Here is a 72,089-nt window from a genome sequence, read left to right on the forward strand (position 1 = left end):
ATTTATCAAGTTTAACTTTGACAGTTATTTGACAGATGAAATACTAAAATTGAAGTAAACTAAAACGTGTAATACAATAGGTATATGAATGAATGCAGCGAAGGTATATGCCTCATTTGATCACGTTAGAGCAGTGATATTCTTTTTTTTTTAACATTTGACATTTGGACCACGAACAAGTTTTTTTGAAGGCCAAACCATGAAACACACAACGAATTTTTTTCATTAATTGTTTAAACAAATTACACTGCCTATTAGTTAATTAATTTATAAACAAATTACATATTTGTAATATTCGCAAAGAGTTCACACAAATTTAAACAAAAGATTAAAATCCTATAAGTAGATCCGGAGATATAAACAATTGTAGTAGTTTGATGCGCTATTATTTTTGAACGTGTGGATTTGTAGGTTCCCCCTTAAGTCGCCACTATTAGTCTTAATTTGAACCATACTTTTGACAATTCACAGAAGATCTTGTTATAGTGCAATGTTTATCCAACTTGTTGTACAAAAACTACGAATGCTTTTCATCCAAATGCCGAAAATTACGTTCCTTAATTGTTATTAATAAATTAGCTGTGAATTAAAAAAAAACTAACTTTGAACCAGATTATCCTAGAACAACTTTTTTTAAATTCCTGTAAAAATGTCAGCTTTTTATCTTCGTGCAAAAGTTTAAAAGTTATTCTAAATGTTTATAAATCAAAAATAACCGTAATTTTTTATTCAAAATCAAAAAGGGTTTTGCGTTGTAAAAAATATGTTTTTTTTCCGTTTCTTGGTATATATTGATAGTTTATCTCTTTAACTTTCATTTGGTATGCGTAAAATTACTGTATCTTCATTATTTTCTGACTAATGTGACTGGAAAAAATGGTCTCTGGGATAAACAAATAGAATAACTTTTAAACTAATTAATGGATCGATTTGAAATTTTGAGGGTTTATTAAAGACCACAATACCCAAATTTGGGCGGAATAACAAATGATTAGGCTGATTTTTCCAATAGTTATAAACGATTAACGTTTTTGCCTTATTTTACAGTTTTTAAAGCAACCAATTAATTTTACAACTTTAAAATTTTTCATTTTACAGCTTTTTTATGTTTTAAAAGATAAATATTTGTAATTTTATTTCAAAGATTTTCAATGGTCAGCAAAAAAAACGAAAAAAAATGGCATTTTTTACACTAAATTGTTAATAATTTAAAAAAGACGCGGAAATTTATGCGAAAAAGGTTCTCCTTATATAAGCCTATAATAACTAAAAAAATTGTCACATATCTGGCTTAGTCACGGTCCCAAGCAGGGTCTCTTTTTGCTTATTTCCCTATACTATGAATATTGCACTACATCGATAAAAATCCATGTATTGATATCTTTAACATATTATTATCACATAGCAAACTAAAAGAAACGGTTTATGATGTCAAGAAGTAAATTTATTATTTATTAAATAGGTAAAAGAAATAAAATAAGATTTACTCACAATCAATTTAATTTTACTACCGAAACGACCAGTTTCGCTTTCCACACTTTGCAAAGCATCTTCAGGTCAAACGGTACAAAGTAAGTTAAACGCTGAAATTATAAACAGTCCATATTAGGGTGATGTCTTATAAAGATAAAGATAAAGTTATAGTAATTATACCAATATTACATGTCTGTCTTTATTAATATGCATAAAATTGATCAAGCAGACAAAGTAAAACAAAACCCACAAATTGGTAAGAGATAATCTATTAAATTGTAATAAATTAGTAACAAACAAAATACTACTTACATGCCGGTACAAGAATTATTAGTTAATGGGCTGAGCTGTTGGGCTCTACATTCTTTTGGTACTCTTCTATAGAAATGGTCATATTTTCAGAGCCGGTTCCCTTTTTTTGTTTCGGTAATGACTGCTATGTCTATTTTTAGTTCTGTTAATTCATGTAAGACTTCATTGAATTTTTTTAATATACCTTGAACGTTCCATGTACCAAAAAATCGTGTAATTTTCCGAAGCTTATGTTTGTTGTGCCGTCCTATTCCGAGGCGTGTGATTGGGTTTTTTAAACATTTTTATGTTTTTTACAAGTACTAGGGAGTTAGCCCAATGCCTTAACCCCCTACCTGGAGGACCAGGAATTTTATTTGAAAGCATGAATACCGTTTAATATGTAAAAAAATTCAAGTATGTAAAATTGGTTTTGTTGGCTTTAGAATTTTGAATTTAGAATCCAAAATTATTTTACAAAAATTACTTAATCGATTGCACCAAAAATTTGGTGTAGCGTTTTTTATATTAGATTTTTTTGCTAAATTTAAAAATTTAAAATATGGCTTTTAAACACGTGAAAAAGGTTATTAAGTAAACATTGCCCTTTACCCTGTTCATCTATTATGAAAAAAACTGATAAAAATACAGTAATAGTGATTTGCCGCTGGCATGATAATAATATCGTTTCTATTGCTTCCAATTTTGTACCAGTAATGCCTTGCTTCTCTGTAAAGAGATTTTCACAAGCAGAGAAAAAACATATTCAAGTTCCTCAACCAAATATTGTTAGAATATACAATAACTTCATGGGTGGCGTTGATCGCAGTGACCAGACCATCGGTTTATATCGAGTGTCCATAAGAGGAAAGAAATGGTATTTTCCCCTTTTTGCTCATTGCGTTGATATGGCTATTCAAAATGCGTGGCAGATTCACAAAACAAGACGGTACACTGGATCAACTTGAATTTAGAAGATCTATTGCAACTAATATTTTGGAAACTTTTAAAAAAGAAACAAAACGCGGATCTTCTAAGCGGAATTCCAATTCGGTAGCCAATTCAAGATATGACGGTATTAACCACTTAGTTCTTTATCAAGAAAAGCAATCGCGATGTGGATATTGTCACAAAAAAGTCCAGTTTTTGTGTGAAAAGTGCAAAATACCTTTACATCCAAAATTTTGTTTTAAATCCTTTCATTCTTTGTAAATTGATACTAATAAAATATATATGATATCTGGTACCGTATATTACTACCGTCCTTTTAAAAGAACATGTCAAAACTTGACAGGTATCGTCATAAAAAAATATATGATTGTGTTTTTTGGTTCCATATGCTATAATTTCCATGAAAATTCGAAATTAATTCAAAATGTTAACAATAAAAGTTTCAGTAATATCTGGGTTAATTAAAACACTTTCTTTTCTTCGCAAACTTTTTAAAATACATAGCTACCGAGATATAGCAACGAGAACAAGAAAAAAAAACTTGAATTTTTCAAATTTTTTTAAGAAATTGTTTAATAAAATATTAAGCCCACCGTTTGAAGTTTTCATAGTGAAATTATCATTTCAAATTAAATTTCGAACCGATTAAAACAAAAAAAAAATAGTATAACATACGATTTGCCCAACCCAAATAAGATACCGAATGTTTTTTTTACCTTTTTTGTATTCTAGTGTGATTAAGTCTATATCGATATCCTCAATTTTATTATTTATATTATTTAAATAATCCAATTGTTAAACAAACGAATATATCTTTATGTATGTAATAACAGTTTAAATTACTTATCTCCTTTAAAACGTCTGTTTTAGAATTATATCAAATGATTAGAAGGATTGTGTAAGGGGCAAAGTTCTTCCTCAAGTATTTCTTTGTTTTAAAGGTCATTAATTTGAAGTGAAATTTTTATATTAGTGCTTTTGTTGTTTAAAAATGTTATAAATTGTTATACAATTCATTTTCTATGAGTTAATAAGGTACAAAAAAATCTATATTAATAAAAATGAATCGCCGAAATGTTTGTGTGAGAATTATTTCAGAATGAATGCACCACAGTAGATAATTATTTTTTGTTGTGTTTGTTATTATCAGGAGAAAGTTTGTGTAAAAGATAATTTAAAAAAAAAATGTACGAAAATACCTTAAAAACATTTTTTCTGAATTTTAAATTGCAATATAACTAATAGATGGCGCCATACTATGACTCACAAAGGACACTATAATTAAATCTATATAAGTTATATCTAAACTCTATTACTCCAGTCGTCAGAGACGAAAATGTCACTGAACCTCTAAAAATCATTCGAACAAGCTGAATTTTGCCAACAATATTAATTTTGGGATCACAAAAAAGATACAAAAAAAATTACTATTTTTACCTTCGGATTTTCCCCTAAAACTCCCTCGTAGCGGGGTAAAAACGCAAAAAATATCGATTTACCAAGAATCTGTACGTCTTAGAAAAAAATATTTAACATAAAAAATGTAACTGAGATCATTTTGAACAAAAATGTTTATTAGCACTTTTTGTGTAGAATGAGTAGTTCTCTCACAAACAATACTAGAAGCGACCGTCAATTTTGAATGTCAGTTACGCGAGCAAAATCAATGTTTAATAAAATTTGTAGGAGCTCGACGGTAAAAATTCGATATCTTTTGATTCAAGTGTCCTATTGACAAAAATCAAGATGCGTTTTAAAGGTAAAGAAATCAGCTTTCGTGCGTAATTTTTGTGTTTTGTCACAAATAAACTAAGATTTTATAAAGGTGTTAAATAAATAAACAAACATGGCGCGATATATGCAATTTTTTATGATTCTCATGAGGTCAATACAATATATCCCCTTCATTGACTGGCCGCTAGGAAGTTTCGATTACTAGAGCCTAACCTTTAAAACACATAGGCATGAAATTTTAGTTTTGAGTTTTGGCAACGAATGTGAGGCAATTGAAATATGCTTGAAAACCGCTGAAATTAAACTTTCACATAACAAACGATCTAAAACATTTTAAACTTTTTTAAGTTATACTTCTATACGCGCGCTCCACGTTGGAAATTTTTACGGGAGTGAATCGGTGAAATCATTACATATGTAAGATAATGAGTAAGAGAGAGACAGAAGATATATTTTCTCTCTCTTCCTCTCTCGAGAATAAAAATGTTCCTTCTGTATATATATTTAATATTATATATATTCTATATATAATATTATATATATATATATATATATATATATATAATATAGAATTTATTAATATTATATTTTTTTTATTTAAACAAAAATAACCCTGCATCAATTACTAAGAGTTATTAGCAGGGGGTACATATTATAATTTATGTGTTATATTTTGTATTATTTATTAAATGTTCATAACTATTTTAGTCTTTTGTATTTCAAAATAATAATCTCAATAAATCACTGTATGACCGAGAACTGTCAATTTTGAAATTCGTTTGTGTCATGTCTAATTGGCAAATATTTTTCGTGTTTGGTTCATACGCTGGTGGATGTGAGTTAGAATCCCAATATGAATTTCCTTTTTTATTTTTGAAATATTTAAAAACCCCACGTTAATTTTATTAAATATATGTAATGTACGCAAAAATGCTAAATTTTAAAATAAAACGAAAATTTACAACATAATCGGAGTTGATGGTTTTTGAAGATATACTTCTATACGCGCGTTCGACTTTGAACATTTGCACGGGAATAACAAGCCTCGTTAGGCATGTTAAATTATAAATTAAAACTTGTAAATATCTCAAGAAAGTTCAACTGTGTACTTATATACACAACAAACAACAATTAAATATTGTATTTGTTGTATCACCAAACAATATTTTTTTTTAATATTTTTATCATGGTAATTTAAACATATGCGTAAGTTACGTATATTGTCATTTTTAAATACTTATGAATATTGCATTTAATTTGTATTGTATTATTATATTGAATTCTGTTGCAGTGTATTGTATTGTGTTTTTATATTAATAACAATGAATTTTACTGCAAAGTATGTGTAAAAAAATTTTTGCATTCAAGTCCTTTTATACATATATGTAAATAAAAATATATATTTTCATTAAAATATTGATTCAATCCTTCAGTTACCTACTATACTTCTATTACAGGTCAAATGTTTATATACAGCAAACGATGCACCATATACCTGTATACCTAATTCTTTTTCGCTTTCTGCTCTCTCTTACCTAGAGCATTACATATTTAATTATTGTGCAGATTGACTCCCATATAAATTTGTTACGACGAACGCGTGTATAGAAGTATAACTTCTACCGGCAGTCCCACTGGACCCCTTTTTTTTAAATACATTAGTACGTTTTTCAAAAAAGCCAGCTCTGCTATAAACCCCAACCAAAACTGTCTTCCTGGATGCATTTTTATATTATAATAAAATAAAAAAGAATAAAGTAAAGTAAAATAAAACAAAATTAAATAAACAAAATTTAAATATAAAACAATATAACGTAAAATAAAATAAACTAAAGTAGGATAAAATAGAACCAAATAGAATAAAATAGAGTAAAACAAACAAAAAATAAACTAAATTAAAATAAAATAAATTAGAATTAACAATAAAATATACAATAAAATCACATCTTAAATTTGACGAATATTAACAGACTCGGAGTATGCTAATTCATTTGTTAGGTCTAAATTTTATTTAATTTTTTTTTAAGTTTATTATTAGGACGTAGTTTTTATGTAGCTTAATATATCTTTCAAAGAAAAAGGAAAAGACATTTTTTTTTCGTTTTTTTCGAAAATTAGTTTACGGATTTTACTTTCAAAGAAAGTTTATGACGCGCCATTAATATTGACTGTAAATAAATAAATGTTATTCAATTCCTTTGTGACTTTATAAAAGAGAACAACAGTAACAAAAAACTACAGTTTAGCACAAGTATTATCTATTTATATTCGCAAAAATTAATATATTTTAGTGACAGATTCCATTAAATTTATTTATTTGGTAGGTTTTTCGACGCTTCAGTTTCGAAAAGAATATTTAAACTATTTGAATATTATATATGATTCCTACTTTAACAACAGGTTTCTTTAACCCTTTCAGTCATGACTTTTTGTTTTTATAGATAAAAATTTTTTAATGTGCTCTATGAAATAATTGATTTTTTTAAAGATTTTTTGTAGTAAAAAGAATAAAATATCTTAGTTGACAGCTGACATATAAAATGTGCTACCCGTAGTACACTGTAAGCCAAAGGTAAAAAAAATAATTTAAGCATGTTTTATTTGAATGTATTAAAATTTCTTTTACATTACTTTGAGTGGTACAATCAAAAACAATTTTGTTTTTTTTTGGACATATAGATGTACTTACAGCATGCCAAATCAAGAGCATGTGTAAACATTCTTAGGGTCCACTTTTTAGACCTTATGAAAGTTCTATATATAGAAATCAAAAAATCTAATTTATCAACGCCTCCCATACTGGCATTGTAATGTTTTATAACTTCTGGTCGAGGCACCATAAGATACCGTTTTTCTGTTTTGCTCTATCCCTTGCAAATATCTTCTTCTCCTTTTGACTGAAAATTTGAGGCCATGGTTACACATTTGTTATCTAACCATCTAGTCATTATGACTTGTCCATCATTACTAATGATTTCTTGTGAAAATCCTCGTTCTTTTTTAGCTATTAGCTTATCGGGTAAAAGTGGAGGTTTTGCAAAACGTTCTGCTCTGGCAGTACAGGAGGCATAAATATGCCTGTTTTGAGGCCACTGCAATAGGTGGTAATTAGAAAAATAATTATCGAAGTAAAGCTGATGGTTTGGATTGGTTATTCTTTTAGTAAGTATTATTATGACAGCTGCACTTTGACCAAAAACTTATGAAGGGAATTTAGTTCTGTAGTAGGACCTTGGTATAAAACAAAGTCGTAAAGTAAACTGGAACTTCCACACAAAGCATACAGTCATATACCTCATGGACACGGCTTGCCTTTTATATATTGCTTAAGGCTTAACTGTCCCTTGAACGGAATAATTTGTTCGTCAATACATAATTTTGTTTCAAGTGATAATGGCATACACCTTTGTCGTATTTTGTCGTAAAGAATTCTAACTTTTCAAAATTTATCAGTGTCATTTGGTTCATTGGCATCAGTAAAATGTAGATGGGTCCGTAATATTGAAAATCTGTTGTACCCCATATTATTTTTAACAACCTTTACACAAAGTTTGCTGTCCCAATAAAGTCTTATACGAGTATAACTTAGGTTTCCCATAATAATATGAATGCCCACAAATCTCTTTATTTCGTTTATATTTGTATTCCCAAATCGTGTATTATTTTCCTGGTGATAAAGATTTGTGTATATAACCATAGTATCAAACAAGGTGTCATCAAAATATTTATAAAAATAATCTATTGGTGATTTTAGGTGTGTAAGATTTGCTTCTGTTTTTTGTGCCCATTGTATAGTAGTGGGTGTTATGATGTATTTTACATCTTCTCGCCACGTTATTTTGCTTTTTTCCGTTAAATCATGTGTCTTCAAAAACTCCTCCATTAACTGTTTACGCCCTAGTTTGTTTTTTAGTAAATCTTGAGAAGTAGTATCATCGTTGTTGACAACATGGGATGCTGAGCTTTGCGAAGTGACGCTTTCAGAAAATTCAGCCTCCAAGTCATTTACTTGACTGTTTGTATCATTATCATTACCTAAAATTAACTTATCAGATAAGCAAAAATAACTAGTTGATGATCTTACCGATAATTCCGTCGTCTCTCTGGAGATCTTCGAACGTCAATATCCCATCAGTCTCTTCATCACAGAACTCTTCCACATCAGCAAATCCAGCCTCTATCAACTCATACAGTTCTTTTTCACTCAATGGCTTATTTTTGTTATATTTACTCATTTTTAAAAGTGAATATCTGCAAAAAATTAAAGAAGTAAGTAGCTGTGGTTTTCTTTGAATCAAATTGTACTAGTAGTAGTACAACTTAAATATCCTTTATGTCACCATGTACTATATGTAGTACATCGAAAAATATGTTGTGTTTACGATAAAAAAAGATGTATTGGTTAATAATTAATATTTAAGTCAATAAAACAAAGTATAAACTTGTAACAAAAAATTAAAACTTACCTTTCAATCGTTTTTTACTGCAAAAAATGTCATCCGAAAATTATTAGGAAATAAAGAAAGCAACCGTTTCTCAGGACACGAGGTTGTCAACTGGTACTGAAACTTTTATAACTACAGGTATCGTTATTGGCTACCATTTTACTAAATGGGTAAATCTGCTATTAAGCTATAGATGGCACCACGCAGCATAAATCGTTCATTTAGCATTACAAAAGTGTACTACAGTAGACTCCCTCTATAACGAGAACTGAAATGGCAGACTAATTACCTCGTTATAAGCCGATCTCGTTATATCAGACAACAATAATACTGTGAGTATATATGAATATGTAGTTTTCTAAAACAATAACTTCCTATAGCGAAGCCATTCGGAGCAATATAAGATGCTAATAAATATTGTTTGAATGGCGTTTTTGAAAAAAAGTTGTTTACTTTTATTGTCAATGAAACACGTTAAAACAAAAAAGAGTTGTTTATTTTGATTGTCAATGATATACGTTAAAACAAAAGATCTGTACCTACATTTTTTTCCAACTACATAATGTATAAAGCGTATTTTAAAGGATAATAATAAACTATTGCTTCTGCAATTGGAAAAAGTCTCTCATTTTTGACTGCTTTAAATTGTCAGTATCATTATATCTATCATAATTTCTAAAGATGTGAAACAGTTGTATTTATTGTAAAGAAGTTTATTGCGGACGGCAGTTAAGTTTATTGTGGTGCAGTTAAAAAGTGTATTTATTTATAACCACGGCTGGGCCAAAACCGTAAAAAAACACGTTTTTCGATCTTATTTTCTCTCGTTATAACCAAATTTGCCTCGCTATAGAGGATTATAGTTCTATAGAAATTTCACGGGACATCTAATGTACCTCGTTATAACCAAAACCTCGTAATAACTGTGTTCGTTATAGAGGGAGTATACTGTATATTATGTATGACCATGAGCGAAAGGGTTAAACGTTTTTGCAAATACTCTTTGGTTATAAGTAACGATTTGTAATATGTCTCATTTATTTACAATTTTTAATGGAAAATAACCTTAATAATAATTGAAAATACGTTTGTTTTAATGCTTCGGTTTTTACTTAAGAAACCGTTTTCAAAATTTCCCAAATGGAAATGAAAACGTAAAAATAAATGTATTTTCAGTTAAAATATTGGTTATTTTTCATTAGAACTAGTAGGTGTAGTATCTTATTTAGATTACAATGATATTTAATTTAATTTATGTTAATATCTACAACAATTTACATTTATTCTAGAGGGATTACTTACGAGATGTGTAGAAAACACAAGATCAGAACCAAAACTACGAATTAACATAGCAAAACAATACAAAAAATAATGGATGCCATTAAAGTACTAAAGAATAAGTAAGAAAAGCCCCAGATATTAATAAGATATAAGCCGAAATATTCAAATTTAGAGGAGAAACTGGTAGACAGATTTTACAATAATAATACAAAACAAATACCAGAATATTGGAAAAAGAAATTATATGCCCAATCCACAAGCAGGAAGACAGAAAATTGTTATATAAATAAATAATAATAAATAAATAAGTAAATAGTAAAAATCATAAATGTTTATGTGTTACAATAAAAATTACCACAAATATTCCTAAAAAAATTGAAAAATAAATGTAAATATAAACAAATTAGTATTTAGTAATATATTTATTTGAATTATACATATTCGTGATGTACGGAATAAGACAAATTAAAATAAGAAACGTCGAAATCAATACACAAGAACAAGATATACAGTTAACAGCTCCTTCCCCCTCCATCGCTTCCCGCGAGCGTCAAAGCCGGCCAATTTTGAGGACTAAATTTTGAAGCTTTGTGGACGATTCCGTTAAAAGGTAATTTTTTCAAATTTGTCGCAATAAAACTATAAAGTATGTTCATTCAAATGACGTGTATTAGATATTTTAATTGTTATAAACAAAGCTGGTGTCAATTACAAAAAGGAACTAACTTCGTACCAAATTGTGCTATGAGAACTTTTTCTTTTTTAGAATTCTTAAAAAAATGAAGACTTTCCAAATACGAAAAAAACAATTTTCGTGTAAGACAACGGTTAAAAAGTTATTCTAATGGTTTATAAGCAAAAGATCGACACATTTTTGCAATATTTAAAATTGTTTTTCTTATTTTTTTTTAATAATACTGATACAACAAATTAACTAACTTTAAAACTATTTGACCGATAGCTTTGATTGTACCTTAATATAATATGAAGGTTCTAAGTTTATTTTTTAAAATGTTAATAACATTTATAAAAAATAGAAATTTCAGAAATATTTTGCAACTTTCTAAGTAACCAATAAGGATTCAAACATTTAAAAGGCGCCATTTTGAAGGATTTTATATGACGTATAAGTTTATTATATGACGTATAATAAACCGAGGCATAAGACAAGGAGACACAATATCTCCAAAATTATTTACAGCTACCCTAGAAGATATCTTTAAGTCAATAGACTGAAACTAGTGGTCCCTACTTGAATCATCTTAGATACGAAAATATTGTAGTACTAATAGACGACACATGGAATGCACTGAATACGATGATTGAGGAGCTACACACAGAATCCCTAAAAAAAGGACTGAAAATGAATTTTAGCAAAATTAAACTAATGTCAAACAAAGATGACAAACGAATGATAAACATTTAAGAAACAGAGATAGAACGCGTATATGAATATACATATCTGGATCCAAATGTCAAGGTAAGCAAAGAAAATCAGACTACCGAAATAAGCACACGTGTAAAAATGAGATAGACAGCATTCGAAAGACTCTCATACGTACTTAAAAATAATAATATATTAAGACTACGAACCAAAGTGTTTATTTCCTGTATCCTACCTGTACTTACATATGGAGCTCAAACCTGGACATTCACTAGAATAAACATGGAGAAGATCAGAAAAACTCAGAGAGCTATGGAACGACAGATGCTGGGTATCTCACTCAAAGACCATAAAACCAATGAAGACATTCGTAATAGAACAAAAGTAAAAGATGCTGTCGAACAGGCAGCTAAACTGCAATGAAAATGGCTGGACATAACGAACGTCTTAAGGATGGCCGATGGAATAAAGAAATCGGGAATTGGCGGCCATATGAAGCCAAAAGACTACAAGGAAGACCGCAATGGCGAGAATTAGGAGAGGCCTATATTCGGTAATCCGAATAGAGAGAAGGACTTAAAAAATTAGTTTCTTGGTCTTAAATTTGTTTCAAATGCTTCACTTTTTGCTGATAGACAAAAACAGTAAAAATTTACCGTTTTTTGACATTAATCTGTTAATAACTAAATAAGTACAAAAAATTTACAGCATAAAACATATAGGTTCTTGTTACAGAGATTTATACTGCTTAAAACAAATGTGGTTTGTCTGGCCGATAGTGTCATAAAAAAACCTTATTTTCCTGGTCTGTATGTCACCGCTAGAATATAAAACAAAAACTTAAGATAAGAAACAATCATTTTCAATAACTTGTAGGAAGTTGATAGGGTGTAAACCCAATAGTTCTATTGCCAATAGCTAAAGCATTGCTTCCTTTTAGGATAATAGGCGTGCCCTGTTGGAAAACCAACTAATTTTTTCACTACTCAAATTTAACCTAACGCCGCCTCTGTAGTGTGAATATCAACTATCTATTAGTAAAAAAGACCAGACGATAGTCAGCATATTTGACACCTCTTCTTCCCGCACACTTCTCGTCCCTTTGCCCCATCTTGTAATATAAATTCAGTCTCATTAAGTTTGTCAATCATATAAGTCGCTAAAGAAGTTTCTCTCTCCTCGTCTCTCTCACCCGTGCCACACAACAAGGGCAAATAAGTTAGTTTAAGTTTAGTGATAAGTGTTCAAGTTTGTAAAGCGTTACCATAAATATTGTGGAAGCAAATAAACCGCTAATTAAAAGTGTTGCGTATAATTTTCACCCCCACAAGAGGCAAATAAGAAACGAATCAGCTACCTATTCTAACAAATCCTGTAACAAAAACTAGACAGGTCGCCACGAGGGTTTGGTGCGCTACGGGCACGGTGGAAATAACCCCATCGTTTCCCTTTATGCCCATTATTGAATTATTTAAGACGCACTCAACAAGTAATCACTGCATTGAACGAAACACATAGAAGAATGCCTGGTTATATGAAGAAGTTTTTCCCCTATTGTAGCACGTAGTTAATAGGTAACTCTATCGTTACAATACCTTAAAGAAGCACCAGAAACCAGTTGATTTCGCAGTTGCTTATAATTCAGCCAAAGCATCAATACTTAAATTACTAGACCCAATACACGACACAGGAATAAGAATAGCACTGGGAGCTCATCATACTAGCCCAATTGAAAGTTTATATTGTGAATCAGGTGAACCTTCCCTTCAACTAAGAAGAAACTACCTCAGCCTTGTGTATGCTGCTAAATTGTCAGCCAATTCACATATACCGACATTTAAAAACACGTTTGCTGACAGATTCACATCGACATTTAACACGTCACAAAGATTAAGTCCCCCGTTTTATATTCGGATCCAAAAATTACAAAATAATTTAAACATACATTTTCCTGAGACATACAATGTAACCAACCTTAATCATCAACCTCCTTGGAGAATACAGCTGCCTATTTGTGATACAAGTCTTACTATCAATAACAAATATGACACACCACGTAGTACATTTAAAAAGAAAGCAGCAAAGAAATTAAACTGCTCCCATAACTCCCTAATTTTTACAGACGCGTCTAAATCCGACAATGGGGTAGGGGCTTCTTTTACAACTTTACACCAAGACTACTCCTTCTCACTTTCCCTACGATCAACCATATTTTTCGCAGAACTTCTTGCTATTTTGCAAGCAAGCAATAACATTTGTAAATAATAAAAACATACAAAACTCTTTGATAATAACTGACTCTTTAAGTGCTCTCAGCTCTATGAAACAGTTATACACAAACCATCCCATTCTATTGCTTATAAAGTCAGAACTAATGAGATGTCAAGAAAATGACCGATTTGTTAAATTCCTTTGGGTTGCGTCACACTGTGGTATAACTGGAAACGAAAAAGCTGATCAGTTGGCCAGGGAAGCAGCAGAAAATCCACAATCAACATTATTCACTAAATGCGTTTATAGCGACCTGAAGCAATATGTTAGAAACAAAATAAGCGAGGAATGGCAACTACACTGGAACAATTCTGAGACATCCATGAAAAACATTAAGCAAGAGGTAGCTGTATACAAACTCCCATTCAAGCGACGAGACCAAGTATGCATCTCTAGATTACGTATAGGCCATACGAAGTTACCACACCATTACCTTCTAAGTAAAGAACAAATTCCCTTGTGCTACAGTTGTGATTGTGTAACTACAGTGGACCATGTGCTAGTGGACTGCCCTTTGTACACCCTAGAACGACTTCAAGCTGGATTACCCACTTCATCCAAAGAGTGCTTAAACGGCTTCAATAATGACAAAACTATAAACTTTTTACAAAATGCAAGACTAGTTCACAAAATATAGTGTAACATTATTAACATTTATGTAATTTATTGTACCATGCTAATAACCCCTAGTGGTTGAATCAATTTTGTAAAGAAAAAAAACAAGTTGATTTAAAAGTTTTATTAGTTTCATTGGCATTTAAGTTTCGCAGTTGTCCCACTACTACCATAATCATCACATAGGCTAAACCGAAATGGGAAAATCTGACAGACACACAGTTTATTGAAAATAATAGAATATTTTATCAAAGCATCACAAAATATATTGCTTCAGAAAAAATTTAGCTTAAACTTCTGCGTTTTACATATAGTTATTCTTAGTATAACTAGTTACTAATCCATATCTTTTATTTTTAGGTTTCGACAATATTGATCGGATTAAAGGTTTTGACCTGGCAACCACCAAGATGATCCTAAAAAGTCTTGCAGAGTTTCATGCCATACCAGTTGCAATAAAATTAAAAGATACTAAGACATTCGAAAAGAACATTAAGGCGTATATGTCTTGCAACTTCCCTGCTGCTCCAAAACCGCCAGTGGAGGACCTTTTCGAAGTAGTTTATAATGCATTGCAGGATGAGACGTATAAAAAATTTGTTCCAACGATTCAGGAATCTGCAAAAAAGTTTTCATTAATGTCTGACGAGTTTCGTGAACCCTTTGCTACCATATCACACAGAGATTTATGGGTTAACAATATTATGGTTAAACAAGAAGAAAATACCACAAAAGAAGTTAAGATTGTAGATTTTCAACTGTACAGTTATGATTCACCTGCTGCAGATATATTTTTCTTCCTGTTCTCAAGCGTCAATTTTGATGTTTTAAGAAATCATTTGGATAATCTTCTGCATTATTACCAACAGCACTTTCAAAATACATTAAAGGACCTTAATTGCGATCTAGATTTTTCTTACCAAAAATTCGTAGAAGAATTAGGCTTAGCTACTAGGTGGGAACTGGCTCATACTATTTTTATGGTTTTCTTTGTGATAAATGGTCCAAAAGGTGGGATTCCAATGCCAAAAGACATGAATGAGAAACAGGATCTTTCTCATATAAAACTTCCTGATTTTGTAGTAGACAGAGCTAAATGGATACTTAGTGAATGTGATAGAAGAAATTGGTTAACATTTTGAGAATATACCTCTTTTATCATAAATTTTTTTTCATTACCTCCAATAGTAGTAAGAACAGATATAGATGGTCCCGTTTATTTTTAGAATAATAAAAAGATATTCAGGTTGTTGCTAATAAATAAAGTTTGTAATTTAATGACAAACTACATTTATTAACTGAAAACTGAAAGTAATCACTTATTTATAAGTTTGGGTGACGTTAATTTCTATATATTTAAATATAAATATTATTTATAAGGGATTAACCGGTTGGCTGCCACAATGGTATGTAAAAAATGATATAATTTTTTAATAATTATAATAATAATAATGTTTTTTGTGCAAAATTAGATATAAATTAATATATAAATAGTTTTACGTTTTGGCCATATTGTTCAGTAAGCCGTACGTTGAACATACTTTGAAGAGAAGCCACATGTGCTACTCGCAGCCCCAAAACAAAGATATAGTTCTAATGGCCACGTGAAGCCAATGCGGCTGCTTATTGTTTTAACGGTACAAGGCCGAATAATCAGACATACCCGACAGACGTAACCGTAGTAACTATAGTAAAATTCATTAAGCGATGCAGGGAGATGTAAACATTAGCACGTGTAGGCCTGCAACAGGGCCGTATTTGGGATTATCTTTTTGTTTAGTCAGAATACATATTATCTTATAAAATACGAAATTTATATTTTAATTTTGCAAAAGTGCTCGACAAAGAACCTGATTGTTTAAATTGAAATTCGATAATAGGAACCATTTATACAGGGCGAAAAACCCAAGAATTTATTTTTTTGCCACCAATTTTATGTACAGAGTGCCTGCAAAAAATATAAGTTTTATTTTTAATTTTTACTATACTTAGTTGTTTGTACAGTTCTAAAAAGTTTCATAATAATTCATAAATATTATATATATATATATATATATATATATATATATATATATATATATATATATATATATATATATATATATATACAATTATATAATTATTAATATGTCGTGACTCGTCACTTTTAAATTATCTAAATCTGAAAATTTTAGAGAATGCATATGTAGGTACTATAAATATGTCATCAGAACTAAACGTAAAGTCAAGCAATGAGGCATGCAAGTCATAGGTTTAATGATAACTCACCGGTAAAACATGACGGCAAACAAATTCAACAAATTGTTTCTCATATATTAGTTTTTTCGTTACCGTTAAGTTTGGCAGGAAAGCGCTGTTGCCAAATAAAAACATATGTATTTATTACAACAGCTACCGGCCAAACCATGCCATCATGAATTGCCATCAATCAATGCCATCACTTGCCATCGTGAATTGGTGTCAGCATATAAACATTACGTTTGTTTTTCCAGTTCACTGCTAAAATATTGTCTTTGGTGCTCAAATCCTAATAAATTGTCTCGCACTGATGTAGCACTGTATAAACTGTTAATAAATCTGATACTATTCCAATTTCACCATCACACAGCACAAACATTTTTACTCCAAATCGGTGTCTTTTCGAGGGGATATATCTAAAAAAGGAGATGTCTAAAAAGGAGTCTGTCATGCTCTGCTGGATTTACATTGTCGACGAAGTGTAAATATCGAAGTAGTTGAAGAATGCGATCTCTGGTCATATATTTTGTAAAAAAGTCCGTTTTTATCAATTAATCTGTTGTCCAGAAGTTTTTTCAATATTCGGTAAAATGTGGTTTTCGAAAAATTTGGCAAATCAGGGTCATCGTTCACCTTCTTTAAAACCTTATCAACGGTGGGTATTTCGTTGCTCATAAAAAAATTATGAATTAGTCTTCTAATGGCATTTTTGTCAAAATCATCAATTTTGTCAAACTTCTTTTTCCGGGTCAGACATACTTTTGGACCAGCGAATTGATGATTCGTTTTGTATTCCTTTATCACCGTAAACACACTTCTACTACAAACTCCAACTTCATTAGCCACTTTTTTCACAATATCTTCAACCACTAACCCGGGATTTTCTTGTCTTTCACATTTAAAAACGTTTAAAATGATTTCTTTAACTTCAACACTAAGAGGGCTTCTTTTACTTCGTTTTCGAGGAGGACTTCATGTATTTTTAACCAATTCATCAGCAGAATCAGTGGATGACATTTTTGGTTTCAATATCAGTTATTGAAATACGTGGTTATTGTTACACTAATCACAATCACGTATAGATAGGGTCGTTATACAAATAAAAATATATACTTAAATAGTTTTAAATCGCACAACAAATAATTGCTAATTCAACATTAACAGCATAAATATAATTTATTGTCCTTTAACCATCAAGATGACTAAAAATATACTCACAAATCGATTCAAATTACAAAATTTCAATACCGAAATAAAATAAATACTTAAATCGTGTCCGAACCTCTATGAGTTCCGACGACGTCGGCAGTAACGAAATAAAGATGGACATTTCGGTTAGTTTTTAAATATTCTTGAAGAACTGTTACTTGCATGTATGCATAAAATATTCAATAATTTTATAAATCGGATTATTTTTTTACTTACTATGTATTCAGTGATAAAAATAGTGTATATACTATGCAATAAATACTAATAGTTGAGAAAATAAAAAAATTAATAAAGTGTCATAATTATACTGTTACTTATCGGAACGAGTAGACTCATTTGGAACATCTTTAACAATCATCTGTTAAATTTATCTTTGTTTATACGCCCTGCATCGCTTAATGAAAGTAGGTATATATGCTCACGATATGCAATATCGTTAGTTTACTGTATCGGGTGAATATGAGCTACGAGAAGAAGCTAAACCGGTTAGAAGCTTTATGGCACTTGATAAATTCACAATACGGTATAACTGGGAAGCGTATTCTAATATTGTTGTATTAAAGCAGATCCTCTCTGATGAAAATAAGCAGAAGATATTTGAAGATAATTTGTTCTTCTGATAAATATATTCCCTACGGATCATCAGACGAAGAAATTTCTACAAGAAAACGTGTCTAAAAGTTGCCACTTCAAAACCTCTAAATTTGGACAGAACTGAATTAAAAATCGACGAGAATGTGGGGAACACATTGATGGAAACAATTGAATATGTAACACAAAATAATACTACAGACAGTGGCAATGATAGCAGTGATCAAAATAAAAATAAGGGTCCTGATGGAGGTCTAGTTGGAAATATTGTGACAGGTCAAAATTTGAAACAGTTTGTTTTAACAGAGCCAACGTGCGGTATTTATATTCAGTTAATTAGAGACTATTACAACAAAACCCCATATGATTTATACCCTGTATTCTTCTCGAATTAAATTATAAATTTAATGGTCAATACAACTACTAGATATGCTTCCCAATTTAAAGAGAAGGAAAACGGACCAAAAGCAAGAATTCAAAATTGGCATAAGACAGAAAGAAGCAAGTGCAATAAAAAAAATATTGGTATTCTCCTTTGGATGGATTTAGTTTAGTATTCCACACTGGAGTATTATTGTTCCTAAAAGACATTATACCAAAATTTAATACATTCAATAATGTCAAGAAATTGGTTTCAAATATTGTTGAGGATGTGACATTTTCACAAAAATGAGGAGATAACGGAAGAAAGATTGCAAAAAATATCACCTCTCATGAATGAACTTCCGAAAAATTTTTAAAAATATGTCTCTCCAAAAGAGTCTTGGTGTATCGACGAAACTATAGTCCCTTTTAGATGATATTTAAATTTCAAGCACTTTATTAAAAATCAGGTTATGAAAAGGTTACAAATTGTTACAACTTAATAGTTTATTGTTGACAAACAGAAAAACCTTCCACTGTTGTTGTTAACAATAATCATAAAGCTTTTATTGGGCTACCTGATCACCAACTTCTTATTGCAACATCATTAGTCAATGCTTTTATACTACATCAACAGGTTACGAATGACAAGATGACCATTACTAGATTCATGGAACTTGTCATGTTGGAATTACTTCAAATACAAAATACGGAGCATTATCGTCCTAATGAAACTTTATTGCCCCAGCATGTGTTAAAAGATGTTGGTCGAAATGAAAGATGTGTTCAGTGTTATAAAAATCTTAGTGCAGCTGGTAGTCGAACACAAGGCCAAAAAAATTATCTTGTTTTTTTGCAGTTCATTAGTAGTGTACTAAATAGATGTATGTTTTCTCTTAAAAGTGCCCCCGCACCGATCAGCACTGCGACTTGTGCTTTCAATAAAGCATATAAAAACATGACTTCATGCAAATTTTTAGCTTCTCAGAGCCCATAGAACCTCTTAAATCTAAAAAGAAGCTTTTTTCGACTTTATTTTTTTCTGGACGCAATTTTGCTTTTAAAAAATCTGAAAAAATTCATGAAGATGTATCTTTTGAATACAAAATAGGCTGATCTTTTTTAAATTTTTATATTGAAAATTAAGCTTAAAATCATTGAAATTTTCAATAATTTCTTAGGTTATGTTAATAATTTTGATCTAACTTTAAAATAGTACTTTTGACGTGACAACGTCTTAAATTAGGTTGTGGCTCGGAGTCACTCATGAAAAAGTGTAACGCCCGCTCACGTCTGTTACGATGAGTCACCGAACGAGAGAGAGGCCCGCCGGACCGGCGAATGCCTTGCGTCTCTCTCCCACTCAAACATGATCGGTCCGCTGCGCGCGCAGCACTAGAGAATTAGGCGCGTTGAATCGGTGCGTGCTTGTGTCTCTGTCTTTCTCGAGCGTTCTTGGCGTTGGAAAACCGAGAAAGCGTCATAATACAAGTTCACACGTGTGGTTAAAGTATCGTCAGCTGTGTCTGTAGTGAAAATGTGGAGTGCTTAGATTCGTCTTTTACAACAACTACAACAATAAAGGTAAATAATTGTACACTAATATTTCATTATCGTAAACTATGATTGATTGATTAATTGTTAGATTGACACAAAAGTTGAGAAACTGAGTTTATAGGTTATGTCATACTATTGACAAATGTTGATAGTGTTAAGTAAATTATTAGTTTAAATCACTCTGCAATCAATCGTAATTCAGTCGATTGAGAAGAAACAGCGCGTTTCAACTGCAAACAACTATTGTGCAATTTAATAATATTCATATCAATAAATATTCTACCGAGAAAAAGACGTTGTCACGTAAAATCTTCGCCCGTAAAACCGACTTTACAGGCAACCGATTTTTTTTTATGTATTTTTTTTTTATCCTCTTAAATGGCCAAGGCAGAATTTTCAATTTCTGAGCGGAAAGCATCGAAAAATAAAAAAAAACCGATTTTTTACTCATTTATTTGCACATAACCTCAAAACTCAGTTGATAATTCAAAAATTTTCCACATTATCACATTCTTTTATAAAAGTCCCCATTTAACTCTTTCATAAAGATAAAATTCTAAAATACCACGTTTTTTATCCCTTTCGCACTTTTATTTATCTTACCTCAAAATCAAATAGTTAGATGTATGCTTTTCCATCTATTTTTTTACGGGCTATAAATCATCATTGTTAAAATAATCATTTCTAACTTGCAAATTCTCAAATTGCTAAAAAATCGTGTTTTTCTAATATTTTCCCACTTTATTGGCTCATAACCTTAAAATCTAGTAGCTAAATTATCGAATTTCCGCGTGTTTTTGATCGCATCCTTCAATTTTGTTATACCACTTGTCTTTTTTTTTTCAATAGTCAAAACTTGAAAAAACTGTTTCTAAGCATTATTTGTATTTTTGACTCGTTAATTGCATAAAGTGATATATCTCTAGGATCATATCGATATTACAAGAATATTATTATTATTTTAAATATTTTTTTAACACTGTAAAAATTGTTTTATAAATTCATTTGGATATAAACGAGGACATATTATATAAAATATTTTTGTTACAAAAATATTTATTATCGTGAAATTGTTATAAAATAGGTTATTTAAATTAACAGTTTAAACATTCAATTACATTTTAGTCCTCATCATTATTCTCATCTATGACTGAGTCAACATCAGATGTAGAAATTTCTGATAGAATTTTTGCTGGCCTTATGATTCCCGATTTAAATCTTGAATTACTGAGATAATATAATATTTAAATTTCCAATTCTTTCATAGAAATTAGATTTTTTCTATTGTATGCAAAATATTAAAAATACAGTTATGTTGTTTCTATAAATAGGTCTTTATCTCTTTTGTAAAACTTCTGCCACAAATTACCATCATTAACATAATCACCTAAATATGGCCATAAACTTGTTTGTCATAATTAGTATTTGATAAACTCCTAAAGCTTTCCCTATTTCACCCCCTACCCATCCTTAGGGTGAAAGTGCTTTTGGAAAACGAAACTACACTTCAAAATTTAGTCCGAGTTTCAACAGAGAGCATGGAGTCCCATAAGTTTAAATCCGGTGAATTATTTAACGGTTGCGCTAAACTCGTAGTGTTAAATGTGTTGTGTTTTTTACAAAATACGGAACAACTTAATATGTAAGTGCTGCTGTAAGACGTACTTCGTTGATGACTGGTGTTAGCGAAAGAAGCATTTACAATTTCAAAAAAGAAAAAGAACAGAGTGGAACGTTGAAATCGCCAAAAAAACGTAAAAAACGAGTGTGTCAATCAAATTCTAGACTATTCACATATGACGAGGGTGTAAGAAGTATTCTACGGAGAATTGTTCATTGTGAATTTTTCATGAAAAATTTGCCGCCATTCTTAAAGCATATACATAACTTCATACAAGATAATGAGAATATACAGCCGTTGTCTCTTTCTACTTTATAAAGACTTCTGAAAGATATTGGATTTGTTTATAAGAAACGTGGCCGAAGAAGCATCATGGTGGAGCGAGAGGATATTATTCATTGGCGCCATAATTATTTGAGAACTATACGACGTTTGCGAAAAGACCATTGCAATATCATATATTTGGACGAATCGTGGGTTAATGTTAGCCAATCTATAAATTACGAATGGTGCCATACTACGATACAAAACAGTCGTGATGCTTTTCTCAACGGTTTAAGTGCTGGCTTAAAAGCACCTACTAAACGAGGTCCACGATATGTTTTATTGCATGCAGGTTTTTCAGGAGATTTCCTTTCTGGCACACAGCGTGTTTTTCTGGCAAAGAAAAATGATGGCGACTATCACAATGAAATGGATGCCGCATATTTTGAGTCGTGGTTTAAGGAGACATTAATATCAAATTTACCAAATAATGGTCGCAGGAATGTCATTGTAATGGACAATGCATAGTACCACTCCCGTAAAGAAAGATTCTCTAACAATTCCTGGAATAAAGCTGCAATCAAGGAATGGCTAGTGGAAAAAGAGCGGTATAGCCACTACTCTGTTTAACGGTATACCGCTCTGAGGAGACCTAAAGAGGTCGAAATACGTATAAGCGGCTGTCGCTACCCTGTATTAAAACAAAAATCTAATACCGTTATATGTATTAAAGGTAAAATTTAAGAATTCATCACTTGAAAACTGCTTCCCCTTCAACCAATGGTCTCTTTGCTTCACCACAATACTCAGAGATCATTAGGCTAATTTCCATCTTTAAATGATAAAAATAACTCGTCTTAACCAAACTAAACATGCAAAAGCAATGATAAACATTAGACTGTTATGTTTGTTTATACCATGTATATCGGCCATAACACTGCAATCGACCTGCCCTCTACATTCAGTTTCAATCGCGAATTATCGTAGCCGTGTCTTCTTACATCCTCTAAACAAATGTAAGTCTTCAAAAGATCCAATAATACATTGGCTACACCTTGTCTTTTCGACTTTGATATTAAAACAAATCCTAGGAAATGCTCTCTAATTTAAATTTGCTTTAATTTATTATTTAATAAAACAAACATTACTACATCGCTAAGTTTGTCTTTCTGACTTAAATCGGGAGTCAAATCTAAATTTTTCTTCTTTAATCTTAACTGGCTTTACAACTCGGGTGAGTCTTTCCCATTGTTGTACCCCAATTATAGATAAATCACTTTTACCATTTAGTCTTTCAAAAAACACTGTCTTTAACACTCTGTCATCCCCTGATCGTACCTCTAAATTTTTGCTATTATTTTGCTTATTAATTTGCAAACATTTGCTAATTTTTAACAGAGATATAATTTGATTTCTTATTTTTTTTTCCTATGGGGAAACTTAGTTGGTTTTGCATATGAACACCTAATTAATGGGACATATTTGATAAAGTCCTTTTAATCCTATTGATGTGGTAGGATATATTATCATTAAAGTTTGCAATTGTTTCAATTAATTTGTTTTCATTTTGCTGCCCGTATATCTTGTTATTTTCACCCCTAAAACTCAAATTTTGGTCAGCAAAAAATTTAACAACACAAACTTAAATTTTAAAGCCGAAACTCATCTATCTTTTTCTATATTTATGAATTTCTCATTTAGTAGTTGTTGTTTTAGGAGAAATCGATGTTTTTTAAATCATTCCAACATTTTTTATTACAAATATGACCTTTTGATTTTTCATGTCCTTCTATAACCTCACTTAAATGGTACTAATCACTATAACCACCAACAAAACAGCTAGGAACAGTTTTAACATTTTGCAAGAAAAACAATATACACAATATTTTGATTTAGAATATACCATCCAAATTCTTGGAATTATTTCCCTATTACACAATGTTTTTGTATACTAAAAAGATGAGAAACCTCTGTTGTATTTATTTAAAGAAAATTATGTCTATCATGAAAATCATGAAAAAAAAAAAATTAAAAAATACTGTAAAATATTAAAAATTTTTTTTATAGTTCAGGGGCTTGTAGTACTAATAAGAGCTGCTAGAAAATATTTTTATCATTCAGGGTCTTGAATCACTAATAAAACCTGTTAGAGACAACGTTACAAATAATGCAAGGTGTTTTTAATAGTTTATTAAAGTAGTTGTATAACAATATGAAATTGCATTTAATGTTATTGATCTGAAGCTGTTTTCTTATGACATGTTAAAGTAATTACTATTTAAATGGAAATAAGCCACAATTAAAGGTTAAACTACGTTTATTGACGTTTCAATTTCCACTTCGGAAATCGAAGATTAGAACGATTTCTGAAGTGGAAATTGAAACGTCAATAAACTTACTTTAACCTTTAATTGTGACTTATTCCCATTTAAATAGTAATTATTTCATTTAATGTGTTTAATAGATTTCTTATTTTGTACGTAACTTGGAATTTTTGCATTTTTGCCACCCTGTACCAATTTGAAGCAACGTGTTATGCATTCTTGGAATCAGCTCAACAAGGGGAATCTGTTAATTAAAAAAAATGAGTGTTCCATTACAAAAAAATGGTAATGACGTCATCATACGAAGGTGGTTCACCCTGTATATTAGATTATAGTTTGCAAAAATAGTAAATTAAAATAAAAAATCGACCTGTTTCGGGAATTTCTAATAATTTTGTTTATTTAGCTAATATGAATTTATGAATTAATTTATGAATTATGAATTAAGAGTGACTACAAATTGGATTCAGATGGCACAAAATCGGACTAAGTGGAAAAGCATGCGAGAGGCATGTTCAGCAGTGGACGTTGGATCCGATAGCAAATGAGGACGTTCCTCATTTGCTATCGGATCCTTTGTAACCAACATGTACTTCGTTTTATCTTCGTTGATGACTAGACCGACCTGTTTCGCCGCTGTTTCCAATTCTAGGAGATATTGCTTAACATATCGCTTGCTACGCCCTATTATGTCAATGTCATCAGCATATGCTAAGACTTGTATGAATCTATTGTAAATAGTACCGCCATCCCTAATTCGTGTATCTCGGACTGCCTTTTCTAAGGCAATATTAAATAGGAGGCAAGCCAGAGCATCCCTTTGTCTGAGTCCATCCTTTATCTCAAAGGATCTAGAATTATCTCCCTGTATTCTAACAGTGGCTTCTAAGTTAGACATTGTCATTCGTGTTAGTCGGATAAGTTTCTCTGGTATACCAAACTCATGCATTGCTTGGTATAGCACTGTTCTCTTGACCATGTCGTATGCAGCCTTGAAGTCGACGAATAGGTGATGGGTTTCAATATTGAATTCTAATGTTTTCTCGAGAATCTGTCTTATTGAATGAATCTGGTCAATTGTTGATTTTTCTGGAGTGAATCCAGCTTCATATTTACCAACTATGCCCACTGTGTAAACTTGCAGCCTTTCGTAGAGAATATTTGCTAGTATTCTGTAAGCAGTTGTTAACAGGGTTATACCTCTATAGTTGTCACACTGGAGCTGGTCACCTTTTTTATGTAACGGGCATATCACGCCTTGAGACCATTCACAAGGCATGGTCTTATTATGCCAAACAAGAAGTAAAAGCTTATGCAGTGTCTGTAGTAGGGCATCGCCACCATTCTTGTAGAGCTCACTGCAAATTTGATCAATTCCTGGTGGTTTATTATTTTTAAGCTTTTTAATGGCTTGGGCAACGTTTTCGATGGTAGGTGGTCTTTCGTTTGGATTGAAAGGATTCCAATCATTTCGATTTGCTAGGGTGTTATCTGCTTCTTCGATATGATGGCCATTAAATTTTGCATTGAAAAATTCAACCCATCTGTTTAGGATTGAGGCCGTATCATTTAGGATGTTTTCTTCTACATCCTTACAGCTCCTTATTCTTGGCTTAAACTCTTTGCGCATTTTGTTTAGATTTTTGTAGAACTTTCGAGTTTCATTTTGATTTCTTAGCCATTCTGTGCTTTCCAACTGCTTTTGCTCAAATTGTCTTTTTTTTCTTCTATGTAATCGTTTTTCTTGTCTTCTTAGGCTCCGGTATTCTTTCTTTGCTCTTCTTGTGCATCCAGCTTGATTTGTCTTTAGGTATGCCCTGTTTTTGTTATCTGTTGCTTCTTGGCACTCCTTGTCTAACCATTCGTTTTCTTTAACTGGTTTTGTTTTTCCCAATATTTTTATTGCTTTCTCAGATATTATGTTTTTACATTTTGTCCACAGTTCCTCTCAGCAAGCAAAAACAGCTCAGCAAGGGAAATTTATAAATTTCCATTAAAAAAATGGTAATGACGTCTTCATACTTAGGTGGTTTACCATGTATATTAATTAATAATTTGAAAAAATAGTAAATTAAAATCAAAAATCGACCTGTTTCGGGAATTTCTGTCGTTTATTTAGGTAATAAGGAATATTATGCGATACTTTATGAACGCACTGTATAAATATAAATACCTACTGAATATTACGTTTTACCCTATTCCTAATATTAATTGAAATTATCTTTTTATATATAAATTTCCAATTTTTAGTATAAAAACCAATAATACCTGGCCTGTTGAAGTTCAGTTTATTACATAAAATTATAGAACAACCTTGAGCAAAATAAATACATAATACGATAAATACCAACTTTATATTGTAGTATACAAAAGATAGCGGCATAAATCAGCAGAGAGAGTTACGTACTGCAATTTGTTTATAGTTCTAAAAATTTATTCAACGAATTAAAATGGCCGAAATAGTTGTGCCGAAAATTGAAAAACTTGACCAATTAATAAGCGACCATATAGGCAAAGATAAAAAAGTAATTGATTCAAAAATAACAAGGCTTACAGCACCTGGAGATAACTTCGGGAGTGAAATGTTAAAAGTAGATCTTCGTCTTAAATCTACTGGCGGCAAAGAAGAAAACTTACACGTTGTTGCGAAACTGATTCCAGAAAACGAATTTGCCCGCGCAATTTTTAACGTAGATGTGTCATTTAATGTAGAAAAAGAGTTTTATAACACCATCGTACCCACATTGCAAGACTTTCAACGAAAACAAGGGATTACTAAAGTTATAGATTGTTTTCCGAGATTGTATGGCGCCAGGAATAATTTAGAGAATAATGGAGAAAAGGTTGATAACAATGCAGCACTCGTCTTGGAAAACTTAAAAAGTCAAGGTAAGTGTCAGTTTACTTTTTTTTGTTAATTTTACCTATTTCTTTAAATATATTTAGCTATTAAATTATCACACAGCAATTATTTTAGTAAAATTATTTCTATATCATATATAATTATTCTTAAGATATTAAGGCACGATATGGGTATTTTGAATCCCTTAAATTTTTTTTCTTCCATTGTGCAATTTTGGCTCCTGGCCCTTAATCAAGCTTCTTAGATTGTTTTTGGTCATCTCTTCCGTCGTTTTTAAGATTGCGTGCATTATGGGATTTTAAGTTTAGTTATGACTTATGGATTCAGGCGTTATTTATTTAATATACTCTTTTAGAGCTATGTTCAATAGTTCAAAAGTCTCAATATTAAAAAAATTATAGATTATGCTAACGTATGTAAAAAATGAATTTCTGTTGTTTTATTTATCATAAATTTTCATTCGTACGCCGGGCCGCCGAGAGAGATTCGCGGGCCCCGATAAGAAGTAAAGAGAGGACCCCCGAAAAAAAAAAAAAAAAAAGTAAAGAGCAAAAAAAATGTTTAATTTTTATAGAAATCAAATGTCAAAAATACATTTCAAATACTCAATTTAATTAATTTTAATTATATAATATTCGCTCCATGCGTGTCTGACGCGACACCTACCGCCTTCATCTGACAGTTTTGGACCTACCAATTTTCAGGTTAAACATATGACATATGTTTGACATTGTTAAATACATGCAAAATTGACAATCATTAATAATTAACTTTTTAATTATATTTTTTCAGTTTATGTACAAAATAAATGTAGTATTAAAAACTGGGTTTCTCAAAATTCATCAAAATATATCTTTTCAATCCCAAACGGAAAAGAAAGGGAAAAATCTAGTACTATGAAGTTTTTCACGTGAAAGAGCATATAATTAAAAACAGTAATAGTAAAAGTTATGATATAAAAGCTAAAGTCATCAGGCACTCTGCAGTTACCTTGAAGCTTTATAAAATATCATTTAAGGTAAATTATTTAAATTTTTCCTATTTCAATTGCATAAAAATGAAGTTATGTGATATTTACGTTTTCATATTAATAGCACGGATCCATCGTTTTCTTCCCTCTAATTGATATGTAATCTTTGGGAACCTATAAAAACTGTACTTACTATTTTTACTATTATTGGCACAATTAAATACGCAACATTTATTTGCACACATTTTTGATAAAATTTATGCGTAAAAAGGTAGGTCCAATTTTGTCATATTTCGCCGCTACGCACGCTGGCATCGTTTCAAGGTACCCCTACCATGGTCGCGCACGGAGCGAATATAATAGCGAAAATATTTATAATAGGAAGTGCTTTTCAATATTTCTGATTGGAAAAAAATCGCATGATTTTACAAAATCATGCTCTATGCACAAAGTTATCTGTCAACCAATTCTACTTCATTGTAGATTTCATAGCATTTTTTATGCGAGAAAGACAACTAAAGGATCTTTCCGCTCTTGCGACTCTCACCGGTAAGGTGCACAATACCGACCGACGTTGGGAAATATTGATTCCAGTTAATTACTTTTTGAATGGGAATAAGCCACAATTAAAGGTTAAAGTAAGTTTAACGACGTTTCAATTTCCACTTCGGAAATCGTTCTTAAAATATAAACATTAATAAATTTTGGTGAAAAATTCTTCTAATAATTTAATTTTATCTGACTCATTTATATTGACAATTTAGATATATATATATATATATATATATATATATATATATATATATATATATATATATATATATATATATATATATATATATATATATATATATATATATATATAACGAGTTTATTACAGCTGCCGACGTTTCTCGCAACCTAGCTTCCAACGCTTGCGATCGTTCCAGTCATCTACTTGTAGACCCCTATCTTCCATTGCATCTTTTACTTCTTGTCTCCACGATCTTCTTGGTCTTCCCTTTTTCCTGCGGTTGGTGGGGATCCACTGTAACATTCTCTTTGGCCATCGTTGATCATTCATCCTTTCTACATGGCCATACCATTTCAGCCTTTTGCATTCTATAGTTTCCAGGACGTCAATGTCTATGGACGTAATATTCCTTACTCTATCTCTTCTAGTGAGTTGGCAGCATCTTCTCCAATAATTCATTTCCATTGCTTTTATTTTGGATGCGTCATTTTTATTTATTACCCAAAGCTCTGAACCATATGTAGCAATGCTTTCTATGATACTTTTGTATATCCTAATTTTTGTGTTTCGGGTGATGTGGTTATTCCAAAGTATACTATTCAGTTGACGTATTGCTAAATTTTCTTGTCCAATTCTAGTAGCTATTTCTTTTGTTTCTTTTTCAAGATATATATATATATATATATATATATATATATATATATATATATATATATATATATATATATATATATATATATATATATTATACATTTTAAAGTAGGCTTTAAAATGATATTGTCAATATTGCTGAGTTGCGTTCCTGGGACGACTTTATTGTAAGATAGTTCATTCGATTACATGAAATCAACTTTAGCTTGAGAATACCCGTCAGAAAAATCGTAGCATGTAATTCGCCCTTAAAAAGACAACCAAATGCCATGACGACATTCAAATTCCCCTGTTAGTGATTCCATAGTAAATCATGAGGAAAAAACCAGGAAAAAAACCTCATACTACTATACCGACATGGTAAGTATTTGGTCTTTCATTTAGGTTACTCTCAATAAACACCAAATTCTAATTTTATATGTTTGTTATTTAAAAAAAAAACATAAATGATGGATCTTCGATATGTTACTGACTTACTAATACTGGTATTTTCCTTTTATTAACTTCCTGTTTTAATATGGCTAACCAGATTCTACTGCATTCTGCCGAGGAATTTGCGACACAATTGGTCCCATTTAGCATGATTATAGCCGCTTCTTTGATTTTTTTCTTTTTACTATCCGTTTTTTAGGCCTATACTTAAATCATTCCATTCAACCCTATGTTCATTACACATAGATTGATGTTCATTTATTCTAACATTTAATGGCCTTGATGTTTCACCTAAATAAAACTGATCGAATTCACAAGGTATTCTATAAATACAATTCTTTGTCCTCTTATGTTCATTGCTACGTTTAGTTTTAGACAAAATAGATCTCAATGTGTTTGTTGTTTTGAATGGTGTTAAAATTTATTTCCTATTCTTTTAAGTTTTTCTGATAATCGTTTTATGTATGGTATAACTCCATTATAGGTGATATGTTTAGTCTTGTTCTGGTTGCCAACGTATCATCCCTCTCTAATTTTGTCTTGACTATATTCAAAGTCTTATCTAATGGCACATTTGTAAATAAACTATGTATGTCAAAACTTACTAAAATAATATTTAAATTAAGTTTAATATTTGATAATTTTTTTAAAAAATGTTGTGTATTTTTTATAAACGTGTCATTTTTATTTGCAAATGGTTGTATAATATTTAATAAAAATTTTGACAGTTCACTACAAGGATAATCCATGATACTACAAATAGGTCTAAGTGGTATATTCGTTTTATGAACTTTCGGTACTTGTACCGAAACTTGATAACCGAGGGTTATTACTGTAATGAGGTGTAATTGTAGCCTTTTTTGAAAATTTGTTAAACAAGAACAAAAAAGAAAATTTGTTTAATTTATTTATGTTTGTATTTTGAGAACGATTTCCGAAATGGAGATTAAAACGCCAATAAACTTACTTTAACCTTCAATTGTCACTTATTCCCATTAAAATAGTAATTACTTTAAAATGCAACAAGAAAATAGCTTCAGAACAATAATTGATTCCAATTTGAGATATTTAACTTTTATATAGCTTTTAAATGAAAAACTGCATTTATTAATTCTTCACTGATGTTTTCTTTATAAAACTCGAGCAGTATTTCTCATCATCTATCATATATCATCATCGTCATTATCATAATATCATCTTCATCTCGGAATGTCCACAAAATTTTAAATTGCTAATAAATTTCATTTGACGCATTAAATGTTCTGGTTAAGTTGCTTGTTATACAATATATGACGATAAAATATTTTACAGCGAGATATTGCGTTGGACTCATAATTAAGAGTCGCTACTAGTCGCTAATTACTACTTATAGTCCAGTCGTCAGATAGTTGACTCCTAAAAATCATACGAACAAGCTAAATTTTCCCGAGAATATTAATTTTAAGACACCAAAAAAGATACAAAAAAGTTTACCACTTTTATCCCCCGGTTTTCCCCTAAAACCTCCCTCTTAGGGATGTAAAAACACAAAAACATCGATTTATCAAAAATCTGTATGCCGCAGTAAAAAATGTTTTAAATAAAAAATGTAGCTGAGGTAATTTTAAACAAAAATGTTATAACCACTTTTTGTGTAGAATAAACTTAAACTCTTAGAAATCAATGTTCAATAAAATTTGAATCGGCTCGACGGTATTAATTCAATATCTTTTCATTCAACTGTTCTATCGAGAAAAATCAGGATGCATTTTGAAGGTAAACAGTGCAGCTTTCGTATGCAGTTTTTGTAATTTGCTGAGAATAAACTTAGTTTTTATAAAGGTGTTAAATAAATACACATGGTGCGATTTTTGCCATTTTTTATGATTGTCGTGAGATCAATAAAATGAATCACTTTCATTGACCAGTCGTAGTAAAATTTACATGTTTAGAAATAAATCTTAAAAACCTATAACATAAAATTTTAATTTTGTGTTCTGGCAACAAAAATGAGGCATTTGAAATATGAATAAAAACGCAAAATTTCATGTTTTACATCGTTTGTTATGTGAAAGTTTAAATCCGGCGTTTTTTAAGCATATTTCAAATGCCTCACATTTATTTGTTGCGAAAACTCAAAACTAAAATTTCATTCTATAGGTTTTTACGGATAGGCTGTAGTAATCAAAACTTTATAGTGGTTAGTCAATGAAAGGCATATATAGTATTGATCTAATGAGACTCATAAAAAATGGCAGTAATCGTTTATTTATTTACCACCTTCATAAAATCTGAGTTTATTTGCAGCCAAATAAAAAATTGCGTGCGATAGCTAAACTCTTTACCCTTAAAGCGCATCTTGAGTTTTGTCAGTAGGACACTTGCATCAAAAGATATTAAATTTTTACCGTCAAGCAAATTTTATTTAACGTTCAATCGTTGTTTCTAGTACTATGAAAATGAAGTCTAGTACTACGGTGTTGTGAGAGCAGTTGTGGTGCGCGAGCTGGACAAAAAGCCCTCCAGTTTATTTTTGGAAGTCTTCTTCTAATCGTTTGTCTACTCACACTAACGTTTCTCACCTCAAGAAGAGACCTACAAGCTTCAGGAGCGGTGCAAAAGCCATTTCTCAATAATTTAGTGACAATGAAGCGGTCATCTCGAACTGAAGTGCATCGTTTTCGGCCTTGACCTGGCCTGCGGTTGTACGATCCTGTCTCTCGAAATCGTCTGATGGCATCTTGTACCGTAGTTCTGGGTACATTGAGTATACCAGCGATATGACGCTGACTGTAACCAGCATCAACTAAAGCCACTGCCCTAGCAGCATCAGTTGGAAAGAGTGGCATTTTTAAAATCACAAACAATAAATAAGCACTAAAATTTCAACATAAACAATATTCGCTCACAATGATATAAAATTACAATTTTAATTGTTAATTTTAATTAAAAATTGTTCAAGAATTGTTATTAACACGGAAACAGATTTGCAACAATGTCGTACAACGACTATATGTCAAAAATCCTTCGATGACACAAATTTAGGAAACAAACTGTCATAGGTAATGTAAACAAAACAATAATAAAGGTTTTGGGGTTAATTTAGCTGGTGAGTTAAATCGTCTGTATTGATGAAAAACATGGCTAGTTGTTAAACTACCTAACTGTTGTATTATCCAACATAAGCGAATGAATCAAAAAACAAAATGTTGAGAAAACATAAGGATATAGTTAGGTTTTAATTTAAATATTTTATAAATGCTAGAATATTCCACAGGGTGATGCAAACTTTAAGAAAAAAATACGGTTTAATTCGTACACCCGGTATACAATAAAAATTTACCTGTTTAGCAACCATATTATTATAACGATATTGCCAAGGAATAAAGCTATAACATATTAAAAAAATAACTTAAATCGGACAACAGGTATAGGAGATATAAGACATCAAAAATTATCCATTTTTAAGGTGGCCGGTTAATTTTGGCCCAGAGTGTATATTGTAAAGTCTTGTAGAATTTTGAAAAAAGTCGTTACTTTACGGCTAGATTCTGCTGCATGCACATACATAAGCTGTGACAAGCACATGGAAAAAAGAAAGATTTCGAATCGATCTGCAATATACATGCTTGAACACCTTTGTACATTCCGCTCATATAGCCACTATTGTCATAGCCCTGCCCACGGCAATCGCTTATCGGAATATTATGATTTTTAAAACATTTGTAATTAAATTGGCTATTGCATTTCCGGCCTTCTTTGAATCGTTAAGAATTTTTAAGAATCGTTCATGCACATTAAATATTTTGTCATGAAGGCATACACATCGTAATATAAATGTTAGCTTTTAGAAATATCTTGCGTTGCATCTATTATAATAATTAAAAAATATTCGTTTAAAATTATATTTACTGGTTTGTGCAACGCAAGTTGCAATATGAACTCGTTTTGTATTTCCTATGATAAGTAATGCACTTGATGCCTCTTTTAATTAATTTGAAAGTTTTAGATTTTTCTCGAATAATTTGCCAACGTTGCATAACTTCGTCCCAAAGTGTCCCAGGTCAACTTTTTTTCCTTTTAAATTTGTAAAAAAATTTATACTGTTAAAATATGAAAAAATTAGTTGTTTGCAGTTAATGGTTAAAACGTTATTTTAATTGTTTATAAGCAAAAAATTTACATGTTTTTGCCAAATTATTTTGCAATATTTAAAATTATTTTTCCTCATTTTGTTTTTATTATAACTCATATTTGTAATATTAATAAAAATGAATCTTCTTATTGTAAAATCTATCAGTATATTTAATATACCTATTTAATTTTCTGACTTATATCGTTACAAAAAAATTGGGAAAAACAAATTAAATAACTTTTAAACTCTTTGACTGATCGACTTGAAATTTTGATCTTATTTTAAGCACCACAAGACCCAACATTTTAATATGTGTAATATAAGGGTTATAAGTTTATTTTAAAAGAGCTACTAACATTTATAAAAAACCGAAATTTTTGACTTATTTTACAATTTTCTAAGCAACAAATAAGGATAGGAACGTTTAGAAAACGGCATTTTGACGGTTTTTATATGACTTAGAAGTTTCTTCTCTTCTTAAGTTTGTTTTAAACGCTTTACTTTTTGATGATAGACAAAAAAAGCTAAAATTTACCGTTTTTTGGCCTTAATTTGTTAATAATTAATTAGGTCCAAAAAATAGACTGCAGGAAACATATAAGTTTTTGTTATAGAGGGCCATACTACTCAAAGCAACTCACGGTTGCCTGTCCGGGCGAGTGTCGCGAAAAAAAGCTTATTTCCCTGGGCTATTCCGCCCATTTTTTTTTTCCCAAATTGCAGGAGTAGCAGTATTTAATGCTTCTTGCCATGCTTCCAAAACTGCTGCGTCACCGTTACTCCCAATATATTTTTCGTAGCATGTTCTGCATATTCCCCAAATATGTTTAATGGTATTGACTTATGTTTAATGATCGGTGGATCGATGGATTATAATCGGTATATAGCGATATCCTCAATTATTCATCTAAATTTTTCTATTTTTCTAAAAATCTAAACAACCGGATATTTCTTTATCTATGTAATAAAAGTTAAAACTGTTTATCTCCTCTAAAACATTTGTTTTAGAATTATATTAAATGATTAGAAGAATTGTATAAGGAGCAAAGTTCTTTCTTAAATGTGTTCTTCGTTTTCAAGGTCATTAACGTTACGTGTAGTTTTTGTAACTTTTTATCTATCAGGTGAACTTATGTGTTTAAACCAAATTTTGTAGTAATAATGTTATCTTCTTAAAATTCATTTCCTACGAGTCATCAAGGTGCAAATATTTATATAGATTATAAATTTAAGATTTTGGAGAAATATCTAAATAAAATTGTAAATATTTAATAATTTTATTTATTTAAATTTTATATCTTAAAATTAAGATAAATATAAATTGAAAGTATTTTGCAATTTTAAATATTACCTGTTTATATTGACAAAAACTAATATATTTTAGTGATTATGATTAGATGTAAGATTATTTACTAGGCAAATTTTCCGACACTTCAGTTTCGGAAACAATATTTAAGCTATTTGCATAACTTTTACATCAGTTTTCTTTAAACATCTTTTTAAAAATTAGTCCGGTAAAATGGTCTTTAGTAAAATGGTAAAATTAGTCTTATAGTATGGGTGCACTCGATAGGAAAAATATTCTGATTCCATATTTTTGCACAATCTTACTTGAAATAGTCCCCTTATAACAAAAGTGCATGTCGCCCAGAGAAAAGTTTGTCAAAAATTGTACAAACAATTTTTTTGCTCTAAACAAGTTTTTTACGTTAACTGGTTAATTTTGAGTAAAAAAAGGTCCAAAGTAATTTTTCGCTTATTGCATCGTTTTCAGGTTATAGACAATTTAAGCTCTGAAAAAAGCTCGGTTACTCAGTGAAAAATTAATATTCTTAAACAAAAAGAGAAATCAAACGATTTCTACTTAGCGAAACCGAATTCAAATCTTAACCACTGTGTTTCCTAAAATTTGCGAAACAAACAGCTGGATAAATTACTCGGTAAGGGAATCTAAAATTGCATTCCACAAGCCGTTCATCCTAGTCAAAATTCGTAGTGAATTCAGTTTCTCGTACTTCCAACGAAGTAAATAACAAAACAGAATGACGGTATTAGATTTTTGTTTTGATACAGTGCAGCAACAACCGCTGATACGTATTTCGACCTTCTTAGGTCTCTTCAGAACGGTATAGTCACTGCTCTGAACCAAAATAAAAATCTCTTCCGTCCTAGACAATAGTTATTAAAATAACTATATACGGACGTAACTACGCCATCTAAAAACAAAAAGAGAAATCAAACGATTTCTACTTAGCGAAACCGAATTCAAATCTTAACCACTGTGTTTCCTAAAATTTGCGAAACAAACAGCTGGATAAATTACTCGGCAAGGGAATCTAAAATTGCATTCCACAAGCCGTTCATCCTAGTCAAAATTCGTAGTGAATTCAGTTTCTCGTACTTCCAACGAAGTAAATAACAAAACAGAATGACGGTATTAGATTTTTGTTTTGATACAGTGCAGCAACAACCGCTGATACGTATTTCGACCTTCTTAGGTCTCTTCAGAACGGTATAGTCACTGCTCTGAACCAAAACAAAAATTTTTCCCGTCCTAGACAATAGTTATTAAAATAACTATATACGGACGTAACTACGCCATCTAAAAACAAAAAGAGAAATCAAACGATTTCTACTTAGCGAAACCGAATTCAAATCTTAACCACTGTGTGTCCTAAAATTTGCGAAACAAACAGCTGGATAAATTACTCGGCAAGGGAATCTAAAATTGCATTCCACAAGCCGTTCATCCTAGTCAAAATTCGTAGTGAATTCAGTTTCTCGTACTTCCAACGAAGTAAATAACAAAACAGAATGACGGTATTAGATTTTTGTTTTGATACAGTGCAGCAACAACCGCTGATACGTATTTCGACCTTCTTAGGTCTCTTCAGAACGGTATAGTCACTGCTCTGAACCAAAATAAAAATCTCTCCCGTCCTAGACAATAGTTATTAAAATAACTATATACGGACGTAACTACGCCATCTAAAAACAAAAAGAGAAATCAAACGATTTCTACTTAGCGAAACCGAATTCAAATCTTAACCACTGTGTGTCCTAAAATTTGCGAAACAAACAGCTGGATAAATTACTCGGCAAGGGAATCTAAAATTGCATTCCACAAGCCGTTCATCTTAGTCAAAATTCGTAGTGAATTCAGTTTCTCGTACTTCCAACGAAGTAAATAACAAAACAGAATGACGGTATTAGATTTTTGTTTTGATACAGTGCAGCAACAACCGCTGATACGTATTTCGACCTTCTTAGGTCTCTTCAGAACGGTATAGTCACTGCTCTGAACCAAAATAAAAATCTCTCCCGTCCTAGACAATAGTTATTAAAATAACTATATACGGACGTAACTACGCCATCTAAAAACAAAAAGAGAAATCAAACGATTTCTACTTAGCGAAACCGAATTCAAATCTTAACCACTGTGTGTCCTAAAATTTGCGAAACAAACAGCTGGATAAATTACTCGGCAAGGGAATCTAAAATTGCATTCCACAAGCCGTTCATCCTAGTCAAAATTCGTAGTGAATTCAGTTTCTCATACTTCCAACGAAGTAAATAACAAAACAGAATGACGATATTAGACCTTCTACTTCGTTGGAAGTACGAGAAACTGAATTCACTACGAATTTTGACTTGGATGAACGGCTTGTGGAATGCAATTTTAGATTCCCTTGCCGAGTAATTTATCCAGCTGTTTGTTTTGCAAATTTTAGGAAACACAGTGGTTAAGATTTGAATTCGGTTTCGCTAAGTAGAAATCGTTTGATTTCTCTTTTTGTTTTTAGATGGCGTAGTTACGTCCGTATATAGTTATTTTAATAACTATTGTCTAGGACGGGAGAGATTTTTGTTTTGGTTCAGAGCAGTGACTATACCGTTCTGAAGAGACCTAAGAAGGTCGAAATACGTATCAGCGGTTGTTGCTGCACTGTATCAAAACAAAAATCTAATACCGTCATTCTGTAATATTCTTAAGGTTAAAAATCATCAAATGAAACCTAAAATTAAATCTTATAAGATCCCGAAGAGATTTTATCCATTACTTTTTTTGTTAATTTCGCGCTACACTGAGTTCATCGACCGCTACATATCGACTAACCGCTAAAGAATAATACCTCTTAATTTCCGAATTGCCTAGTGTTAAATTAATAAAACATTGACTAAACTTTCTTAGAATATTCACAAAAATATGACGTAATAAACCATGAAAATGAACCTAAATATTTATATTATATGTGGTATTCTACTATAAAACGAAAAAAAGATAAAAGTTCCTATCATAGATACTTTATTAACAGCTGAAATAAAGTTTTTATTTTTATTTTGAAAATATATGTCTCTATAGCTAATGGTCATTGACACAGGTACACTTTACATTTATGTTAACATGGTTAATACTTTACATTGGGTACAAATTAGTTACAATACATTTTTTTATAATACATTTTGTTTTAAATTAAATTTTATAAGTTTGTGTTTTTTAAAAAGTTTAATACATTTTCATAGTTGCTGCTGTTTGAGATAAGTATGTCTTGTAAATTGTTACCAAGATTGTATTTTCTTCTGGCCGTTGACAGGTAGTGAAGTAGTGTTGACAGTCAAGAAGTACATGTGTTACGGAAGTCGTGGTGTTGCAGTACTGGCACAAAATCTGATTACTGGAATTTATTAGGCGTCCATGTGTAAAGCGTGTGCACCCTATTCTCAATCTTCGAATGATAGATTTGTCCTTTCTTTTCATTGGTGAGAGCTGGTGGTAGAAAGTATTTGGTTGTAGAACGCTTAGCTTGGTATTGCTTTTTTTCCAATGATCATTCCAAAGGTCCATTATTTTATGTTTGAGTGTTGTTTTTAGATCTGATGATGTTTGAATGTCTGTTGATACTTTAAGAGAACATGCTTGTTTTGCTGCTTGATCGGCTTTTTCGTTACCTGGAATACCTACGTGTGATGGGACCCACAATATTGTTACTGTAATTCCATTAGTTTGAAGACGATTACATATACTCTGGATTTCTTGAATTATTGGGTGGATATAATGTACTTTTCTTAGGGACTGCATCTCTACTGGACCTCGGATATATATATACATATATAAGGTTCTTGAACTCCTAAGTGGAGCATAGAGCTTTAGTGAAAACGCGCCATCGGGTTCTATTTTGCGCTAAGGCCTTCACCTTATTCCAAGACTTTCCTTGGCCTCTTATCTCGTCCATGATGGATCTTCTCCAAGTTTGTACTGGGCGACCTCTTTGTCTTTTCCCTTGGGGATTCTACTCTAGGGCAGTCTTTGCGATACTGCAACTATTTTTTCAGAGTGTGTGACCGATCCAACCCCACTTTCTGGACTTAATTTCATTTTGTACCCTCTTTTGTTCGGTCAGGTGTAGCAGATCGTCGTTTCTGATGGTGTTAGGCCAGAATATACGAACAATTCTTCGTAGACATTTGTTAACAAAGACCTGCAGTTTGTCTGTGAGGGTGTTTGTCACTTTCCAGGTTTCACATCCGTAGAGTAGAACAGACATGACATTTGATCGAAATATTCGGATCTTTTTCCTTGTAGTATACTCGCCAGATCTCCAAACAGGGTTGAGCGTGCTGAAAGCTTGTTGAGCTTTTCGTATCCTCATACGAATATCGTCTTCTGTACCTCCGTTTTCTGTTATGACACTTCCAAGATACATAAAGTTTTCCACATTTTCAATCTGCATATTGTCGATAGTAAATAGCGTGTTGTTCCTTGCATTTATTCTCATGGACTTGGTTTTACTAATATTGATTTTCAAACCTATTTTATTGGCTTGAGTTTAAAGCGTTTCCAATTGGTAAGCCAGATCTTGGAACCTTTGACCTAATATACAGATATCGTCCGCGTATTCTAGATCGCTTAGGCGTGTGGTTAACGTCCATTGTATCCCTCTTGTGTCGGAGTCTAGTTTGGAGAGAACATAGTCTATAGCTATGTTAAAAAGAAACGGAGAAAGCACGCATCCCTGTCTAACTCCAGTAAGTACGTTGAATTCGTCACTGTTGATCTCATTGTGTGTCACGCTGCATTTCGCATCAGTATATAGTGACTTTATAATAGAAATTATTTTTTGCGGGATGTTTCTTAGCTCTAAAATTTTCCATAGAGCAGCGTAAGACAAGCTATCAAAGGCACGTTCAAAATCAACAAAAACCATGTATCGGGGTGTGTTCCCTTCAACCGATTGTTCCATTATTACCCTCACAGTATTAATGTGGTCTATGCAGGAGGATTCTGGCCTAAAGCCGGCTTGATTAGCTTGTTTGTTATTCTTTTCAGTATGATGGTCGCAAAAATTTTATTTATGACAGTAAGCATGGTTATTCCTCTCCAATATATACCTCGGACCTCGGATAGTGTGGGTATAAACATTTAGGAAAAATATGAGGAGTAAAATAAAGATGATCTTATAGTTGAATTTTCGCTGTTTTCACAAAAAATAACAGGCAATCGTAAATTTCTTTTATATCTGAAGCTAGCAGATAAATAATGTTATATGGGCTTTTGATTTTTAACTGTAGAAGTTTCTTAAAGAGTTCAATAGATTGCGCCCTATATTTTATACGCTTAAAGATAATGTGGTCCAGATCTCCAATTATGTTAAAAACGTCGCAAAGATCGCTCTTAAGTATTTTGATTTTATGCTAATGTGTTGGATAATATGCGTTGTCAAACTTAAGTCTACTGATAGTGGTTATACTTCTACGATTGTAATAATATTTTCTGTACCAAGGATTTCTTCTCAGTTCGGTTTCTATTTTGGTATATTGAGTTGGATTTGTAAAACAGTACTCTTGCCATAAGTATTTCCACTTCTTCAACATTTTGAATAAACTTTCACTTTCACTAATCTTTCACTTTTGATAAATTTATATGTTCTCCTACTGAATTCACAATGTATCTCTTCTCCCATTTGTATACAAATTGGAGAAGTATACTTTCTTTGGCAATATTATCTGCGATTGGATGTTTTGGAATTCAATTTTTTTTTAACTGAAAGCGAATCTGTAAAAATAATTGCATTTTGATAATCTTCCTGCTCTACATATTCTAATGCTTTTTGTATTGGTAGAGCTTCAGCTGTCAAAATAGATGTATCTTGATGACTCTTGAATTTTTTTTGTATCCAACTGGGTATCACCAATGCGCAACCTGTGCCATCGGTATTTTTTGACCAATCGGTATAAATTGTGTGCAAATTTTGATGTTTTCCCAAAATTTGGCGTAGAACTGTAATATTATATTATGCTTATTCAAAGTAATCAGAAATATTCACATCACATAGAATAAAGTAGCTGAAGTAATAGAATTCTATTTGTGTTATTTGTTGTGGAGCCGCATCTCTTCGTCCTTCGCAAATGGGAGGCGAGTTTACTCCAGAAAGTGTTGGTTAAATCATATTCGATACCTAATGGATTCCACCGTTACTTGATGGAAATTCATTTTATGTAACAATAAAACACTGAAAACTTTGTTTTCAAAACAAAAAAAATTTCCTTTTTTTACCAAAGTGGAAATTGAAACGTCAATAAACGTACTTTAACCTTTAATTGTGGCTTATTCCCATTTAAATAGTAATTACTCAATCCATAATATTATTTATAAGATCTATATTTTACTTCTTATATTTTTCCTAAATGTTGACACCCACACTATCCGAGGTCAACCTTGTGTTGTCAACAAATGCCCTGATCGAACCCTCGGTGGGAATAGTGTAATCCTTGTTAAATCCTTTTATTAAAATAATATAATTAATGATTCTGGCTGCACTACAATCCTTCCTAATGACATTAAAAAACAAATTAAATAAATTGTTATTTTTTATAGAATTTTTTTCCATATATTATTATCTTTGTAATTCTTATTACATAAGTTACTACAATTTCATTTATTGAGCATCCGTTCAAAAACCAAACAAAATGGGTAAAACTAGCCTTTAGAGCACATTGAGTAATTGAACCTCATTATGTTACTATCGTTAAAAAACAATGTGGATGATTGTTTTTGCTATCCAACATATTTTTTTCGGCAGAAAATAATTATATTAAATATAATTTTAAAAAATTTTCTTCTATATTTTGTTCAACACAATCGAAGGGATTAGTTTAACAAATAGACTTACCACTTCATATCCTGCTGGATTTCTTTTTGTTTTATTAAATGCCCTCTACATAATATATATTTTTCACCAAGTTTTTACTTTGATTTTTGTGTAACTGAGTAATATAGTTTTTAAAAGCTGTTTAGTGCAATATCCAGTGTTACATATAGTTTTTCTGATATTATTATAAATTGATGCCCTAAGAATATAAAAAGTGGTTTAGTGACATAAAAGGATACAACTGCTATTTTAAGATTGCTATTTAACTCTTAATACAATAGCAATAATCTTATATTTCATATATCTACTATTATTTTAACTAATTGAAGTAGACGAAAAATATTGTGTAGGATCATTACTCAACAAATCGAATAAAATACATAATTGGGAACAGAGACTAGCCTTTGATCGAGGACATCCCAAATCCGTATCATTAGAATGACTGGCATCAAGTTTTTTAAGCATGACAGTGGATTCTGTATAAATATAATGAATGGGAAAAAACTGGTGTTAAATTATACATATTACACATTTTTTATAGAAATTGTAAATTCAGATTGCATGTGTAATATACTACCGCTATTTTCTTATGACTTGCAAATTTTTGTTAATAAATTTCAGCATTAGCACGGAATAAATCAAATACCGTAATTTCGGGTGACTTTTGCTTGCCAGGGTGACTTTGGCTCATTTTGGGAAAAATATATTTTAGTAACTAGTGCATATGTACAATATATTATCATGTAAATTTCATTATACCGCACCATCAGTACCATATTAACTTTGGGAAACTTTTAATAAATCACGGTAATACTGGTTATAATAAGAAAAAAATGAATTCTTAAAATATAGATCCTAATAAGGTCGGTTGTTATTTGCAAAGTGGTACAGAATTTAACGGTTCTTGGGTGACTTTGGCCCAGTTTGTTGAATGTTGGATTTTGGTCATGCGTTGGTTCTATATTTAAATTAAAGTAAGTAAATGCTGATTTTTAATTTGAATTTAGCCTTCTAACAACTGCAGAGTTTGTTAACTGTATAGAACTAACGACTTTTTTTAGATGCCCTCAAATTACAAACGTGTTGCTGGTAAAAGAAATTATGGAAATTACACGGCAGACACAGTAGAAAGAGCTCTAGAAGCTATCAGAAATGGAAAAAATAGGCATACAAAACAATATGGTGGTCAAACAATTTTTACAAAAGCTGAAGAGGACGCCTTCACGTCTTATATTTGTAGCTTATCTTTATACGGATTTCCATTGGATCAGACAGATTTACGAAATTTAGTGAAAAATTATTTAGATCGTGATGGTCGAACTATTAAGCAATTTAAAGATAACTTGACAGGAAAACACGGGTTAAATGCTTTCCTTGAACGAAATCCGTTGTTAATGCAACGTTTTGCAAGCAACATCAAACGATCGCGAGCAGAAATCAGTGAAATCACTATAAAAGACTACTTTAACCAATTGCATAATGAACTCGCCGATGTCCCAGCTAACAACATTTGGAACTATGATGAAACAAATTTAAGTGACGACCCCGGCAAAAAGAAAATTTCAACAAAACGTGGAACTAAATATCCTGAGAGAATGATGAATTTTAGTAAATCGGCAACATCAATAATGTTTTGTGGGAATGCGGCTGGAAAAATGCTACCTCCATATGTCGTATATAAATCAAATAAACTGTGGTCGATTTGGGTAGAAAATGGTCCAAATGGAGCACGGTACAACAGATCGAAAAGCGGATGGTTCGACACAGCTTGTTTCGAAGACTGGTTCGCTTTTCTTTTATTGCCAACATTGAAACCCATTCCTGGCATTAAAGTATTAATTGGTGACAATTTATCGTCCCATATATCAATAAAAGTTTTACAGCTTTGTGCAATAGAAAATATTAAATTCGTGTGCCTTCCTGCCAATTCTACGCACCTAACATAGTCATTAGATGTCGCCTACTTTCGACCGATGAAAATAGCCTGGCGAAATATTTTGGTAGAATACAAAACACTGAATGTTAACACTAACCTAATCCCAAAAAGTACCTTTCCCACCCTATTAAAAAAACTGGTTGACATAATTAGTGTAAATGGCGGATAAAATTTTGAAAGGTGGATTTAGAAAGTATGGCATTTTTCCCCTAAACGCAGAAGAAGTATTAACTAGAATTCCAAATTATAAAACTGATGCTACGCAAGTACCTTTGAGAGTAAGTGACGCTGTTTTAAATTTTCTTGCAGAAAAAAAGGGGAGTACAGTCCACAGCTGATGGAGTTGTTAAAAGAAAAAGAAAAAAGTATAAGAGCTGAAGTTGTTAAAAGCCAACAAGAGGCTGCAGTTGCAATAAAAGCTGCTAAGAAGAAGCCAGTAAAAGAAAATGGCACTAAAAGAAAATCAAAAACAAAAACTAGAATGACAGCAAAAAGTAAGATTGGAAAGAAAACTGAACAGGCGAAGAATCAAGCCAATAATCAGATTTGCGAAACAGAGAAAGAAAATCTACAACAAAAAGAGGTCCTCGGAGACGTTAATACCGAAGTTGTACTTAACAGTAGCCTAGATCAAGATATGTCTGGACAAGCGACCATTGCTGCAGCTGGCTATAGTAAAGTGACTAAATATAAGACGGTAAAAAAACACAACGTTTAAATAAAATACAAGATTTTGGACACATTGCAGATACTACGTCTAATTCTGCATCTAATAAGAGCTACAGGAATAATGCTGATCTAGAAAAGCTTTCCATTAGAGTTGGAGACTTCGTAATTGGTCGGATACAATCCGTCCTGAGACGGTGTGTCTACGAGGACTTTATGGACTATGCAAGTCACAGTTACATCCATCGCCTAGAAACCATTCCACTTTCAGACACAAACTACAAAAAAGAACTCAACATACTTAAACAAATAGCAGTCAACAATGGATATGATCACAACATCATCAACAAACTTATCCGCAAAAAACGCCTTAAGACCCTGCAGGAGAATGCGTTCCCCAGAGACCTCACCACCAAGCCCAATTACGTTTCACTCCCATACTATCATGAAAGTCTTTCTGGAGATATTCGAAATCTCATCCAACGGTCGGTTGAAAATATCCATGTTTCATTTAAAGTACCCAACAATTTGGGTCAACACATATCTAATTCCAAAGATTCCATCAATTATATGGATCGGAGTGGAGTGTATAGACTAAAATGTTCAGATTACAATGCCTCTTACATAGGTAGAACATGCAGATCACTATCCTCACGTTCTCTAGAACATATAAAAAGAGAAAATACTTCCACTTTCTCTCAACATCTCAAAGAACACAACCACACCCTTAATATCCCAGAAGACGTTTCACTTATCCACAATATCCCCCAAAAAAATTTCCTTAAATTAGACTTATACGAAGATCTTGAAATTCTCAAAGAAAAACAAAAAAGCCCAAATTGCGTCAATCGTCATGTATCCTTCAATCGAGACTTCCTCCCTCTACATCGTCAACTATTTTCATAACCTTCATCCCCAACTCACTTTTACAAAAATCTTCATTTTTCACTATTCGTTCACCCAATACTCATCTTCTTTAGTCCACTCCAAAAACTTTTCTGTCAACACATCACACTCTCAATCAGTCCTTGGCTCTCTCTATTAAACCCAAACTTCTAGTCCGACCCACTATACCTATTGTTGTCCATGCTTCTTGTCGGCACCTCCAAACTTCATCCCTTTCAAACAAACCTCTCAGTCATCACTTCACTCTTCCACACAACCCCTCCTTAGGGATTGGTAGAGGTTTTCTGAAGATCTCAGCCTTCTGCATTCTTTTCGTATCTCACATTTTTTCAAAAACAATATAATTTTCTTTTTTCACTTAATTTCAACAGAGCCACCTAAAAACCATTTCATTTTCATAATTAAGGTTTATATACACCTGCAAATCATCCAACTTATAACTTATCTCTTTACATTTCTCATGTACCTAGTGTTGCTTTATGACAGATAGGTCCTTTCTCAAGTTATAAGTTGAGTACTATACATACAACACACTACAAAACCATGATCTCAACTTTCTGCATTCTTTCCGTATCTCACATTTTTTCAAAAACAATATAATTTTCTTCTTTCTTCACTTAATTTCAACAGAGCCACCTAAAAACCATTTCATTTTCATAATTAAAGTTTATATACACCTGCAAATCATCCAGCTTATAACTTATCTCTTTACATTTCTCATCTACCTAGTGTTGCTTTATGACAGATAGGTCCTTTCTCAAGTTATAAGTTGAGTACTTTACATACAACATACCACAAAACCATGATCCAACCATCAAATTCTGTTTATTTTATATAATAGCTTAACGAACACCTTAAGACCTTCATATCCATTAAGAATTAAAAAGAAAAAATCCCATAACTTAATTACCAGTAAAGCTGACACCATAATTTTTATTTTACTTAATTTTAACACAGCCAACCCACAACCATTCCATTTTCACATTTCAGATAATTATACACCTGCAACTCATTCAACTTATAACTTATCCTTTTATATTTCCCATGTACCTAGTGTTGCTTATGACAGATAGGGCCTTTCTTAACTTATAAGTTGAGTACTATTCTATTAACATATCACAAAACCATGTCCCAACCATCAAATTTTATTCATTTCACATAATAGTTAATAAAATAAAACTTCCACACCACTTATTTTTTAGGTACCAAATGTTGAAGAAACATAAAGGGCCTAATATTAAAATTTCTATTTCACTACACTACCACACACATGTATAGTTGGTTGCCCAACTATAACCACACAATCTTTTCTCCACATTTCATCTCATATACATAATTTTAAAATAACACTGATGGTTGATACTGTTATATTAATTTAAAAACATTTTTTACTCTAACAATTTTAATTAACGTTGGCTTTTGTCTTAAGTAGACACATACAGTTATATTGACTACTCTGTTATGACTTCCGTCCTAACTTATCAACATTGTCATTTCAATCAGTTGCTTCCATAAAGTCCTCGTAGACACACCGTCTCAGGACTTGCAACTTCAACGTGGAGTCATATGTCGCCATGTTACCTAATCCAACGGTAACTTTAACATCATAAGTATTTATAAGATATAATGTCGAACAAATGTAACTAATTATTTGTTAACGGGTTTTTACCCATATATTTAGTGGCTACATTCATCTACTCCTAGTAAGTATTAACCACACTTTTCTTTAACCTTGGTCAAAATTTTAACTTCATGTTCTTTTTAATTAAGTGGTTACATATTTTCTAGGACACCGATGATGGAATGATGTATTCCGAAAACGTTCTGTCTAACACAGCCCGTTTGGGTTTTTAAATATATACCTTTTACAAAGGATTTTAATTAATTTTTTAGTTTTTTTTGTTTGAAATTTAAATAAAAATTTTTTTAACTAATAAAATGTTTATTTATTATTCATTTTGTAGGGTGACTTAAGCCCAAACACTAATAATCACAGATACTTAATGTAAAATGTAGCTTGAGACAAAGTCACTCGACACCAGCGGGTGACTTTGCACACCACATTTTTATTTTTTTTGTAATAAAGTAAGCGCTTCATTGTGTTTTAGTGTAATTCTTGTAAAAAAGTAGTTAAAGACTCAAATACAAATAAATTAAGAAACATACTTTTATGTATTTAGAATACTGAAATCTACGTTCAAACTTCGAAAGTGAGTCAAAGTCACCCGAAATTACGGTATTTACTTTTTTTTTCTACATTTAAATACAGTTCGTCTAAAAAGTATTTGGAAAATAGACACACACTTATATTTTTTCTGTATATATTTTACTACTTACCAGGAAGCTCGAACTTTCTAGAAAATTGTAAAACGACACTATTAACATATCGTGGAAAATGTACTTATTGTAACATTGTGACAAAATTGTTTGATAAAGTATCATAAAAGATAAACTTGGTTTTCTTATATGTAAATTAAAGTTTTAATTCTCATAACTGCTTTTAACTCATTCATAAATCATGCAATTACTTGTAATTATGAAACCTTAACGCAAAGTCCTATTTATGAAACGGGCTAAAATTCAATAATGCAAAGATGTTAATAAACTGCATAAATATTTCCTTTTAAGAACATTATTACTGATAAAAAGTAAAATTTTAAAATTTGAAAAAATATAATTTGGACATTATTGGGTTAAGTTTCGTCAGCGGCTCAACTATTATGTGCCAATTGGTTTGTTTTCGTATTATATAATTTTTTTTTTAAATGTGTAGTTTGACAAAGTGTGGTTTACCTTTAATAACTTTTTAAATAATGTGACATTGCATGTTAAGGTCTCTACGAAATAAACAAGACAAACACATTAAACAGCCTATACTTTTATTTTATTAGAGACAAATATAATGTTATAATAATTAAGTAAAATTATAAACATCTCAAAATTGTTAAAGAGGCTCCATATCATCTTCATCTTCTTGGGGGTAATTGTTTGTAATTGTTTTATAAATTGTATTGTAATTGTTTCGGTATATGTTAAATTTTGATAAAACACATCACAAACCGACGGTACAAAAGGCAATAGTGCAATTAAGTCATTATATTTTTGTTTTGTGATTGGTAATGGGATTACTGAGACTTCACAAACGTTACTTGCTGTCTTCGATACCTCATGAAATCCACCTCATACATAATTTGATTATTGAAATCGGTCTTATAAAAGAGCTTTTCAATGTATTCTTGTTGGACTTGTAGGAAAACACATGTTGACAGTAGAACAGACTCTTTGTTAACATTCTTTTTTCTACTTTTAAAAAGAGTATTAGGTGATAGTATCTTATCGAACAGCGTTTTGACGTTTTTGAAATCTGCAAGTTCCATATTGTGCACTGTGTATTTACCCGATGTTTACCTAACTATCTGTTGCCAGTCCCATGGTTTTAAAATGGTCAAATTGGAGAGTTTCTTTCTTTTTCTCTTGATCAAAGCATGAACACTGTCTGCTTCCATATGTGTGTGCCCTTTCAGTACAAACTTTTGAGTGATCCTCTTTATCTGAAGATATGTATGCAGTATCTAAAAATGGCACATTTTGTCCATAGAACTTATCGGTCTAAAGAGTGATGTCCTCTACTTGACTACCTGGAATTGTATTGTCAGCCTATTTCAAAATTGACGAGGCAATTTCATTTGCACCACAGGCCCCTTTCAATTCGTTCCACATCATACATTATACAAAAGAATCACTGGCATTATATAATGTAAAATTTAATGTCCAAAACTTTCTTTTGTAGAAACTAATACAATTTTTTGTTAGTGGTGAAGGCAAACATTTTTGCAAATCACCAGATAGTACTTTAATTGAGATTGAGATAGTTGGTGACCCTTTAGCCATTATAAAGTCCAATTGTTTTAAGTTATACCGAGTTTTAGATTCAATTTGGTGAGCAGTATGATTAGCTGTACACTAGTTAGTTCTTCTGCAGTAAGATTATTTTTCAATTGAGCGGTGAATGTACTGCATATATCGCAAGTGTCCATTTCGGCTGGTTTAAACGACAACTTGAAGTCTTTATTAAAAATATCTGCGTACAACCACTTTTTTGCTCTTAGCTTTGGATCCACATGTCTTTCATTGCATTCATCAGTATATAGTTGATACATTTTTTCTAGTGTAAGTTCTGTGCCCAGATAATTTCTCTTGCTCCTTTCTCTGGAATAATGACTCTCGTACTTTCTCTTTTGCCTTTGTTTTCGCTGGTTTACCTATACGTCTCACATCAATCTCGTCTGATTCTGGGCTTTTACCACTTAAGGGCTCATAGGTTTTATCAATATCTGAATCATCATCTCCAAACAAATTATCATCTTCGTCCACTTCCATACCATTACCTTGAAGGTAACTGTAGTGACCAGGTTGTTCTGAAACAAATCCAGCCTTGTAATAATAATTATAGGCAAATTTTGTAGGCTCATAATTAGCCAACACAAAAATAATCCTTATAACCAAAGACCGGAATTTACTGAGCAATTTCCGGTTGAGTTTACCGAAAGTACAAGCTGATTAAAGCCGCAAATGTCAAACATGGAACAAAAAATTTCGGTCTAGCAGTGTTGGCATGTTTTTATATTGTAGATGCTGTATGCTTCAAATATAAAAAGATAAAGATTTAGAAAAGTACATTTTGTTTATATTATGTTATGAATTCTGCAATTTTTGATTTATATAAGACAATTTGACGGTGAAATGAAAATAATGCATTTATTTTACGTGGCGATGATACTATGATACCATGCTATGATCCGACCGAGGGTCGGCACCTCGTTATGAACAAGTAATACTACTTCGGTTATTGTATACTTATCCCTGACCACAAAACTTTTTGATTCTTTGTCCAATTTCTTTGTAAACAAAATACTTAAACCTTATATTCTAAAACTGCTATTTGGGCTATTAACATTATACGTTTAATTATTAAAAATTTATGGTAATATGATCATGATATGTTTTTACTTTAGTGAAAACTAAATAATTGACATATTGACATAATACTTCTGTTAATTAGAATAAATCATTTTAAGGTTTTTAAAATGTAACTGGTTTGTTGCTTATTAAGCTGCCTTTATATTGCACATAATAATTTATTACTTATATGATTACACTCTATTGAATATTTACAAACATTTTATTTACTGCTTAAGAATTTTTTGATCTGATATAAAAACATATATATTTTATTAATAACAGTTATTTTTAGACTAACATTTTATAACTATAAACTCCTTTATAAACTCCTTTATATAACTATAAAATCCTTTATATGCTTCTTTCGAGCAGGGAAGATGTATGTTCCCTTTATATGAAATCCTATTAGATCTAGTTATGGCAAGAGGGATGGTACAGGAACTCGTTGTGGCTACAGAAAGTGTAGGTTTAAATATAAATATCTCGAAAACAAAAATCATGACCAATTTGGTACCCAACCAGAACATCAGTATTGGTGGGAAAGAAATAGAACTCGTAGATAGATATAAATACATGGGACATGAAATTATGATTGGCAGGGATAACCAGACTCATGAACTGAAGAGAAGAATCGGCCTTGGGTGGGCAGCATTTGGAAAACTGAGAGAAACTTTTAAAAGTGAGCTGCCCATATGCCTAAAGAGAAAGGTATTTGATCAGTGCGTCCTCCCAGTCTTGACGTACGGAGCAGAAACACTTACCTTAACAAAAGCAGCAGCTACAAAACTGAGAGTCACGCAGAAAAGAATGGAGCGGTCCATGTTAGGAATAACTCTTCGAGACAGAATAACCAACGAAGACATCAGGAGACGAACCGGAGTGAATGACATCATCGAGAAGATAGCCAGACTAAAATGGATATGGGCAGGACACATAGCCAGAATGACAGATGGGCGATAGACAAAGAGGTTATTGGAATGGAGGTCAAGGGAAGACAAGAGAAGCGTCGGTCGACCACCTACAAGATGGACTGACGATTTAAGAAGACTCAATAAAAACTGGATGAGAGCGGCGCAAGATAGACGGGGTTGGAAACATGAGGAAGAGGCCTATGTTCAGCAGTGGACTCTTGACGCTGGATGATGAATATTAGACTACAATAGTCCAGTCGTCAGAGAGTTGACCCTTTAAAATAATACGAACCAAAAGTTTACCACTTTTACCCCCGAGCTACGAACGTAGAATAAATGTTTTAAATAAAAAATATAGCTGAGATAATTTAAACAAAAATGTTTATTAGCATTTTTTGTATAGAATGAACCGTTCTCCTAGAGAAAACGCTTGAAGCGACCGTCAATTTTGCATGTCAGTTACTTGCGCGAATTATGAATGTTCTTGGGAAAAACACTTTTTTAAAAACTGAACTTCACAATTAAAACTTTTATTTCGACTTACACAGATTTTAGTAACAACAATAATAATTTAAATCAGACTATATTTTAAATCAGACTAAAAAATATTGATTTTAACATGGTGTTTTTATAATTTATTAATTGCTGATCTTGCTGTTCAATACGTCGCAATTTAGTCCAGAATGTTCAAGCGGTAGCCCCGTGTTGGAATCCACGTGGTGGAACTTACTGGATGGTAGCGGTCATTGTACTGTAACTACTCCATCCCCTGAAGAAGTTTTGTGAGGGACGAACAGAACTGTTGAGTTGGCCTCTTCTGGAATTTTGTCTTTAGAGTTGGGTTTTTTGTTATTTGTTTTATACCTGTAACATATATAGAGGCAGATTATTGTAATAAAGATATATAAAGGAGTCATCCAAAAAATGGTTATGGCTATGGTTCCATAATTTCGGATTAATTGTCTCTAGATGTTCATCTTTCTTAGAGAGTTCATGCAGTTTGTCTAAGGGGATGTGATGTATCCTTAATGGTTTGAATTTAATCGCTGTTTGAATATCTATGGTCCTTATTTTGGGAAGCATTAGCGGTTGCTCTGGGATGGTTGTCCTTGAATTTATGTAACTCTGGATTGGGGTTTTGAATTTGTATCTGGGCGGAAGATTGATGAGATAAGTTTCTTTTAGGCCCAAAATTTTGTTGTAGAACATCGAGTTGTAATTTCGGTTGATTAGGGGACATAGTACTTCCAAATATTGAAAGGATTTTTTTTTTGTTTATGAGGAGACATGGTTCAGGAGGAATGATTGTAGTAGAATTTGCGGTAGGTATACAAAATAAATGATAATAAGTAAAGGAATTAAGATGTAGGACAAGAAAATGAAGGATAAATATAATACACGAAAAAGGTAATGGCTAAGTCCATTTTGAACTGCTGTGGTCTTTGCGTCGTACTGGTTTCAATTCTGTCCAATTCTTCTTTTATTGGTAGTACTTTGAAAAAGTATATGAAATCGTGTGTACTAGTATGAATCTTTGCTTGTCCCAGGTTGAGGGGACTTATTCCTGGGTTGTCTTTCAGGTCCTTGATCGTCTGTTTTTCTCTCATCGTCAGGGTGATCCTGTGCGGACGGTTTAGGATTAGTTTTTGATTTAGGTTGATGTTTTTAGTTTTTCTTGTGAACTGTAGTTTTTGATGTTTTTACAGTCACTTTGTTATTTCTTTTTATATGTTTTGCGGAATATCGCGGAAGTAATTTATTTCTGGTAACTGTTTTCCGTGTGTAGATTTTTGTACTTGGTTTATACGTAATAGGGTCTTGTCTCGATTTATTTCTATTTTCAATGACTTTATTTTTATTCTCTTGTATTTGCTGGTCTTGTTTTTGCTGGAACATCCTACTGACTGCGCTAATTATGAATGTTCTTGGGAAAAACACTTTTTTAAAAACTGAACTTTACAATTAAAACTTTTATTTCGACTTACAAAGATTTTAGTAACAACAATAATAATTTAAATCAGACTATATTTTAAATCAGACTATATTTTAAATCAGACTAAAAAATATTGATTTTAACATGGTGTTTTTATAATTTATTAATTGCTGATCTTGCTGTTCAATACGTCGCAATTTAGTCCAGAATGTTCAAGCGGTAGCCCCGTGTTGGAATCCACGTGGTGGAACTTACTGGATGGTAGCGGTCATTGTACTGTAACTCGCGAAATCAATGTTCAATAAAATGTATATCAGCTCGACGATAAAAATTCAATATCTTTTGATCCAAATGTCCCATCGACAAAAATTAAGATGCGTTTTAAAGGCAAAGGGAGTAGCTTTCGTATGCAAGTTTTGAATTTCACCGAGAATGAATACAGTTTTTATAAAGGTGTTAAATAAATTAACGTTGCGTGATTTTTGCCATTTTTTACGATTCTCGTGAGATCAATAAAATTGATAACTTTCATTAACCAGTTGTAGTAAAATTGTCATTTTTAGAGATCATTCTTTAAAAATTACGAATCTTTAGAAGTTTCAATTTTCAGTTGTGGTACCAAATATACGGCATTTGAAATATAAATAAAAAACACAGAATTTAATGTTTTACATTACAAACGATCATACGCCACGAGAAATGCATTTAACAAGACAGTTTTGGATGCAGTTTATTGTAGAACCTTTGTTCTTTTAAAAAACGTACTAGTGTAATTGAAAAAAGAGTTTTAAAATGTTTTAGATCGTTTGTTATGTGAAAGTTTAAATCCAGCGTTTTTTAAGCATATTTCAAATTTTCCATATTTGTTACCAAAATTCAAAACTAAAATTACATGCTATAGGTTTTAAAGTATAGGCTCTAGTAATCAAAACTTAATAGTGGCTAGTCAATGAAAGGGAGAAATTATATAGATCTCATAAGAATCATAAAAAATGGCAACAATCGCGCTAAGTTTATTTGCGGCAAAATACAAAAACTGCAAACGAAAGCTCAACTCTCTACCTTTAAAACAAATTTTGATTTTTGTCGATAGGACACTTGAATCAAAATATACCGAATTTTTATCGTCGAGCTGATACAAATTTTATTGAACGTTACATTCTACACTAAAATACTAATAAACATTTTTATTTAAAATTATCTCAGCTACATTTTTATTTGAAAAATTTTTGTCTATGGTGTAGATATTCTTGGTAAATCGATTTTTTTGCTTTTTTACCAAGCTGCGATGGGGATTTTAGGGGGAAGCCCGGGGTTAAAAGTGGTAAACTTTTTTGCATCTTTTTTGGGATCCAAAAATTAATATTCTTTGCAAAATTTAGCTTGTTCGTATGATTTTTAAGGCTCAACTTTCTGAATACTGGACTCTTTAAACAAAACATATTAACACCTGGTTATCTGAAGGTGCTTTGCTCCTACTGTAGCGCGCAACTGGTTTTGCGTTCAAAGAAGTATGCTAATACGTTACCTTAAAGGTGCAGAAACCCCCAATGTAGACTTCACCAGAAACTAGTTAATTTAAATCAAAAGTTTTATGAGTACCATTCCCATCGAATCTTCGGAATTGTTCCCACTGCTACCGGAGTCTGCACACAGACTGAGTCTGGATTGAAAAATCTGACAGACGCATAATTTATTAGAAGTGTACAAAGATAAGCTAAAAAGTTTCTTTTGAATTTATTTGAAATCTGTAAACCTATCACAAATTATGTAGGTTTAGAAAAAATGTTCCATAATTACCATTTATGTATAGTTACACTTAGTATAGCAAGTTACTAATATCCATATCTTTTATTTTTAGGTTTCGACAATATTGATCGGTTTCAAGGTTTTGACCTGGCAACCGCCAAGATGATCCTAAAAAGTCTTGCAGAGTTTCATGCCATACCAGTTGCAATAAAAGTAAAAGATACTAAGACATTCGAAAAGAACATTAAGGCGTTTATGTCTTGTAATTTCCCTAGTCCTCCAAAACCGCCAGTAGAGTACATTTTTGAAATAATTTATAATGTACTGCAAGATGAGTCATATAAAAAATTTATTCCAAAGATTCAGGAATCTTTTAAAAAATTTTCATTACTATGTGACGAGTTTCGCGAACCATTTGCTACCATAACACATAGAGATTTATGGGTGAACAACATTATGGTTAAACAAGTTGAAAATACCACAGAAGAAGTTAAGATTGTAGATTTTCAACTCTACAGTTACGACTCGCCTGCTGCAGATATATTTTTCTTCCTGTTCTCAAGCGTCAATTTTGATGTTTTGAAGAATCACGTAGATGATCTCTTCAAATATTACCAACAACACTTCCAAAAAACATTGAAGGATCTTGATTGCGATCTAGATTTTTCTTACGAGAAGTTTATAGAAGAATTAAGTTTAGCTACTCGTTGGGAACTGGCTCATACAATTTTTTTTGTATGCTTTGTGATAAATGGTCCAAAAGGTGGTCTTCCAATGCCAAAAGACGTAAATGAGAAACCAGATGTTTCTAAAATAAAGATTCCTGATTTTGTAGCAGACAGAATTAAGTGGATACTTAGTGAATGTGATAGAAGAAATTGGTTAAAATTTTAAGGATGTAGCTCCATTATCATAAATATTTTTTAATTACCTCTAATAGTAGCAAAGGCGAAAATATGTGGTGCTATTTATTTTTAGAATAATATAAAGACATTAAAATTGTTACTTATAAACAAAATTTGTAAATTTATGGCAAAATATATTTATTAACTGAAAATCAAAGGTAGTTTTTTATTTAAAAGTTTAGGTGACGTTAATTTCCATATATTTGAATATAAATATTATATTTATATTGGAAGAAGCCACAATTGATTGAAATATAAATTACATTTTATATTAGTTTTTGATTTCCACTCCAGAAATCGCTAAAAAAAAAGAAAGAATTTTAAATTAAAATAAGGAAACCATTACACTATTACACCTGATGTATATTAGTTAGCTTTTACCAAAATTTGACAGACGATTTACCCGGGACTCGATCTTGCAGGTAGATAAGCTATGTTTTGATTTTATAATAATTCTGAGGTTGGTGTTGTACTTTGGAGTCGACATCAAACTCTGATTTGTTATGTGTTTATATGTAAATGTGTTGTGTATTATGTATGTATAGATGTTGTGTCTCTGACTATATATTAATTTAATATTATTGATATATTCTTGTTGCTGACTTATTATATTAGTATTGGCAAGCAGAGTCTGCTACATTCTGTTTATAGATTTGCTCCACATTTTCTTCATTAAGTAAGATGAAAGGATCACGAAAACCGACTTCACAACCATATAAACAGGGAAGTGTTAAAACTGTTAAATAATGAAGACCTAGTCCGCAGGTTCAAACGTATCAAGCCTTTTGAAATTGTGTGATGGTGATAAATCTACATGGTGGTCTTTAAGTAATTGTACAAACAGAAACCTTAGATTCTGCACTTTAACATATTAAGATTTAAGCCAACTTGCTTTAATAAAATGTTGATATTAAGAAAGATACAGGGTTTTAAAGTGGAAATTTAAAATTTTATTTTTCGCTATAACTTTTACGTTTGTAAATATTTTTGGACAAAAATTTACAGTTGGATGTTTTTGAGTGGGATAAATTATAATTTTATACATATTTTAATGTTACTGATAGAGGCCGCCACATATGCCACATGTGTGGCATAAATTTGCGCTTAACTTTTTTGCTCTTTAACTCTATTTGTGTTAAAAAATATTAAAGATACATTATTTTTACAAAGAAAAGGTAGCTGCATAATAATCCTTAGTTTGATATTTGTGCGGTAAAGTACAAAAAGAGAAAAGGAGAAAAGATTCTTCATCTTCTTCTTTAGGTGCCGTGACCGTATTCAGACGTTGGCCGTCATCATGTTTACAATTTCCCTTTTCTATCGCTTCTTAAGTTTCTATAATGGTGTTGTGTTACTTTTTCTCTATTGTAAAATGCTAAAAACCCAAAATATTTAGTTTATGCAAGATGGTACACCACCACATTCAAGAGAGAAGGCAGTTAGAACATACTTAATTACAACTTTTCTGAACGTTGGATTGGTCGTGGTAGTCATATTCCTTGGCAATCTTGTGAGATATTAATATAATCATTCGATTTATAAAAAATCCGAAAAGAATACTTATTATTTATTACGTGAATTGTTTACACATTTTTATTAGGAAAAATAGAAACTAGAGTACATGTATTGAATAACACATATGTGTCTTGTTTCATAATACTTTTGCTACAAATCTAACCTTAAAGACTCATCATTTTTACAAATACAGCATCGTTGGCCTAATAACCGATATTGTTATAAATATAATAAACATACAGGCAATTTAGTTCAGCATAATATTAGTTCGTTAGTAAATCATAATAGTCCATTTGTTCGAGATGTAATTATAGTTACTCGTAAGCTGTAACGTAATCATATGAATAAGTAATTTCATCGATAGATTATTCCGTGTGTATATAAGTAACAAATGAACAAGATATATTACAGTTTAATACATTATTTAACCTCTGCGACAAATAAGATGTAGTTTCATAATATACCATAAGATTTGGATATGTATCCAAAAGAATATATTCATCCATTATACATTATAGCCACCATTATAGAATTTAATCCGCTTGATTTTGGTGTATTAAAATATTAAGCCATCGGTTAAAATTAAATGAACTAGTGTTCTTACCGTTTTTCTTGTAGTTTTTGTTTCGTTTCTCTCGTTTAGTTGTTAATCTTTAATGTTAAGTTATCGTAGAGTTTTTATAACATCTATAAAAAAATCCTACAAATTGTTTTTTGAACTGATGATGCTTTTAAAAATAAAAGCGAAACATATTCGAATAAATCAATAAAGTAGTTGACGACTTTTATTTGCCATTGAAGCGTCTTTGCCATTCCTTGATGTTCTTATTCAGAAAAATCCACCTCACAGTTTTTCCTATTCCGTGTACCGGAAACCCACTCATACAAACCGCTATCTCAATGCCCAGTCACATCATCACCCCGCCCAACTTAATTCAGTCATCAACACTCTTATTTCCCGTTCCATAAGACTTAGCGACAACAATCACAGGTCATCCGAAATCAATTCAATAAGACAAACACTCCTACAAAACGGCTACCACAAAACCCAAATCAATAGAAGCATTCAAAAACTTCTAAACCCCATTCCATCCAAAAAAGAAACCTTGCCGCCGGATCAACCCAAAATCTTTCTACCTTTTATTAAAGGTGTCACTGACAAGATCAGTAGAACTCTTATCCCTCTTAATATCAAAACCATCTTCACCACTCACTCCAAATTGTCCAATCTCGTTAGATCCGTAAAAGACCAAATCCCCAATGAAGACCATGGTGTCTACGAGATACCTTGTTCCAGTTGCCCACGTACATACGTAGGACAGACAAACCGACGAATCCATAACCGTATTTACGAACATTCTCTATCAGTCAAACATTCCGATACCACTTCAGCCCTAGCCCAACATCATATTCAGACAGGCCACAAAATAGATTTCGAAAAAGCAAAAACCATCGCTCCTATCCGCTCATTAAAAGCGAGAATCATTCGTGAAGCTATCGAAATCGAAAAACGGCCTCACAGCTTGAACACGCGCGATGACGCGAAACGATTGCCGGCAACATGGCGACCCCTTCTTCAGCGACCTCCCGCCCACACCGCTCAGGCCACGTCAGTTCAGACCACGTCAGCGCATACCGTTCCCGCGCATACAGCGAGTATAAAAGCAGCCACACAGGGTAAGACCGGTTGTCACTCGACACTGGGGAGTAGGCAGATTGAGACCTCAGTGCCGAGAGACAGTTCTTGCAATATAGAACACGATACTGGTACGTCTCGAGTGAGGGGAGTAGGCAGATTGAGACCCCGAACTCGAACCGAACCGTATCCCTCTTGATAATGGCTCCAAAATGGGTGCCGAAACGTCGAGTTTTAAATTCTCAACGCGGTTCTTCCCGAGAACTCAGTAATTTTCATATATATATATATATATATATATATATATATATATATATATATATATTTATATATATATATATATATATATATATATATATATATATATATATATATATATATATATATATATATATATTTAAATAGTACCAAACATAAACAAGTTGATCAAATAGTTTACTTTGGATATCGGTTAAACTTACAAAGAGTCATAGTGAAATTATATCCAGAATTGAGCAGGCCAGAGCCGCTTTTAAAAGGATATCCAAGGTATCATGCAACAGGGACCTATAATTGGCATTGCGGAACAGTGTACTTCGCTGTTACGTGTTTTCGGTCTTACTTTATGGTTTCGAGTCTTCAACTGTAAATGATTTAAATTGCCTTGAGGCTTTTTAAATGTGTTGCTATAAAGGAATTTTTAAAAGCTTCTTGCATAGTCTGAGAACCACTTGTCAATAATTACCCCAGAATGCAAAAGATAAGGGCTTTTAAAGGATCAGCTTCCTGAAACCTGATCTAATTTATTGCACTTTTCTAGAAGAGGACGCATACGCAATGTTATATAAAGAGCTTTGATGACAACTTTAAAGATTACGAATAATCTAATTTAGTACGGTGGAGTTGACATTCAAAAGATTCTCAGACCATCGCCCCGTACCACCTCTACTTAAGCGGGATTTATTCCTACGAAGAGGGCAGAATCAAACAAAAACTCGAGGCGTAAATATCTACAGTTTAGCGTCGAAGATTTCTTTTTTCTCCGCCGTCGCGATGAGCTCCGACGCTGTTCTCCTTGTTGACAACTATAACATCTCTAAAATGGTAAGTGCATCTCTTTAAAATTGATGATAGTTTATGAGTTATGCCAATCGATTTTTTCTTATTTACAATCATATATTTCTTTTCACTTTTAACGTCTCTAATTGACTAACTAGGTATTTCTTTATTACCTACGTAAAAACTCGATGTCATTTATAAACAATAAATTCAACAAGTTTGAAGATAGGAAACAAGATATCACCGCAAGCAGTTCAGAAACGCTTACACGAAGTGATTTAAAGGTGACAGCAATACCATATGTAAAGGGCTTATTAGGAAAACTAAAAAGGATTGGAAATAAATACATCACAATTGTAACCAACAAAGTAACCAATACTGAGATCCATTCTGTCCAAAACTAAACCTAACAACATACTAGAGAGATCATAGAACTGCGTCTATAAAATATCCTGTAAATGCAACAATAAGTAGGTGGGAGAGACCGCAAGACCAATAACAGTTAGGTTAAATGAGCATGAAATATACTTCAAATACAAAAACTTCAATAGATACCAGATACGAAAACATGCCTTGGACAATGAATACAAAGTACAATAAAAAGACGCATCAATAATAATAAAAGAGACAAACAATTAATTAAAAAACAGCTTTCATTTAACTTCTTCTAGTGCCGACTCCACTAATAAAGTGAGTTTAACCCGGTCCAGCTGCGAATGTTTTTCAGCTAGGATATTTGTCGTCTACCAGGACTACTTTTTTCTTGGATTTTACCCATCATAATCGGCTGCAACAACTCGTACTTTTTATTTCTAAGTATGTGCCCCAAATATGCTGTCTTTCTTCTTTTAATGTTGGTCAAAAGTTCTCTGTCTCTTCCCATTCTGTGCAACACTATTTCGTTCGTAATATGAGCGGTCCATTATATTTTCAAAATTTTCTTCAAAGCCACATCTCAAAAACTTCCAGTTTTCTCATTAGGTTGACACTAACAGTCCAAGCTTTGGCACCATAAAGAAAAATAAAGTGGATATAACACTTTATTATACGATATCGGATTTGCAGTTTGACACTTTGGTTACTTAGAAATTTCCTCATCTTCGAAAAAGCTTCTCTTTGAGACCAGCTGCTTATTTTACCTTTCTATGCATATTAAATGTATTTTGTTTTTATTCCAATAACTCTATCTATTCACACTGTTTTTAACCCATTTTCTTTGGAATTTCATATTTTGGTGCTTATTTGTCTCTAAATATTTTTGTACATTCTTTTGTTGTTAGATTGTTGTTAGATTTTCATGTTTTTTCCATGAGTTGCAGTATATTGTCATTCATCCAACTTTTTTTCTTCTCTTTCTTTTCTTTTATATATTCTTCTCTGATCTTGTAAAAGGTTTCATATATATTCTGGAGTGGTTCTTCTGGATTATATGTTTGCGTCATGCTACTTAGCTTTTCTGAAAGAATCTTTTATTTTTTGCATATCACATTTTTTGTTACTACCCTTTTTGTTACCTTTTTAAATCTAAATCTAAATTTACTAATGATAGGAACATGATCTGACGATATGTTAGCACGGGGGTAACTTTTAACTGATAAGCATCCACTACGGAATTTCTTGTTCACCATTATGTAATCAATTTTATTCCGTATTATGTTTTCTGGTTGATCTTGCAGAAAGACCAAAGTATACAAACATTTTGCTTATAGTTTGAAGATCGTATACAGTATTGTAAATTATTTTTTCTCTACAAATAGTTTTAATCTTTATCCCCTTTTCCCTTTTCTTTCTTTTCCCTAGACCAAAATCACCAATGAACTTTCCTCTTTTCCTTTTACCAATTTTCGCATTTAAGTCATCCATAATAATAGTTATGGCAAATATTGTGTTGTGCTACCCAATTATCCTTGGTCAATGCATTCGAATCGTATAGTTTCATAATGCACGTTAATTCTGCTACAAGAATTACTAAAACAACATCCACCATAATTAATTATATTGTCGCAGATTTCTCACCCCTTGTTGTACGCTCTACAATTAATAATGCAGGACTATTTGATTATTAAGCAGTATATGCCAAGTTTAACACTCTTAATAAACAATTCTCGAAAACCTAACGTTTAGGTAGAATTTTGTCCGCTAAGAACTTATGTAAATTCCAAAATGTCTAATTGACATTTGTATGGTACTTTCTCTTTGTGGAGGTAAACTATAATTTCACTGATTTTCTAGATAGGCTTGTCCGTATTTTCAATAAGGCATTTCCTTTAATTACAATTAAGTCAAAGCATCACAAATCCTGGACTATCAAAAGGATCCGCATATCAGCCAAAAATATGCGTTCACTACTGTACATCAAGAAATTTACTACCAACGTCTTTGTCACTGAATATCGAGAAAGAAAAACCTATCTAAAATTTATCAAAACAGCTAAAAAAAATTACTATCAGAATCATCTGCGAAACTCTAAAAATGTTTCAAGAGAAACTTGGTCCATAATAAACAACCTTCGAAATAAAACTAACACAGTTCAAACATTTTCTCTTCCAAACCCTAAAAATCTAAATGAATACATTATTATTGTGAGTAAAAATATGAGTAAAAATATGACATCAACTATTTCGTCACAACAAGAACCTATTTCCTATCTCCCCAATTTAAAAAAGGTCTCGAATTCATTCTTTATAAAACCAGTTGATAAATCTGAACTGATCCAAACAATCAGTAGTATTAAAAGCAAATCTTCCTGTAGTACTGATGGACTATCCATAAAAATCTTCCTAAATCTCCCAAAAAAATGTGTTGGAAGTCCTGGTCTCACTAATTAACGATTCCTTTGAAAAAGATATATTTCTAGAGTCCCTAAAGATAGTCACTATTATTCCTCTTTATAAGGGTGGTAAAAAATGTAATATCTGCAACTATAGACCTAGTGGCTTACCACCGGTCCTATCCAAAATTTTATAAGTCTCTCAATAAGCCGGACTTATGTCCTTTCTCGTTGGAAACAATATTTTATCACAAAGTCAGTTCGACTTTTTATCTAATAAATATACCAGCGACTTAATAAAAATGTACTTTTCTGTACTACATGAAGTCTATTAAGCACTAAACAATAATCTTTATATTGCCACTGTTTTTTATGACTATGTCAAAGCTTTTGATTGTGTAAATCACGATATTTTGATAAAAAAAATCTAAATTTCTACGGAATTTGAGGTATTTCTTTGAATTGGTTCCAATCTTACTTGAGAAATAGCAAATAACTAGTTAGAGCAAATGATACTCACTCTAACATCACTAACTTAAAAATCGATGGAATTTTTTTTGCTGATGATACCAGTATTAGCTGGAGGAACTCAAATATTGCAACCCTTCATGCAATTAATCTTCTGATCTAGTTAAAACAAAAACCTGGTCCGAACCTAATTTACTCTCTTTTAACGTGGATAAGACAGTAGCGTTATCCTATAAAGGACCTCTTGAACCATTGCTTCTTAATAACAGCTAGATCATTATCGTTGATTATGTAGAGTTTCTTGGTATTTTTATAGATAGCAACCTTATATGGTCCCTTTATATCGATTTGTTAAGTAATAAACTAGCCTCAGCCTGCTGTGCAATAAGATCTGTTTCAAAGGAAATCAATTTAACATCTTACAAAATAACATATTTTTCTTTGGTCGAGTCTCATCTTCGATATGGCCTTGCTTTTTGGGGTTGTAGTACAGCTGCTCAATCTGATGTTATTTTTAAATTACACAAAAGAGCAATTCGGTATCTTTTTGGCCTCAGTAGAATAACACATTGCAGAAGCTACTTCAAAAATCACGGGAGTGATTACTCCCTCTTTATATATTCTAGAAACTGTTTGCTTAATTTGTAAAAACCTACATGTTTTTCCAATAAGGTCTAATCATGACACCTTCACCAGAAATTCAAGTTTTGATGTGTATTTATTTACCGATCCCGTCCACTGAATTAGTAAAGTAAATCTATATTATATTCGGCAAAAAAATTATACAACCATCTTCCTTTGCGACTTAAATCTACAACTTCTTTCCTTATGTTCCTTAAATTGACAAAAGCCTATATATATATATATATATATATATATATATATATATATATATATATATATATATATATATATATATAATATATATCTGAAAGACCATATTATTCGGTTGAAGAGTTTCTTAACGAATAACTAAGAAATTACAGAACGTTTAGGTATAAGCAACTAAAGCATTTTTATATATATTATATTTGGGCATCACATGCACTTCGTAAACTAGTTCGTAAGGTTTTATTAATCAATTTGCAATTTAGTTAAATTTTGCAATGGATTGTATATTTTATTATTTTTTATTTTGTGATATTGACGCTTCATGTAATTTTAGTAAATTTTAATTGTTATTGTTGTTTTTTGACTTTTTGTAAAGTTTGTCCATAAAATTGTACAATTGTACAATTATACAATTTTAAGTGAAAGTAAAGCATATTTATATTCTATATTCCCTTTTTCTGGTTTATCGGTGGTTGGGGCATATACTTATTAAACATTTAAATTGACTGGAGTAGTATTCAATTGGATGATTAATAATCTTTCAGAAACAGACATAATATTTGTAACATATTGAAGTAATTGAGGAGATACGATTACTCCAGAGTGGTATACCATATGATTGTCAACAATAGAAATACAACTATTTGCCGCCTTATTTCGTTTATGCGGATTATACCCACTCTAAGTCTGATCATTTCTTGAATGGTATTATCAAGTTTTCTAGTCTGATATATTGTCTTCACATTCCAGGTACACATTTTAATAATAAAGTTCTTAGGGACACTTTTCCAATTCTGTCACAGGGGTTTAGAGGTTTCCCTGGGTTAGGACCTGGAAGATCCTGTGATCTAGAGGTGGATCACCTCCCCTGCCGTATCTGCGCTTCCGTATTTCATGATTAATAACTGTTTCTACTTTATTTGTATTTGCCATGACAGCTTTACTAGAGATATACTTAGGGACCTATAATGCAGTAGTTTATTATTGCCATCTGCATTCTGATACCGTTGACCACTTTCTTGGTTCTTCTAGACTGGAGTATTCGAGACCAATTTCTTTTAGTCACTATTGTATAGAGTGATATAATAATTCTAGTTGACAGTTCTCAAATCGCTTAAATTATACATACAAGAACATCTTCTTCTTCTTAAAGTGCCCTCTCCTCAATGGAGGTTGGCTACTACAATTTTAAAATCTTCTCTATCTTCAGCTGTTCTTATTAGCTGTTCAAAATTTAGCCCTGTCCATTGTCGGATGTTTCTGAGCCACGATAGTCTTTTCCTTCCTAGGCCTCTCTTTCCCTCGATTTTTCCTTTCACTATAAGTTGGGCATATTGGTACTTATTATTTCTCAGTATGTGGCCTAGGTATGATGTTTTTCTAACTTTTACTGTGTTAAAAAGTTCTCTTTCCTTGCCTATTCTATGCAGCACTTCTTCGTTTGAGGTATGCGATGTCCATGAAATTTTGAGCATTCTCCGGTAGGTCCACATTTCAAAGGCCTCCAATTTATTTACGGTTGATGTTTTTAGGGTCCACGTTTCAACTGCATATAGAAGAGTCGACCAAACGTAGCATTTTGATAAACGTAGTCGAATTTCGAGTTTTATTCGAGAATCACAAAGCAGTTTTTTTATTTTTTCGAAAGATTTTCTGGCCTGTTCTATTCTCGATCTTATTTCTAGATCAGGATTTAGGCTGCTATCGATCCAACATCCCAGGTACTTAAATCTATTGACCTGTTCTAAAATGTGCCCATTTATTGTGCAAGGTTGAGGTACGTTTTGGTTTTTTCGGATTGACATCACTTTGGTTTTTTTAATGTTTATTTTCATACCAAATTGCTCACAGGTCGAGTTGGTCTTGTCGATGAGTCGTTGTAGACCTACGTCGGAATCCGCAATTAACACTGTATCATCGGCGTATCTGATACTGTTGATATTTACGCCATTCACCTTGACTCCATCCTTGGAATCCTCCAATGCTTCTTTAAATAGAAACTCGGAGTAAAGATTAAATAGCAGAGGCGACAGAACACAACCTTGTCTAACTCCCCTCCTAATTTCTACTTCTGCGGATGTGGAACCTTCGATCCTAACTCTGGCGTTTTGGTTCCAGTACAAGTTTTTTAAGAATTTGATGTCTTTTCCATCTAAACCGACTTCTTGCAAACGTTCTAATAGTAGGTCGTGTCTTACTCTATCAAATGCTTTTTCGAAGTCTATAAAGCATATAAATATATCTTTCTGTTGGTCGTAGCATTTTTGGGCGAGAACTAGTAAACTGAACAGGGCTTCTCTCGTTCCCATGCCGGCTCTGAATCCAAACTGATCGTCTCCGATGATTGTTTCGCACTTTCTATAGATACGATTATGTACGATTTTTAGTAGGACTTTTACTGCATGACTCATAAGGCTTATCAGACGGAACTCATTGCAGTGTTGTGGGTTTGGCTTTTTTGGTAGTGGGATGAATATTGACTCCAGCCAATCTTGGGGTATTTTACCTGTATCATAAATGCGATTGAATAAAAGGACAAATATTTCGATATTTTCTTCGCTGATTAATTTTAACGTTTCTGGGTATATTCCGTCTGGACCTGGGCTTTTATTTGTTTTAAGATGATTAATTGCATTTATGATTTCAGATTTCAGAATTGTTGGCCCTTCGTTGTTATTTTCCAATCTTGGTTCTTCTCGTATGTCGTGAAAAAGAATTTTAATATAGTTTTCCCATTCTTTCAGTTTGTCTTCCGTTGATTCTAGCAGTTTGCCATCCGTGTTCAGCATGGTGTGAAAAGTCGTTCTCTTGGTAGTCGATGTAAACTCTTTTACCTTTTTATGTAAATTAAAAAAATCGTGCCTTTGTTGTAGTTCTTCTATTTCCACGCATTTTGTTTCCAGCCATTTCTCTTTTGCTTCGGTTATTTTTTTTCGAATTATTCTATTTAGTCTTTTGTATTCTCCGTCCTTGTCATTTTTTCCTTTGGATTCTCTTCGTTTGTTCATTAATTGTAAAATCTCTTCTGTCATCCATTCCTGTTTGTTATTTCTAGGTGTTACTTTTAGATGTTTTTCCGTTACATTGTTCATTTGTTCTTTAATAGTTTTCCACAGAACGTTTATGTCATCGTACTCGCTAATTCTATTGTGGTCGATATTTCCTAAATTTTTGTTTAATTCTTTATTTACTGTCTGATGTATGGTGTCGTTTTTCAATAATTGGATGTCTAATAGTTGGTGTTGAGGTTTTTGTTTCTTTACTAGTTTCCATCTTGCGCGAACTTTTGCAACAACAGGATTATGATCGGAATTGATGTCAGTTCCAGGATATGTTTTTGCACTGATGATTGCATTGTGATATCTTTTGTTGACCAATATGTAATCTATTTGGTTACGGATTACTCTGTTTTCATTGTGTTGTGGTGAAGTCCAAGTGTACAATCTGCGAGGGTGTAATTTAAACCATGTATTTGTCGCTACCATGTTGTGTTGTTGGCAGAATTCTGTCATTCTCTCTCCCCTGTCGTTCCTTGCTCCAAGTCCGAAGTCTCCAATCAATCCAGAAACTTTTCCTCTGCCTAACTTAGCATTAAAGTCACCTAAGATAAATGTTAGGTCTCGTTTTTTGGTCATCTTTATAAGTTTTTCTACGTCAGCATACCACGCTTCTAGCTCTTCTATGGTTTTATCGGCCGTAGGGGCATAAGTTTGAATGATGTTAATATTTACTGGCTTTCCGGATAGTTGAATAAGAAGACATCGATCCGAAAATGGCACAAAGTTTGTGACGGCATTGTTATATTTGTCTTCTAAAATTACTCCAACCCCGTTACGATGAACCGGATCATTATTACCCGAGTAATAGAAAGTTTTGTTCATGGTTTTAACTTTACCTGAACCTGGCCATCTAACTTCACTCAAACCCAATATCTGCAACCCTAAACGTTTCATTTCGTGGCATGCATTTGCTAGTTTTCCTGATTCGAACAGACTTCTAACGTTCCATGTTGCAATCTTAAAGTTTGTATTTAAAATATTTAGGCTATTCCTCCCGGGGATTCTTCGCACCCCTTGATCATCTTAGATCTGCCGGGGACTAGGGGCCATTTCTATTTGTGCTTTCATTGTAGTTTTCTTGGGAAATATATACCAGAGTGGTTTCCCGTTGCCTTCTCTGGTTTGTATTTTAGCCGATCCTCTGGACACAGACGCTATTTGCAGCCGCCCACTCTGGGTCAGACGCTGCGTGTTAGTTTGATCCCTACCACTTACCAACTCATCCGCCCGAAGCCGTTGGTCAGCAAGTGGGAGATCGCTTATACCGGCAATCGCTCGGTAAAATTTTCGCCATATCTGGCTACCCTCACTTAGTTTAGCCTGCAGACCAATGCAGTTGCCCGGGGTGTGGCACGTGGAGCCATAAGTGAGAGTTAGCTGTCTTATGAGGACCAGTTATCAAGAACCATCTCCCGTCTATGACGCTCGATGTGGTCGTTCCGATAAAAGGTGCTACCTCTATAACACAACTATACACCCCATACAAGAACATACTTTCTAAGAATATTTTTTTGTTTTTTTTTTAAGTTTTTCTATCAGAAGCGGCTTCCTACAAATTGGGGATCTGAGTATTCTTAGCACCTGATTCTGATACCGTTGACCACTTTCTTGGTTCTTCTAGACTGGAGTATTCGAGACCAATTTCTTTTAGTCACTATTGTATAGAGTGATATAATAATTCTAGTTGACAGTTCTCAAATCGCTTAAATTATACATACAAGAACATACTTTCTAAGAATATTTTTTTGTTTTTTTTTCAGTTTTTCTATCAGAAGCGGCTTCCTACAAATTGGGGATCTGAGTATTCTTAGCACCGATACCCAGAGGTTAACAGCACTAAATAGGAAATAGATGGATACTGCTTAATATTTAACGCCAGGTAAATTACTTGCTTATTTCAACGACCAACTTCGGTGCAAACATACTTCGGATAAACATATTGCCAGGTATTCCCCGCAGCGGTGTAGTGTAGGTGTGTTTTCTTTACATAGTTAATCATGGATAATCAGGGGAGTGGCTTCTAAAACGAAACCTCGAGGCATGCCTTCTGTTGTTCCGTTGCGTGTAGAGGCACCTTAACTTCAATGGGATAGAAGTTGATGTTTATTACGATAAAATTGGCCACCGTAAAACAATCAAATCAGTCATATTAGAACTATTTTGAAAGCGTTTTCCAAACGATTTTATTCGTTAATAGAGAAAATTATTGTATAAAAATTATTAAGACGAACAGAAAACAGTGTAGCTTTTGATTGCGATGACGCTGATAAATAGGTGATGTCATGTAATTTGATTAGAATTTGCTGTCGCGTGACTTAAAAGTTATATAATTACATTTTAATTATTAAACAAAAATTAAATTCCTCAAAAATAAAGAACAATATTTTGTATACCACATTTCTAATATGAAAGCTAGCGTTTTGCATTAAAATTAGTTGTTTATTTTAATGCAGTCAACATTATCATTAGAGAAAATAAAATTATTAAAAGAATATTTTCAGAAGAAGAAATAACAAACAACAATACAAAAATGTAAATAAAACAATTAAACAAAAATTCAAGGAACCGAAGGAATTGTGGTTATAAAAAAAACGTGGTATCAGAAGTACTACCAAATATAAAGGGATTCGAAATAGAAAGAGCTTGAAAAGAGCTAAAAAATAATAAAGCTCCAGGACACGACGGTATAATTGCCGAGCTCTTGAAAACAAGCAAGACATTAACAATCCCTGTACTAACAGAGCTATTTAATAGATGTTTTCATAATAGCAAGATCCCTAAAGACTGGAACGAGAGTCTAGTAATACTCCTACACAAAAAGGGGACAAATGTGATCTACAAAATTATTAACATATATCGTTGCTCAGTCAAGTATACAAACCATTTATGAGAATTATTAACAACCGGTTAACCTACAAAATGGACAATTACCAACCGGTTGAACAGGCTAGCTTCCGCAAAGCATATAGTACATCAGACCATCTGCTGACAATGAGAACATTGATACAGAAGGCAAATGAATACCGGCTACCCGTATTTCTTGCCTTCGTCGACTATGAAAAGGCGTTTGATAGTATCGAGATGTGGGCGATAGAACAAGCTATTAATAATTGTAGAATAGATTCCAGATATAGGCAACTAATACATAATATATATGAAAATGCAACTATGATAGTACAGCTAGACGAAAATACAAATCTCATCCCCATTAAACGAGGAGACAAGTAGACACGTAATATCGCCAAAGCTTTTCAACCTAGCCCTAGAAGACGTCTTTAAAACTACAAATTGGTCAACCTATGACATTAACGTTAATGGCAACAAGTTAAACCACCTCAGATTCGCTGACGACATAGTGATTATAGCGAGCACATTCGAGGGACTGCAAATTATGATGGGTGAACTAGCAGCCAGCTCACAATACGTCGGCCTAAAAATGAATATAAAAAAAAAAACAAAAATAATGACAAACACAGATGACTCCAGACGTATAACTATAAATGGCAGTGAGATAGAAAAAATCCAGGAATATATCTACCTAGGCCAAATCCTGAGACTTGACAAAGAGAACCAAAGTGCGAAAATTACTAGAAGAGCAAGACTAGCATGGGCAGGATTTGGAAAACTTAGTTGGATACTTAAGAACCGCAAAATACCCCAATACTTGAGGAGCAAAGTGTTCAACCAATGCATCCTTTCTATCATGACATATGGATGTCAAACCTGGACCCTAACCAAGGCAAACATGAATAAACTAACCACAACAGAAAGAAAAATGGAAAAAGCAATGTTAGGTATACGACTGTCAGATAAAAAGAGGAACGACTGGGTAAGATCCAAACAAAAGTCGAGGACATAGCAACAAAAATTGCCAAACTTAAATGGAGCTTCGCGGGCCACACTGCTAGACAAAAAGACCAAAACGTTGGAATACTACAATACAACATTGGAGACCTTACGAAAGTAAACGACCAAGAGGAAGACCACAGATGAGATGGGTTGATGACATTAAAAGGATAGCCAGAACAAATTGGAAATATGTTGCTCAGGATAGAGACCGCTGGAAGGAGTTGGGAGAGGCCTATATCCAAACATGGACGACAGAAGGCTAAGAAGAAGAAGAAGAAAAATGTGCAGAAATAGAAAGATTAGAAAAACGACATGACAGCTTTAACGTACACAGGAAAATTAAAGACACCTTTGGCATATACAAAAAAAACAAAGAAAACATAATGGACAAAAATAACAATATAATAAATTTACATTTACAATAAAATCC

At 32.1% G+C, this 72,089-nt stretch overlaps 2 protein-coding genes across 2 annotated transcripts in view; both read left to right on the plus strand.

The window, feature by feature from the left end:
• The window catches only part of LOC140436762 (uncharacterized), a 22,677-nt gene extending 7,067 nt beyond the window's left edge, over positions 1-15,610 (plus strand). Inside the window, exon 2 of the mRNA XM_072525845.1 lies at positions 14,806-15,610. Coding sequence (XP_072381946.1) covers positions 14,806-15,587 — 782 coding nt within the window. The 3' untranslated portion in view covers positions 15,588-15,610. The remainder of the gene's footprint in view (positions 1-14,805) is intronic.
• An 11,367-nt stretch (positions 15,611-26,977) lies between these two features.
• LOC140436763 (uncharacterized) lies at positions 26,978-56,650 on the plus strand. The gene is made up of 2 exons (XM_072525846.1): positions 26,978-27,501; positions 55,701-56,650. Exons 1-2 carry the CDS (start codon positions 27,063-27,065, stop codon positions 56,480-56,482), a joined length of 1,221 nt encoding a protein of 406 aa, XP_072381947.1. The 5' UTR covers positions 26,978-27,062; the 3' UTR covers positions 56,483-56,650.
• The last annotated feature ends 15,439 nt before the right edge of the window (positions 56,651-72,089 follow it).

Source organism: Diabrotica undecimpunctata, chromosome 3, assembly GCF_040954645.1.
Source record: "Diabrotica undecimpunctata isolate CICGRU chromosome 3, icDiaUnde3, whole genome shotgun sequence".
NCBI lineage: Eukaryota > Metazoa > Arthropoda > Insecta > Coleoptera > Chrysomelidae > Diabrotica > Diabrotica undecimpunctata.

Excerpts from the sequence above, each read along its gene's own strand:
- LOC140436763 (XM_072525846.1), top strand. The coding sequence starts at position 27,063 with ATGGCCGAAATAGTTGTGCCGAAAATTGAAAAACTTGACCAATTAATA. Across the intron at positions 27,502-55,700 it reads GGAAAACTTAAAAAGTCAAG|GTTTCGACAATATTGATCGG; the intron begins GTAAGTGTCAGT and ends TTTTATTTTTAG.